Genomic DNA, 72089 nt, shown 5'->3' on the forward strand with positions numbered 1-72089 from the left:
TGGAATCGATTTTTTTTTTTAAATCAAATTTGTCATCATAGGGATTAAATAACAGCATGATGTCAATTTTGTAAGATCAAATTTGACTGAAGATAATTTTCTGGCATTCCCCAAAAACTAAATTCAAGAATCAAGAGGCGTAAAAAAAACAAGGTTTTAAATATAAAATGATGAACGTTTCAAAATTATTTAGTTATTATCGAACCCAGTAATTTATTCCAACAATTCATCTATTAAAATTGAACAAATCAAAAGATCTAAAATTAATTGAGTCGATATCTTATGAGAGATCTAAAATTAATTGAGTTGATATCTTATGAGACGGTCTCACGGATCTATATTCGTGAGACAGGTCAACTAAATCCATACATATCATGAAAAATAATATTTTTGACATAATATTAAAAATGGGTTTCACACAATTATCATAAGAGTTTTTGTGAAATTAATTTGGACACTTGGTGTCGTTAAAAATATATGAATACCGCATGAACAAACTAAAATTGGACTCTTAAAAAGTAGCGAAGAAAACTACTTTGTGATAACATCTCAACAACCATTCGATTGCCCATCATTTATAATCATATATTTCTATAAATAATAATAAGTAGGACGTGTATTTTTCCAAATTAGAAAGTTAGTTAGGTTCAATGCTACTGATTAAGGCAAAAACTTGTGTGAGACGATCTCACGGGTATTATTTTGTGAGACGGATCTCTTATTTGGGTCATCCACGAAAAAGTATTACTTTTTATGCTAAGAGTATTACTTTTTATTGTGAATATAAGTAGGGTTGACCCGTCTCACAGATTAAGATCCGTGAGACGATCTCACATAAGACACACTCACTAATTAATTGGAAAATGTGACCATAAAATGAAAGAGCCCAATGTTATTAATATATTGAACTAAAATAATGAGCATAAGCCCATACAGAATTCATTTGCGAACTGTGTATTCCACCCTTTTACATGATTGCATTTACACATTGCTTATACTGAGATTATATTCTCACCGGAGTTATCCGGCTGTTGTCGTGTTTGTATGTGTGTATGACAACAGGTGGGACAAGATCAGGGTCAGGAAGAGGATGAGAGATTGCAGTCAGCATGGAGATTCGGACCCAGAAGTAGATAGGTTTCAGCACTTGATATATAGTAGTTCAACCCTAGTTTGGTTTGAATGTATGTTGTACAAGACTTGTACTTTTATACTAACATGTATATTAGATTGATTTCATTACGTTCCGCATTTAAAAAAAAATTAAACCCACTTTTAATGAATTGATCCAATTATTCCCAAAAAATGATTAAGAAGACGATTAGCGTCCGGGTCCCCACATTGAACATGCTCTTTTTTTACGTCATCAATTTAATTCAAATTGTTTTCAATATGGGTGTCAAAATCAGACATTACCTACCAATCCGATACGGTTCAACCCGAAAAAATCAGGTTTGGGTTTGGGATTTTCGGGTTCGAATCAGATCGGGTTGGACCCGATAGCTGACCCGAAAAAACAAATCGGGTTGGATTGCGCTGACCCAAAAATTTAACTTTTTTTGGGTTGACCCGAAAATTTTAATTTTTTTAAAAAATATATAATTAATAGATATTGTCTACATTTATAATATTGTATGACTGAAAAAATATTTATTGTATACTTATATCATAAATTTTCATAATTTAATATTTATTTTGAACATTTTTTTTATAAATAATTGTTTATTTGATTTAGTAAATATACTTTAATTTTTACTATTAGACTTTCAAATTTAAATCATATATATGAGGGAGATTTTGTTATTATTTGTTTAAATTAAAATAATATTATTTTTTTTGAATTTTATTTAATTTTCGTTAGATAAAATTTAAAAAATTCAAAATCGGGTTGATCGTGTTCGGGTTCGGGCTCGGATTCGTGTTGAGCAATTTTTGAATAATACTACTGTTTAACCCGACTCAACCAACATGACCCACACGAATTGAAACAACTAGTTTTCAATAGTTTAATAAGATGTGTGTGTATATATTCGATATATTGCTTTCTTATTATAAATGGCACGAATTGTGAACACAAAATTGATACAAACGGTCCACGTTTTTACTGTCTGTACAAACAGTAAATAGCGTTCGCGTTTGAACATTGACTCGCATCTCATTGAAGGGAAAGGCTATTCTTATTTATTTATTTATTATTATTATTATTATTATTATAACTAACAGACAACTACACATTAGACAGTACCTAACACGTAAGTATGACGTAACCTTTCATGGCATACGATGGCCCGAGTATTTAAATATCATAATAATTTAAATTATTGAGAAAACTAAATATTTTTGTCAAGTTCCTAAATGGCGTGAAGCATTATGATCCGGCTTCAAGCTGTATAAATTTAAGTGCTTACGTTTCTAGATTTTTTTATAATTTTTATTTTAATTATATCAAATAATTAATAGATTAAATGATACGTAAACGTAAACGTAAACTTTTTAATAATAAATGCATAAATATTCAAGTCATCGAACCATTCCTCTCAAAATCACAAATTATGTGGAAAACATTTGTGCCGCTCGTTGTTGGATCAAGTTTCATTTATTGGTCTTAAAGAAAGGAAGGGTTCTGCACAAAATTAATTTCATTGCATTTAACTTTTTTTGTTTATAAATAAATATTTTTTTATTTAATAAAAATATTATTAAAAGAATTACGCTTTTAGCATTTTTTTTACAGTCAATCAAAGAGTTGACATTTTTTAACAATTTTTTTGTTCAAATCGAAACTTTTTCCTCACGTTTAATTGTGCTTAATCGATGTTTTTTTTTTATCGTTTTTTTAGAATTTTCCCAAAAAACAATAAAAATGTATAATTAAGATAGTGTATTAATAACATATAAATTATTATATTATTTAAAGAAATTTAGTTATACAACTTTTAACTAAAAAATAATCATGATATTAGTCATTTAAAAATAAGGCAAAAACTTGTGTGAGACGGTCTCACGGGTCGAATATGTGAGACGGATCTCTTATTTGGGTTATCCATGAAAAAGTATCATTTTTTATGCTAAGAGTATTACTTTTTATTGTGAATATGGCTAGGGTTGACCCGTCTCACAGATTAGTATCCGTGAGACGGTCTCACATAAAACTCACTCTAAAAATAAAAGGAATCACACGCTCTACCTTTTTTTTTTTTGAATAATTAAAATTTACCAGTGGATTATTAAAAATAATAATCATATTTTTGTTGGTTGATTTGGTCTTATTAGATTTAACAAATTAAATAGTAGCACCAATTAAGGCTGTTACGCACCTACAAGTTAACTCAATATTTTATTCGGCTAAAAATGTGCCTCTCTGTGTTCCAATCTTATCAAAAGGTGTGATTAAAAATAAATAAAATTGGTGATTTGTAAAAATTAATTTGTTTTGCATACAATATTTTGCTTTTAGCCGAAATCGGAATTGTATTATCTATATGTTTTCCATCATTAGGGGTTGCAGGAATGTTCTCCAAATTAGGCTTGAAATGCAGATCACAACCATAATGTAATTTCATCATCAGGGGTTGCAGGAATTTGCTATAATTATTATGTGAAATGATTAAATTTATCTCAGAAAGTAGGAGGCCATTCTCCATTATGAGGTCGCTGTTCAAAAGTTTTTTTGGACAAAAAATGTATCAATCGGAAGTATACGAAAAGAACGAACAATTTTACTTGCTCATTCTCAGTTATTTCAGCTAAATGTTGACTAATACATATGAAAAAGGAACATAGCTCTCAAAAAGTTTGGAAAGTTACCCTGAAATAATATTATCAAATCAATTCTCGATTTTCTGCCTACAAAATTGGTATCTGAAAGGACAGTTTGGCCTGGCCAAATGTCACATTACAACACCCTCCATATTGTGGAGAGCTTTTCTCGCAATCTTGAACTTTTTTGTCAAGGAACTTTGGCTACTCAGAACATACTTGGTGATGAAGAACTCGATCCCGTTCCTCAGAGATTCATACTCAGGAATGGTAGCAATACGCGTAAAAACATTCCAGACGAGTTTATCTGGAAACTCGAGTATGGCCTCAAATAAAACCCGGAAATGCATAATCCTTTTGGGAGTCGGATGGATGGCGTCGTTTAACTCAACTGCCTTCAAAACTGCTAATGAAAGACTAAAACATGCAACCATTTCGACAACAAATTTAGCTAGGTGCATGGATCTGATCAATGGCATTGAATCCAGTTCCTTGAAATGATCCCACAAACAGTACTGTGAAATTTAAACAAAGGGATAAGATAAGTTAAAGAAATGCTAAAAAAAGAAGTGGAATGACCAGTTTTCCCATTATCACACGGAAATAGTAAAGCCACGGCAAGATGCATATAGGCCACGACTTTCAGTAATCTCAGATTTGTTTCCATTAAAGAATATTCAACAGCAAATGCCATAAATGGAAAATCAATGCCGAGTAAAAATACATAAAGGAGCGGCTATATCAACAAAGATGCTTAGTTCGTGTTCACATTCACATCGAATTTAAAAAAATTGCAGAATACTTCCATCACTCACAGCTAGCTACTTGCACAGTATGAAAGTTCAAAAAATAATGCTGAGTCTTAGATCTTAAATGAAAAATTCTTGACAACAGTGTTCTAAAAAACGCCGCCTAGGCGATGGGCAATTTATTTTTGGAGAGCTGTAGCCAGAATAATCGGCTGCCTAGGCGAAGACCATAAATCCGAATAGGCGGGCCTCCGTCTAGATTTTTTATTTTTTTAAAAAAAATAAAAGATTTATTGGCCAACTTATCGGTTTTCTTCTCCATTTTCTTCCCCAACTATCGAACGAGAGAAACTCAGAAAAGAACCCAGCGAGAATTACTGAGAAATTTTCATCCCTCGCCGCCCTCGCCCTCGCCGTCTGCTCAGTCTCAAAGATTGCTCACTCACTATCCCTTCTGCAAGTTCTGGATGCTCTTGGCCCAAATGGCTGCGGCAAATCAACCCTTTTAAAAGTATTCAGCACTCGATTCTTTTCAAATTTTCGAGTTTTTTGTTCTGTTAGCAGTTTTTTATATTGTTATTTTCTAGTGAAATTAACAGCTCTCGGAGGGAAATTTTATAGCTGTATGGTTTGTGCATCAGTTATTTTGCTGGCTTTGCCATTCATGCTCGAACTTGATATATTGTTTACTCTAGTATTATGTTTGGTGCCTTATTTTCTTACATCTTAGTTATTGTTGTGTATTATTCTGCTTTCCATGGCTTCCAAGCCTGTTAACTTTTGTGGATCAGAACTCGGTGTTATATTTCTTTTCTGTAATTTATACAGATTTTAGGTAGATTATTGAATCCAAATGGTGGGTTATTGCTGACGAACTGAAAACAGGAGTAGGTGATGTGAAAAGGCTATATGTAAAGAGAAGATTCAATCAGTGTGCACGAAAATGTAGTCTGATGGGTGTATGAGTCCGGTATTCCTTTTCATGTCATTGACAATGATAGCTTCAAGAGGTTTATGGAAACGGTTGTCCAATTTGGCCCCGGTTATCGTCCTCCAACCAATGTTGTAAATGGCGAAAGACGGTGGCGGGGCGTTCATTGACCACCTATTGCCTCAGCAGCCGCCGCCTAGCGGTTGAATTTTTTTAGCAATTTTTTATAGGTAATTATATATATCATGCAATGTAATTACAAATAATCATAATTTTTTATGTAATTTATGTAATTAAATAATGTTTATGTACAGAAAAGTTTCATACAATATAATACAATCTAGTCAACGTGTAAATAAATATATAAATGCAAACTCGCAATATAATTAAGGTGGTGGCTAATGGTCGCGACGGCCGGTGGCAGTTAGGCAGGTGGTGGCTGATGGTGGACACTTGGCACCATAAGTAAATACAAAAGATAGAGGTATTTTAATTATATATAGGGTTTTAAAATTGATTGATTTTAGCTAATTTTTAAAATTATTTGAACATGCGGACAAGTGCATTGAAGAAGTTGGGCCACAATATATAGTTCAAGTGGTAACAAACAATGTTCAAATAATATGGCGGCGAAAGACTTGTTCCAGGAGAAGAGGCCACATATATTTTGGACTTCATGTGCAACTCACACCGTGAATCTTATGCTTCAAGGAATTGGGAACTAACCTAAGTCCAAAAGGGTGATTGAGGAAAAAGCTTCACCATCTTTATTTATGCACATCACAAAAAAAAAATTGTCAATGATGAGTAAGTTTACCCAAAATAGACATTGTGAGGCTGGGAGTGACAAGATTTGCAACCGTTTTTCTAGCTTTGCAAAGCTTGATGGAGAAGAAAAGTGAACTGAGAGCTATGGTTGCTAGTGAAAAATGGAATGTATGCAAACATTCAAATATTGTAAAGGGAAGGCAGCATATAATACCGCTTTGAGTGCCTATGAGGTAAGTTTTTGCTTGAAGCTGTTTGCTCCTTTAGTTAAGGTGTTTCGTCTTGTTGATGGGGATAAGAAACCATCTATGGGTTTTTTGTATGGTGAATTACTTAAGAGCGAGAAAAGAGATTAAAGTGTGATTCAAAAATCTAGAGCTTCACTATCATCCCATTGTTGATATTATTGACGAGAAAAGTAGTAATCGGTTTGATAGTCCACTACATTTAGACGCCTACCTCTTGAACCCTTATTTCTCGTTCAATGACCGGAGCATAGGAAATTGTTCAATAAAGAGGGTAGATTTGGAAGAGCATTTGTTAAGGCGAGATGTGCAAATGATGAAGAGAAATATGATTCAGGTAAGAAATAAGTATTAAGTAATAATTGCTTACTCTATTTTGTAATTTTTATTGCCAGTTTTTTGGTTTACTAATTGTTATTGTTTGATTAGTTTATTTAATTGGTTAGTGATGACTAATAAAATCCTTTCTTTAACTACAAGTTCTTCTGGTTGCGACAGAAATTGAAGTACTTTGGAGGGGGTAAATACTTAATTACTTATTGTGTACTAATTATTAAATTTTTAAATATGTATTCAATAGTAATATTTTTCTTTAATGCAGATCCATACAAAGAAAAAAATAGACTAGATATCGAAGCTTTGAACAATTTAGTCTATGTTCAATCCAATACCAAGATCATCAAGAAAAGAAAAAAAAGTGGATGTGTTACTTGCTAGTGAAGTAGCTATGGCACAAGGATGAATGGTTGAAGGTGGAAAATGGAATTGAAATGTTGAAGATATAAGGGAACTTCCCGAATAAGAATTTGTATCGGATGGAAAGGAGGAGATGTCATGGATTTTGAGTTTGAATTCGATACACAGAAAGTGATGGAAAAATATGGAGATGAACAAGAAGAATTAGATGTTTAATCTTAATATCCATATATTATGTTGGAAAAATGTTGAAGATGTTTAAGTCTCATGGTATGAAGGCTGTAGTAAACATATGATATATAAAAATTTATTAATATCTATACAATATTATAGCAAGTGTAAAACTCATGAATGTTCCAAGGTGTTGTTAAGGGTTAAAAAAAACTGCCTAGGCGGTGGGTAGGCGTCCACCGCTTTTTAAAACAATGCTTGACAGGGACCGATAAAGCAGGTATTACCAACTCCAATCTCATAAAAGTTCCCTATAACTTTTTATCTCCATTACTGCTAAACTATGAGTTCATTTCAATTCCAGATTCTAAATAACTACCGCAAAGGTCTGAAATACTTGGTACTTCAATCTCTCAATTATTGAGTAAGTGGTTAAACTAGATAAAGACATCCAGATACAGAAATCAAGAAGTCCTACCTGCAAAGTGAACCTGTGGTTTTTGTCGAAGCTGCACAATTTAGATGCAAGAAGACAGTAGTACTTGTTAAATATTTTTTCCTGCAGACAACACTCCACAAGTACCCGCATGATCTCTCGATCCTAAACATAAATGTATAAAAGATGAGACAAATTTTGAAATATCAGATAAACAATTAAGAAAACCGAATACGTATATGGAACCTGCTTCCCCAGTAACTCTAGTCTCAGAAGTTTCTCAAATGCATCAATGTAATCCTCGGCACTCATAATTATGCAAAAAATTGCTCTTCTTGCATCTGTATTCATCTTTTGCGCTGCAGCAAGCTGTAGCATCTTTTTGGTTTCAGGAATCTCCTTATCGATTGCTCCGGCAACGTCTTCGAGGTTATCTATACCTGAAGCAATAACCTCATACAACCACCATTGGCCTTTCTTGTAGGGATCAAGAAGCTGACTCCATTTTAACCCTCGAATTAATATATCATCTACTTTTAACTGCAAAAATAATAGAACGTTACCAAAAGACCATTGGCATTCATCACAAAAAATGGCAAATCACATTTTTTCATTATCTATATCTATTTAATATGGAAGAAATAAATAGAAAAAACTTCAGAAATATTTTAAACTATTTTTCAGGCCATTATTATTATGTTACAACTTGTGTGTTTCGCTGAGTAATCAAGCTAATGCTTTCTTTCACAAATTTCAACATTTAGTAAACTTTGTCATACTGCATAATTAAGTCTTGCAGCTTTTTCCAACAAAGTGCTTGATCATTGTTCCAGGCCATCTTAGATCAACCAAAACATAAGACATAAAAAATTACCAGAATTCAACACGTTGCCTGAGACAAATAACTGTGAAAATATGGGGGAAATTGGAAAGATACTAATATACTGGAAAGCAGACAAAAAAGGGTGTAGCTTGCAGCTGGGTCCATAACAGTAGACACGAGACAAAAGAATGATAACATGAAATTAATAAGCTATAAGAATCAAAATAGGAATGGCAGGGTTTTCAAATGCATTAACGCCCATCCACTCATGTAAAATGTCTTATGGAAGTAATTCATGATGCAACAGATAGTATTAAACAGGAGGGAAAACATAAGCCAGTGGACACCTTTTGTAGCCACTTCTTTACTTGGGTATACTTTGGAGTAATTTCCTCGGATCTTTTTCTATTGTTCTTGATATCGTAAATAGTTTCAAGCATAAACCTCATCTGAAGAACATGATGAACATCAATTGATGTTTGAAGCAGATATGATTCAGAAAATACTGAAAAAAATATGTACTCTGTTACAGCTCCAATTTGATTGCCCCTCTTCAGAAGATGCCTTCAAATAATTTGCCCTACTCTGAACACTTGAGATTAAGTTTTTCATTTCACTAGGATCATCTCCTCGTAATTTCATGCCACAACCTATCAGAAGCAAGAAATTTTATGAGAAGCTAGCCCAATAAACGACAACCAAGTTCATTTAAAGAATAAAGAATACAATAAATAGCTGGCTGTCAAAAGACATGACAATAAGTATATACAAACATGTTGGTAAAGACATTCTGCAAATAGGAAAAGAAAGTTAGAACAAATAATATTTCCAACAAAGAAGCTCCAAGATGTTGTGTTTGTGTATCTAGTACATTATGGAAATATCAAGCTATCACATAAAGAATCTATGAACTTTTGGTGCAATTACTTTAACTTCAGTGTTCCCTTCACATAGACTTTTCCTTTATAATTGTAAATAATTGACAACCAGAACTACTTGAATAGTTGAGCAGTGGAAAAGTTTACGGTTTCAAGCATAAACAAATACAAACAACGCATTTCTGAAACTGATCTTTCATATCTATCACTGAAAAAAGGGTTCTTGTTTAAGATGAGGTGATATTGGCAAACAGGCACAAAAACAAAGGTTAATTAACATCATAGTTATTAAAGACACTCGCCTGGCTGCGCCAATAACCCAGGCGCAACACTTTAAACAAGTGTGCCCTTTAGGCGTGCCTAGGCAGATGGGAGGCGCAGAAGCATGTGCCTGGTTGCTGTGTATTGAGATTTTGTGAATACACATAAAATAATTCAACCAAACAAATTTTAAAGCCCAATAGCAAAATTCTGCCTGTTTAATGTTTAAAAAACCCTATATGCATATGTTTCATCTCCCTCGTGCTCAAATTCTCTCTGCATCTACACGAGTCGCTAAATTGAAGAGTGCAACTGCGCAGCAGCTGACCTTCCATCGAGGAAATAATAATACTCAGCTTTGTTTCTGTCATTGAAGGTTAGCATAATTATTCCTCAGTTCTGTTTCTGTCAAAAATTCAGTCATTTATGTGTAACAGATGTAGTTAGAGATTGGAAGTTTGTTAGGTCGGGTCATTAGTTTTGAAGGTCTTACAGTTTAGAACATGAAGATGATGGAGTTAGTTGAAAGCGGATTTCTTATCCGCGATCAATTGTAAACCAAAACATTATTAATATATAATATTCTAGTTTTCTATCAAAAAAAAAAAAAGTTCTGTTTCTGTCAAAGTTCAGCAATTATTCCTCAAAGGTTAGCACCAAGTTATCATGATATGTGAGAACAGCAATACAGCCACTACTCAATTTTGTTTTTGTCAAAGTTCACTAGATGATGATGTTCCTTATTTCAATATATTTACACTTTGTATTTCAGCAATATATTTATATTTTATAATTTGTATTTAATTTATGTAATATCTTAGTATAAATCACTTTATACATATGATGAATTTTAAATGCGCTTTACTTCTACTTTGGTAAAGCCTGCGCCTCAGGCTCCTGGCGCTTTAGTGTGTCTTGCACCGTAAATAACTACGATTAACATCCAAAGCCATAAAAGGTTTGATCGCTGTCAAAAAACATTGGGAAAAAATGAACTTACATTGTAAAACTGTTTTGATTGTAGAAACATCAAGCTCTGTTAACCGCTTGCTTAGAATGACCAAGAAATCATACATCAACTCACTGGAAATTGTCAAAGACAGAGCTTATCAATGGGTAAAAATATGCACATACAAAAATAATCATTGTTTAGACAAGAATAAAGTTTAAGTGTCAAATATTTAAGTCATTGATGGAGGGATTATTGATTATTCATTTGAAAAAGTACAATGGCAGAGTTCAATAGCAAACACAACTTTTTTGGTAAAGTCAATGACGTAACTACAAATAAGAGTACAACAAGAATCACAAATTTCCAAAAGTTAGATGCTCAAGAAAATATTTTCAAGAGACAGCTTAACTTCTCCCACCTCATAAATTACCTTGAGCAGACTCCAAAAACATATAAATTTGATAGTAGAAGAGCCAGATTCTGTAAGGAAATTTTGTCCTCCTTCAAATACTCTTCCTGAAAATAGAACAAAAAATAGCCTTAGTTGAATGAACATAGGAGCTGGTCACATTCCACAACTAATTACACATAATTTTGAACTACATAATCAATGTCTTTTCATTAATTGCAGAACTGATTACTTAGAATATAATGACATAAATACAAAGGTGTAAAACATGCTCTAAAAATAAGCACCTCAAAACGTTTTGCCAGGCATGACAGAAGCTTGGCCCCAAAGTCAATCCCAACCAAACAAGCCATGCCAGCAACAGAAGCAGCAAAAATAGCTGCATGCCTTTGAAAAGAAACACGAAGCGAGGTTCTGTGTCAGCAAAAATGATAAAATAGAAGCTAATTGATAGGAATCATAAAAAAACTAAATAATATTTGACTTTAAATATCATTCAACGGCAAGTAAAAGTCAAAAAGATTACAAGTGCAGATCATCAACACTTGGGTAAAAGCTCAGATGGTAATAGTGGGATGTACCAGAAGCAGTAAAGAAAAAAATGAGTTAAAGCAAAAAACAGCAAAATAAATGGCATTAACTTCCAAAAATACAATTAATTTCTTATTCTTGCATGGTTTATCACCTGCATGTTCGAAAATCTGTTCACTTTATACTTTGTGCACAATTGATTCCTGCAAGCCTTTATACAAGAATAATTTTTTTTTTGATAGAAAACTATTTGAATATATAGAAAATTTTAGATAAGTTATAATAAACAGACAGAGGATAAGTAATCCGCTGTGAACTCAAATCCTTCTTAACGTAGCCTACTACGTCAAGAAAATTCTAAAGACTATTGTTGATGCATTACAAACTTCAAATCTCTAACCACATCGTTTATGCTCAAATGACTAAATTCTTTCAATCTCGTCGTCCAAGTTGCAATCCTGAATTTCGATTTGTCCCAAACTTGATCAACTGAGTCTTGTTCATCTTGAAAAATTCTTTTATTCCTTTCCAACCACAAGGACCAAAAGATGCAATGTATAATCATGTGCCAGAATTCTTTGAGAGCTGATGGCAGTGGACAATCTGCATGGTTTGATACCGGAGGAATATTAGCAGGCCCAAATGTTGAAAATATTGGGCCAAGAAAGAGGCCTATAAAGGAAACCCAACAATTTATAAAGCATAACAGAGGAGATAGAAAAAGCAAGTGGGAGGGAGCCGGTAGTTTGTTATGCAAGGTGGGGTGGGAAAAGGAGATGAATAGAGATGGGGGATGGAGTGAGTATGTCAAATATTGCTATGTGAATGCTAGATAAGCTAGGGCAAAAGGGAGTATTTCCTTCTTGAGAGTAGGGGTGAGAATCATTTATACCAGCAATATAATTCAATACATTTTACGTTCATAACATATTAGTTCCATTCATCAATTTTTTCTATTCGAATATCCTATTTATGTTAACTATTGATGACTGCGTTAGAACCATATACAGAAATTCTCCAATAATGTGTCAACCAAAAGATACATCTGACTGGCGCAAAAAGTTGTAAACTTCTAATTCATTGATAGTTCAACTGGGGGCAAATGAGGGAAAAAAGAGGAAACAATAAGAAACTTAGAGGAGGCATCAAACTCAACTGTTCGAAGCCACTTATCTCCCTAGAACATGATCTGACAACCTCTTCACACACAATTTGAGAGTAAACATTGTGGCCAGCTGACTGCATATAGATCAAGTTATCAGAGAATGGAATACCAACAAACGATAGTTGAAAAAGTGAAATTAACACTCCAAATATCATATAAATAGATGATACAAAATGAATATAGTAATATGCGGCTTACTTGAATACATCTGAAGACTTCACCCGTAATAGATTCAGCGTCAGAAAGCTTATTTAATATCCCTGAAGAAAAACAAGTAAATCAAGAGATATAACATCATGGTGAAGAGATCATACACTTTAGTTATTGTCAAGTGCACTGCACCTTCACTTATTTATTTATTGGTATAAATTGACAATCATGCACTTTATAGAATAATTCTCAATCTAAAACAAAGCCACCTCAAACTTTAGTAGCTAAAAAATTATATTTACTAACATTGTACACATGAAAAGAATTCAAAATAATTTCTTTAACTTTAAAATTTACGAAAAAACAAAAGAGGGTATACCAGGCATTTTGCCAAAGTGAGAGAACGTGGAGTGCACTCGACAAGGAAAAAGGCGAGCATCTCTCAATTAGTACAAAATTAAAAGGAATCAACATGTCAAGGTAAATTTGTACCTCGTACTTGGAGACGTAGTCGATCGTATTCTTCTGATTCATCTCCACCATGAGATCTAAGATGAGGATGCAAATATTTTGTTGGTGCCTCGTTTGGAAAGTTTTCCAGCACCACATCAGCGAAAGATGATTCAACCTTATCAGAGGTTCTAATATCTGAATCATTTGCTAGTTCGGTTTTTTGTTCTTTTTTGAGTCGCTTACAAGTTTTAAGTTTTTCAGCTGAAAATTGGTTATCGAGGCCTTTCCTTCCTTTCACCTTTTTGGTATGATTTGGTAAGATCACCTCATCAACCACATTGTTATGCTCCTCAAAACTACCAACAGAATCAAGAACAGAAGGTATTCCCTCGATTAATGAGTCAATATCATCATTGGCGGCACTCAACCTCCCATTTTTCACCTTGAGTCTCTTCGCAAGTTTCCTCTCAAATCTTAAATCATCCTCTGCAGATAAAGACCTTCCTCCCATCTCCATTTCAAGATACTGGCTGAAACCGCTTTTCGAACACCCTCCTGTCTTAATTTTGGAAACTGCTATTGTAGAAAGTTGTCCACTGCAAAAATGAATATCTAATAATCAGAAAGCACAAACTACGCTGAATTAAATTTTCATTGAAACGGATCAATTAGAAGCAAACAAAACAGGGCATATAAACAAAATGAACCCAAAAGCTATGCAGTGGTGGTCAGTGGTCACCAAAATATCTTAAGAACAGAACCAAAACAAGACCATATCATAGAGGCATTCGTGTCTGCTGAGATAATCAAATAACTTATACAGTTAACATTTATCCGGGTATAAATCATAAACATATACAGAAGTTTTAGCATCAGCACAACAAATTAAAACATAAATTACGGAAAACGCCGATTTCATGCAATTATAACATATATAAGCCACCGTAACAGAAAAATTGGAGATCAAACCAATAAAAAAACCAGAGCACCAGGAACAAAACACGAAAAAACAGCGAAGGAATAAATCCCAAAAATCAGAATAAAACACGCGGCATGTTCTCTTTTCGAAACACCTTAAAAATCCTGATCCGAAACCCTAAATATCTGGTTGCGCAAATATCCAATAAATCAACATACGCACATCAAACACTACTCCGATCTAGAAAAAGAACAGGACCAATCTAGAGTGTCGCAACTTGTAAGTGAGAAACGGTACCGCGTCGGTTTTACAATATGAACGGAGGAAACAGGCGCTCCTTCTCAATCCTACCAAATTTGCAATCGTGAATCGTGCGAGAGAGATATAAAAGGGGAGAAACAGCCTCGCTTCCCAGAATCGAGAAACCTAGGAAAACAAAAGAGGGCTTATTCTATAGTTGATCTGGGTATTTATATTACAAGGTCGGGCCATCAGAGACGCGTGGTTGGTTTATTTTTACCGCATCATTGGAGCCGACGCAAGGATAAAACATTTTTTTTCCTTAAAACATTTCAAAATAACACTTTTAGTCCTTCAAAGTTTTTAATTTTATAGATAAATATAATTGTAATGACTAATTTATAATATTTATTAAATTTTAGGGACACAAAAAAAGCATAAAAATTAGTAAATAGAAATATTATGGAAATATGAAAATATAAATATTGTTATTTTGTGATATTTTTCTTACATAAAAAAGAAGACAGCATAGTTGTTTTGTAAACAAGAACTATCTATATATTTTTACTTTGGAATTTTACATGAAAAATACACAAATTCGTTTTTTTATCAAGTTTTATTTTAAAAAATAAATAATATTTATTTAAAAAAAATTGATTACTTGATTTAAAAATAATCAAATTATATAATCGTTTGTTATTTTAAATAAGCTTGAAAATTTTATATTAGTACGTTAAACATCAAAGCATAAATTTATTCGTAAAAACTTATGTGAGACGGTCTCACGGGTCGTATTTGTGAGACGGGTCTCTTATTTGGGTCACTCATGGAAAAGTATTACTTTTTATGCTAAGAGCATTACATTTTATTGTGAATATGAGTAGGTTTGACCCGTCTCACGGATTATGACCCGTGAGACGGTCTCACATGAGACTCAGTCAAATTTATTACATTTATAAAAAAAAAAGCGACAAAATATAGTCTGTCAACCGAAATATTATTTACTATTTTATTATCTTTACCATGATTAGTTTTAAAAAAAAATGGTTCATTTTTTTGTCCTAAAATATAATAAATATCATAATTTAATCCTTTTCATTATATTTAACAATAAAATTGATGGTGAGAACTAATTTTATTACATTTTTAAAAGTGACTAAAAGTGTTTAATTAAAATATTCTAGAGGACATATCTTTTTTAGTAAAAAGAGAGTAGAAAGAATAAAAATTGAGTAGGTATCTTGTGAGACGTTTTCACGAATATTTATCTGTTAGACAGGTCAATCCAACAGATATTCACAATAAAAAGTAATACTATTAGCATAAAAAGTAATACTTTTTCATGGATGACCTAAATAAGAGATCTGTCTCACAAAATACGCTCGTGAGATCATCTCACACAAGCTTTTGTCCTAAAAATATTGGTTTTTCCTACTTTTTGTACACAAATATATTATGTGTGTGTGTGTGACACGAAATTTTTTATTGTTTACCAAACGATACCAACTTTGAAAATAAAAATATGACTGATAATCTAAACGCGTTGATATTTTGTCGTTTCTTAAATCCTTGCATCCTTCCACGGACAAAAATTGGGATATTTGGGAAAATAGACTTGGTCAAACTTTTTTTTAAAAAAATAACCCTCCCATGTAGTGAACAAATACACTATTGGAGGCTATTTTTTAAAAACAAAATTTGACAAGGGTTATAAAACAAAACAGCCCGTTCTATTGGGCCATTTTGTCTATATATTTTTCTCTCTTGTATATTCAGCCCATTTCTTAATTCCAAAAGCCCAAGCTGAAATTTCCCACCATGTCTCTGATAATTAAAGTTAGAAAACTGCTCCTGTCTCAGATTTCCTCTTCAATGGTAATCAGAAGTAGTTGCATTTTATTATCACTTGTCATTTCTAAATTGAATAAACTCTATGAGTTGTAACAAATCTCCAGTTCTTTGAAAATGTTGCTTGAGCAAGAGGGCTACCAATCTCTTCAATATCTCTTTTAAGGATATGTCGATTCCCTAACTTGTGCAGTGCAAATCTCCCTGGAATTATGAATGACGATCTTTTAGGACATTGATGGTTCTTCGACCTTGGGAAACATGTTCATCCAACCTACTGGTTCCTTGGCCTAGAATCTAACAATCCTCCAAGATATTGTTGATGTTTCAAACATGTATAAGATGATCCCTTGAGAAGTGGTTGATCTCTCGACTTTATAGTCTATGATCCCCGATAATATTGATGGTTTCTTGGCCCAGAAAAATTATGTAAATTTGTAAAAATTATATAGTCTATAACATATTGTCATAAATGTAGTATTTTTACTCACATTTAATATATTTGTTAACTTAAATAATATAACTTGATTTCATTTATCTGTTCAACGAATCGGATCTATAATAAAACTCATCATCTGATCCAAACATATCTCAAAAGAAAACAGACGCTTGTTATCCAACCCAACACCCATGTAACTTATCCAAACCCACTCCAAATACGACCTGGATCCATTTTTAATTAGGAGTAGGTCTTTTGTGAGACGGTCTCACGTATCTTTATCTGTGAGACGGGTCAACCTTACTGATATTCATAATAAAAATAATACTATTAGCATAAAAAGTAATAATTTTCATGGATAACCCAAATAAGAGATTCGTCTCACAAAATACGATCCGTGAGACCGTCTCACACAGGTTTTTATCAATTAATTATACAGAATTCACATTGCAAGCGCATAAAAAATGAAATTCAATGTATATTTCACAAATTTTCTATATTTAACAAAATTTTGATAAAAATATCCTTTTACTTGTAAAATAATCTATTTAAAATGATGGTTTTGTTGCTATTGGGTCTTTCTTCTATAATATTATTTATTTAATAGGCATAAATACCTTTTTTTTTTGCCATTACAATAATTACAAGCTAAAACATGCATGTGAGATGATCATGAAACCTTATTTAAATCTTTTCGATAATCTTAACTTTACTACTTTTTAAATCCATAACTCCTAGTTTCGTGAATTGATGTTTTTATTTAGATAAAAAAAACTTTTCAGTCGTGGGGTCAACGTGAATCAGGTTTGTCGTCAGTGTTCTTTAGCCCCGGAGAATAGTTTGCATGCTTTGTGGTTGTATAAGTGTTCGAGGGCCACTTGGAAATTATCTGTTATTTGGCCTCTTGTTGCTACTTTTGCAGATGTCTTTTGTTGGTTGGTTGACAGGGGTCCAACGAGGAGCTAGGGGTTTTTGCTGTGTTTTCATGGAGTCTCCGTAAGGATCGCAATAATTTCCTCTTTCAAGGTTTGCATCATGCACAAGGAAGTCATTGATATTGCTGGCAGACAGCGGAGTGCCTTTTTCAGTATTTCACCAGATTTGAGGAAACCCAATACCCGTCAGCGGCTGCCTCATGTTTGGAAACCGCCAGCCATAGGACAAATTAAAATTAATGTAGATGTTGCGGTTATATATTTATTCGCTGGATTTTTTTGGTGTTGGGGTGGTGTGTCGAGAATCCGAGGGTGTCGTTCTCTTTGCACGGATTAGTTGCTTTGTAGGGAATTTCTCTCCTCACCTGGCAGAACTCTTCGTGGTTTATGAAGGCCTTCTAGTAGCTCGCAATCTTCACTTACAACAATGGATTCTTGCAACATATGCTTTGTCCGTAATTAATGATACCCTTCTCAATGGATGCTCACATCGTCTCCTCTATCATTTCAGAAAGTTCGAGCATTAATGGAGATTTCGTTCAACATGGTCTCCTTGATGCTAATGTTGTGGCGCATGAATTGGCACAAAAGGCTTTACTCCTACACGAGAACTTTGAGTTTCAGTTTGCTATTCCGTAATTTTTTAAAGAATCTGTACATAAAGACTTTTATGTTGCTCTAATGAAATGTCGTTTCTACTCTCAAAAAAGAAAAAAATATAATTATTTTTCGATGTATTTCAATCCATTCAAGATTGAATGAGAATACATTATAATTTATGAAATAAAAAGAGTATTTAAACCATTTCTTATATTTATCGATAATGAGACATCACTTTCATTAAAAAAAATTAAACAAATAAGATTTTTAAAATAAAATAAACGTAGTAATCAGTTTTATGAGAAATTTTTCAAGGTGTGCTGGAGCATTTGGATCTATCGCAACCAATTTAATTTCAAAAATAAACGGAATTTTGCGCATAGTGTGATTGATTATGGCAGTGCTTTTTGGTTGGCGTTGTCTGAATGCTGGAGTATGCGTGCCTCTAATATGTATAGGCAACCTGTAGCAAGAATTTGGCAACCTCCCACGGACGGAACAATCAAGATTAATGTCGAAGCAGCGGTTCAACCTTTCATTCCTTATTTTTTTGTTAGACTAGTTGGTTGGGATGCCAATGGTGTTGTTCTTTTTGCTTGTGTTCGATATATTCCTGGTATTATGTCTCCTCATATGGCGGAAATGCATGTTGTCTAGCTAAGAAGGGATTCTAGCAGCTTCGCCGTCTCCTTTCACGACCATGGATCGTGGAGTCGGACACGGAATTAGTGGTTAAGACTATTCATCAATAAACCCCTTGGAGAGATTATTTAAGAATGACTCCGGGAGGAAGATCGATACCCGGAGCACGGCAAAGATCTGCCTCGACAATAATTTAGGCCACTCCTCACCCAAACCCTAGCCGATCACTTCCTCCTAGTCTTTGTATTTTACATGAAGTTGAGTTGTGGGGGAGGGGAGCGTTTCTTTTTCTTTATTTCAGATGAACTTAAATCAAAAGTGCAATTTTAATCACACTTATATGAGTGCTGAAACCTAACTCTTAAAAGTGCTAGAGGAATTTGTTATAGTGCTGAACTAAATCTTTGAAAGGGTTGAAATCTCAAAAAGGGCCGAACCTATAAAATTTCTCAAAAGTTTAGTATACGGCCGACTCCTTCAAGAAAATAAAAATTTTCTTTTCTTCAAATTTAAGACGTTATCTTGCCGTCCATGCATGGTATCTTTCTCCGGAATCTACTGCGAGTCCATCTCCTAAAAAAATCATGACTCCATAGAAAATATCGTTAAAATAAGGGTAATGTATAAATCAGTACCTATTAAAATTGAGTTTTGGTTTTAGTATCTGGAGAGAGAAAATTTCTTTAAAATTGACAAAAATACCCTTATTCCCTTTTTTGTTTTAATTGATTCTCGCGCTTCGCAAAATGGTATCAGAGCTTTAGGTTGATTTATTTCAAACACAAATTTTATTATAACTAGTAGTTGCCAACGCGGGTCACTAAAGTCACAATCAGAATGAAAGGATCCGAAGGAGGCTGGGCTTATCTTTTGAGCCCAGAGGTGCTGGTTCGAATCCTGCTCGTGACAAGCGAGGGATGCTCGCTAGCAGCTCAAGGGGATTGAAGGCTAAGGCAGGGCTCTTGTTGCAAAAGAAGGTCTAAAAAGGCAGCAAATTAATGACCCTACGGGACGAGGCGCTCCCTCTGCTTCCAACTCACCTCCTGGGTACCAGTATGCAACAAAAGTTTTAATTAACTCATAGGCAGCGACCGACCCCATAGTTTGGGGGCGGGAGCGAATCCTCTATCTCATTAACTTTAACAAACAGAAGCTAACTCTTCCTACGGTAACGGGGGCGCTGCTCTTTATACTTTAGGGACGGCTAACTCTCTGTCAGGTCTGATTGAAGGAAGCGGGTGGGAAATGAGTTGCATCGGGACAGGGAAATTACTTTAAAACTTACCTCGCCTAAGGATTAGAACCAGGGTTCGCCCCCCGCAGATCTAGAGAAAGCTTTTTGACTTCCTGCTGATCGGGAGGTGTTTCAGCTGGTACATTTTGGGGATTCGTTTTCCATCGGAACGGAATAGAGGTTGACCCTTCGAAGATCAAGGCAATACTCGAGATGCCACCTCCGATTACTCTGAAGCAACTAAGAAGTGTCATGGGCTTGATATCCTACATTCGCTTCTTTATTCCAAACCTCTCGAAGAAAGTAAAGCCCGTTCGTGATCTCCTCTCCTATGGAGACTCAGTTCTCCGTTCCGGCGTCACCTTCATTTACTGGGGTAAATCCCTATATGTCTGCACCATCTTTCCCCTATGCCCCACTCTTGGCTGCACCCTACACACTTGGTATCTATCAAGTTGGATCACACGAATTACCTGTTATGGAAGTATCAGTTTATGCCTGAGCTCGTTAGCAATGATCTATTGGGTTGAGGAGGAGAATTTCGAAAAAATTATGATCCCGAACTCAAGTTCGAGAAGAATAATTTACAAAAACTATTCCAATATTTTGGAATATAAACAAGAGCATCTAACCTTAGTTAGATATCAGGAGCAGCAAGGGACGCTAAAGCACCATCAGGTAAACTTATGATTTAAAATAATAAGTTTCTGGAAATAGTACTTGATTACTCTAAGCTCTCTTTAGATCTTAGAGAAATACAGAAAACGGTACAAAATTATAGCAATATGATATACTATGTATCTCAACGAGTTGAAAAATTCCTAGAAAAACAATAAGAAATTCTTGTAACATTAAATGATATTCAAACAAGAATTCAAAAACTAGAACAAAACCTAAGTTCTAGTAAAAGAACTTCTGAAGGAATGTTACCACCATCATTTGGTACCGAACCCTTATTACATCAAAGAGGGAAGAGCAAAGTGGTGCCAAAACCTTTAACTGAAGAAGAAAAGATGATCAATCTAATCAAAACAGTCTCAGAAAAGAAATTTATCTGATGACAACTTTAGAAATGATTGGTCTAGAAGATCTACAAGAGCTTGCAGAATCCTTTGCAAAGCTCAAAGTTGTAGATCTAAAGATGAACACAACTGGAGGTGAAACACCTGCCATAACTTGGTCATCTTCACAGGAACCATCAAGAGAAAGTGTGGGATCTCAGAATATAAATATGGAAGAACCCAATCAGACTTTTATACTAGTGGAGGATCACACCCAACGGGTACAAGGTCGAGGAAGAATCAAATTCCTTTGCACCAAACACCCTATGGGAAATCTGTTTTAAAACCAATACATCCTTATTGGGGTAAACTATTTTAATAGTCAAGACACAGAGAAGAAGAAGAAATATACTCAAGCTCTGTATAGTCTTGAATTACATGACATAATTTTAGTGGATGAATACATCATGCTATTCACTAAATATAGATGGAACTTAGGGGTTGAAAAAAATATAGCAATGCAACTATTCTTCGCCAAGATGCCAAGTCCCTAGAGAGAAATGCTAATAAGGGAATACATTACGGGCAATCAAGATACTCTGGCACGAAGAGCCTCTTTCCTTAAAGTGAAACTGGCAGAATGATGTCATTTGGCAGCATTACAAAAGAATTACAAATGTTTAAGGGGTATTAACAAACGTACTCCTTTGTGTTGTAAGGAAAATGATCTTCCAACAATTATTGGAAGTAAACCACAGAAGCATAAGAGGAAAAGTTTCAGGACTCATCCTTATGCTAAAAGTGGAAGAAGTTCTTGGAAACCAAGAACATTACGATCTAGACAAAAAGCCAGATCATATAAATCTGGGCAAAGAAGTGGATCATCAAGAAGTATGTTATCATCCCAAGCATCGAGTACATCTCGAAGCACCAGAAGAACACCTACGAAGAAAACTTTCAGAAGAGCTCATACTCGAGCTAATGAAAGTTTCAAAGATTGTAATTGCTGGACATGTGGAGCAAGAGGTCATATATCGACTAACTGTCCAGAAAATGAAAAAAGAGGTATTAAACGCTTCGATCCAACCCCGGATATTGAAGAGGCAGTTTATTACCAAGATCTGATTCAGGTATACCGATTTGAGGATATTGACTCAGATGAAAGTATATATGAAGAAGAAGAAGTCTTGAGTCAGGAAGAATCTGATGGAATTGAATCGGAATCTGACTGAAGACGAGGTGTTTCGACACGAAACACATGAAGATTTGTCTGGTTTTTTTAGCCAAATAACAATATCTCATAACATGTTTCAAATTATCATGAAAAAAAATCATAGTCTACAGAGATATCAAGGATTCTCTGCCGGACAGGTAGAAAAGTTCTTAGAAAGTTTTGGCCTAAGAAACAGAAAGCATCATCTGACCTATAAAGTTTCTAGAAGGAAAATGGCAATCTCAATGGAACTTACAGGAAACAGAATGGAGATGCAATTAATTCTTTCCGAATAAATTAAGGAGGAATTACAAAAACTCAAGATAGAAGTAGCACGGTCTATGTCCTGGATTCATATTGGAGCAATCCAAATTATGATAAAAGCTACTTTCAAAGAAGGAATTGATTCACCCATTGATATTGCTATATGTGATAAAAGAATGGGGAACCTTCAAGATTCAGTATTGGGAACAATCTCAGGAAATCTCTGTGCAGGAAAGATTGTAGGTGTAATCTATCTAAGGATAGCTTACAACCTGACAGATCGAGATTTTAGCCGAGCCTTGACATTAAATCGAAATTTCAAGGAGAAAAGACTAATGAAAGAAGGTAATAGACCATATTCTATTACCTACCAGATTTCATATGCTCTATCTAATACACTCCATTCTGAGTTGTTTATTAGAAATGAGTTTATTGAAATCCCATAGATATTTGGAAAAGTTGCCCAGGAAATTTATCCAGAAAGATTCGAGTTTCCTTTAATTCAGGAAATAGATATCCAAATACAAGACCAACCGATTCTACAAAGGACTCAAAGTCTCAGATTGGAATCAAGACGACTATCTTTTCAATGAGATAGAATAACAAGTTATAGGTGGGGAAAAACACATGTCCAAGAAACCCAACAGGAACCAAAAAGCTTTTCCACAATTGGAAAGCTTAGATGCCCAGAAGGGTGGAAGGAGGTCGAAATAGTATTTGATATTACAAAACAAAATAATCAATTTCCTTGTAATACATTATACTATTTAGAACAACCTATGATAGGAACTTACCAAGGAATGATCCAGATCGTAGAATTGGAAGTTCATATCAAAGGAATTACAGGAAAAGAATCATATCGATTGGTTCTTGGACTAGAGTTTCTCGAGGAACATAAAACTTGGAAACGTCTAGAGTTGGGAATGGAGTTTATGACTGATGACAGGATATGAAAAATCCAATGAACACAAGCCCATTCTCGATATACATTCCAGTAGGGATGTTGTATGAACAATATAAGGCAGAATATTTTGCTGGAAGAGATTTCTGGTAAGAAATCATGGTGAGATAAAGAGAGGAAAACCCAGATTGGTTTTTCCAAATAAATTGGAAGAAGAATTACCCAAGATTGCTGGAAGAGATTTCTCCAGAAGAATCTTAATCTTATCCAAAGGGATTAAGATGACAGAAATTATGATTGGTGGTGCTGAACAAACACCTTGGTATAAGGTGAAAACACCACCAATTTATTTTCATGATACAGGAGCTGACATTTTGCTAGGAAACAATTTCCTACAAATGTTTAAAACATATACTCAAGAAAATGAGAATAGAAGATTGGTGTTCACAACATTATGTGATCACGAAATCATAGTCCAGAGACTAAGAGATGCATTTTACAGAAAATTGTCAATCAATTTTCGCTGTAAGCGTGGTGATTCAAGAAAACTTCTGAACCCAAAGATGAAGGATTCCAGACGGTTTGGAGAAACAATGCTCCAGTTAAGAGCAAATAAGGAACTCCGACCAGAAGAAATAGACTACCTTAAGATAGCTGTATTCGAGAATGAAGTAGAGCTTGAATCTAAGGTATCACTGGAAGATGTCAAGAAAAGGATCAAAGAAAATTACAATGAATATCCCTTGGCATGGTGGGACAAAAATCAACTCAAGGCTTGCCTTAAAATTAAGGAAGGCAAAGAGTATGAATTTGTCCGTTGTAAACCCATCCCAATGAATATCATTGATCAAAGGGATATGCAGATTATAATCAAGGAACATTTGAATCTTGGTTTAATCAAAGCAGGAATATCACTATATAGCAGTCCAGGTTTTCTGGTAAAAAATCATGGTGAGATAAAAAGAGAAAAACCCAGATTGGTTATTAATTATAAAGAAATTAATAAAATTCTGAAGTTTGATGGGTATTTTATACCTAGTAGAGAATACTTGATTAGTTGCATACGCAACGCCAAGATATTCTCTAATTTTGATTGTAAGTCTGGATTTTATCAAATTCAGATGCAGGAAGAAAGCAAGAAATTCACAGTTTTCTCCACACCTCAGGGACATTATATTTGGGAGGTATTACCAGTGGGATTGGCTAATTCACCTCGGATATTTCAAAGAAAAATAGATAATCTTTTTAAAGATTATTTTAAGTTTATGTTTGTTTATATTGACGATATTTTAATAGCGTCTAGAGATATGAATGAATATGTTAAACATTTAGAGATTTTCTCTAAGGTTTGTAAAAAAAAAGGATGAAAAGAAAGCAGTCATTGCAACAAGAAAGATTGAATTCCTCGGAATTGAAATCGATGAGTCAGGAATAATTTTGCAAGAGCACATAGTAGAAAAGGTGCATAATTTTCCAGAAAGTCTCAAAGACCAGAAACAACTTCAAAGTTTTCTATGAGTGGTTAATTTTGCTGAGATGTTTATAAAAAACCTAGCAAAACACAGGAAGGTGTTCAGTCCATTATTAAAGAAAGATGCAAGATTTATATGGACAAAAGAACACACAGAAAGACTTGTTCATTTGAAAGAGATTTGTAAAAATCTTCCAAAAATGGCTATTCCTCAATATGAAGATGATATGGTATTATATACTGATGCCAGTGATCATTGGTGGGCAGCAGTTCTTACAAAGCTCACACCCGATGGAAAACAATCATGCAGATATTGTAGTGGTTTATTCTTAGATGCAGAAGCCATAAGATGCATATCAACGAGAAGGAATTCTATGCAGTAAAAAAGGCTTTTGAAAAATGGCCACTATTTTTACTTGCAAAGAAATTTACTTTAAAAGTTGATAATACATAGGTGAAAGCTTTTTTAAGGAATAGAATTGAGTCTAAACCTGAGAAGGTCAGATTGTTAAGATGGCAAGCATTATGTCAAAATTATATTTTTGACATTGGAAAGGAAACTCACAAAGAAACTCAAGATAAAGGAAGGGAACTTGCGGGGAGAAGATGAAATCAACATGTTGTATGATGGTATTCCCTCAGTAATTGATTCATCAAAGGATGGGCATATGCAAATTCTTCATAGCAAGACCTCGATAACCAATTTTCAGCTGAAAAACTTAAAACTTGTAAGCGACTCAAAAAAGAAAAAAAACTGAACTAGCAAATGATTCAGATATTAGAACCTCTGATAAGGTTGAATCATCTTTCGCTGATGTGGTGCTGGGAAACTTTCCAAATGAGGCACCAACAAAATATTTGCATCCTCATGTAGATCTCATGGTGGAGATGGATAAGAAGAATACGATCAACTACGTCTCCAAGTACGAGGTACAAATTTACCTTGGAATGTTGATTCATTTTAATTTTGTACTGATTGAGAGATGCTCGCCATTTTCCTTGTCGAGTGCACTCCACGTTCTCTCTCTTTGGCAAAATTCCTGGTATACCCTCTATTGTTTTTCCGTAAATGTTAAAGTTAAAGAAATTATTTTGAATTCTTTTCATGTGTACAATGTTAGTAAATATAATTTTTTAGCTACTAAAGTTTGAGGTGACTTTGTTTTAGATTGAGAATTAATCTATAAAGTGCATGATTGTCAATTTATACCAATAAATAAATAAGTAAAGGTGCAGTGCACTTGACAATAAGTAAAGTGTATGATATCTTCACCATGATGTTATATCTCCTTATTTACTTGTTTTTCTTCAAGGATATTAAATAATCTTTTTGACGCTGAATCAATAACGAGTGAAGTCTTTAGATGTATTTGAGTAAGCCGCATATTACTATATTCATTTTGTATCATATATTTATATGATATTTGGAGTGCTATTTCACTTTTTCAACTATCGTTTGTTCTTATGAATGCCTGCTTCATTATGGAATGACAGAGAAACTTTGTTGGTATTCCATTCTCTGATAACTTGATCTATATGGAGTCAGCTGGCGACAATGTTTACTCTCAAATTGTGTGTGAAGAGGTTGTCTGATCATGTTCTAGGGAGGTAAGTGGCTTCGATCAGTTGAGTTTGATGCCTCCTCTAAGTTTCTTATTGTTTCCTATTTTTTTCCCTCATTTGCCCCCAGTTGAACTATCAATGAATTAGAAGTTTACAACTTTTTGCGCCAGTCAGATTTATCTTTTGGTTGACACATTATTTGAGAATTTCTGTATATGGTTCTAATGCAGTCTTCAATAGTTAACACAAATAGGATATTCGAATAAAAAATTGATGAATGGAACTAATATGTTATGAACGTAAAATGTATTGAATTATATTGCTGGTATAAATGATTCTCACCCCTACTCTCAAGAAGAAAATACTCCCTCTTGCCCTAGCTTATCTAGCATTCACATACCAATATTTGACATACTCACTCCATCCCTCCCCCCTCTATTCATCTCATTTTCCCACCGCACCTTGCATAACAAACTACTGGCTCTCTCCCACTTGTTTTTTCTATCTCCTCTGGTATGCTTTATAAATTGTTGGGTTTCCTTAATAGGCCTCTTTCTTGGCCCAATATTTTCAACATTTGGGCTTGCTAATATTCCTCCAGTATCAAACCATGCAGATTTTTGAGGAAATGTTGGATTTATTTCTTTATCGTCTTCATATGTGGTTTAATTATTCTTGTATAAAGGCTTGCAGGAATCAATTGTGCACCAAATATAAAGTGAGCAGATTTTCGAACATGCTGGTGATAAGCCATGCAAGAATAAGAAACTAATTGTATTTTGGAAGTTAATGCCATTTCTTTTGCTGTTTTTTGCTTGAACTCAATTTTTTCTTTATTGCTTCTGGTACATCTCACTATTACCATCTGAGCTTTTACCCAAGTGTTCGATGATTTGCACTTGTAATCTTTTTGACTTTTACTTGCCATTGAATGATATTTAAAGTCAAATATTTTTTTTTTTTATGATTCGTATCAATTAGCTTCTATTTTATCATTTTTGCTGACACAGAACCTCGCTCCGTGTTTCATTTCAAAGGCATGCAGCTGTTTTTTCTGCTTCTGTTGCTGGCACGGCTTGTTTGGTTGGGATTGACTTTGGGGCCAAGCTTCTGTCATGCCTGGCAAAACGTTTTGAGGTGCTTATTTTTAGAGCATGTTTTACACCTTTGTATTTATATCATTATATTTTAAGTAAGTAATCAGTTCTGCAATTAATGAAAAGCCATTGATTATGTAGTTCAAAATTATGTGTAATTAGTTGTGGAATGTGACAAGCTCCTATGTTCATTCAACTAAGGCTATTTTTTTCTTCTATTTTCAGGAAGAGTATTTGAAGGAGGACAAAATCTCCTTACATAATCTGGCTCTTCTACTATAAAATTTATATGTTTTTGGAGTCTACTCAAGGTAATTTATGAGGTCGGAGAAGTTAAGCTGTGTCTCTTGAAAATATTTTCTAGAGCATCTAACTTTTGGAAATTTGTGATTCTTGTTGTACTTTTATTTGTAGTTACGTCATTGACTTTACCCAAAAAGTTGTGTTTGCTATTGAACTCTGCCATTGTACTTCTTCAAATGAATAATCAATAATCCCTCCATCAGTGACTTAAATATTTGACCCTTAAACTTTATTCTTGTCTAAACAATGATTATTTTTGTATGTGCATATTTTTACCCATTGATAAGCTCTCTCTTTGACAATTTACAGTGAGTTGATGTATGATTTCTTGATCATTCTAAGCAAGCGGTTAACAGAGCTTGATGTTTCTACAATCAAAACAGTTTTACAATGTAAGTTTATTTTTTCCCAATGTTTTTTGACAGCGATCAAACCTTTTATGGCTTTGGATGTTAATCATAGTTATTTACGGTGCAAGACACACTAAAGCGCCAGGAGCCTGAAGCGTAAAGCGCAGTCTTTACCAAAGTAGAAGTAAAGTACATTTAAAATTCAACATATGTATAAAGTGATTTATACTAAGATATTACATAAATTAAATACAAATTATAAAATATAAATATATTGCTGAAATACAAAGTGAAAATATATTAAAATAAGGAACATCATCATCTAGTGAACTTTGACAAAAACAAAATTGAGTAGTGGTTGTATTGCTATTCTCACGAATCATGATAACTTAGTGCTAACCTTTGAGGAATAATTGCTGAACTTTGACAGAAACAGAACTGAGGAATAATTATGCTAACTTTCAGTGACAGAAACAAAACTGAGTATTATTATTTCCTCGATGGAAGGTCAGCTGATGCGCAGTTGCACTCTTCAGTTTAGCGACTCATGTAGACACAGAGAGAATTTAAGCACGATGGAGATGAAACATATGCATATAGGGTTTTTTAAACATTAAAGAGGCAGAATTTTGCTATTGGGCTTTAAAATTTGTTTGGTTGAATTATTTTATATGTATGCACAAAATCTCAATACACAGCAACCAGGCACATGCTTCTGCGCCTCCCATCTGCCTAGGCACGCTTGTTTAAAATGTTGCGCCTGGGTTATTGGCGCAGCCAGGCGAGTGTCTTTAATAACTACGATGTTAATTAACCTTTGTTTTTGTGCATGTTTGCCAATATACAAGAACCCTTTTTTCAGTGATAGATATGAAAGATCAGTTTTAGAAATGCGATGCTTGTATTTGTTTATGCTTGAAACCGTAAACTTTTCCACTGCTCAACTATTCAATTAGTTCTGGTTGTCAATTATTTACAATTATCAAGGAAACGTCTATGTGCAGGGAACACTGAAGTTAAAGTAATTGCACCAAAAGTTCATAGATTCTTTATGTGATAGCTTGATATTTCCATAATGTACTAGATACACAAACACAACATCTTGGAGCTTCTTTGTCGGAAATATTCTTGGTTCTAACTTTCTTTTCCTATTTGCAGAATGTCTTTAACAACACGTTTGTATATACTTATTGTCATGTCTTTTGACAGCCAGCTATTTATTGTATTTTTTATTAATGAACTTGGTTGTGGTTTATTGGGCTAGCTTCTCATAAAATTTCTTGCTTCTGATAGGTTCTGGCATGAAATTATGAAGAGATGTGTTAAACAAAATGCTAACAACAGTAACGTAAAATTGTACTTGTTGCGTATTTTCTTAATTGCTTGCAAGTGCACAACGTCAAGTTTGTAATAAAATGTATTTTCGAGTACAAGTGTCGATCCCACGAAGAATGTATTTCTAAATTTATATTAATGCTTGCAATTAAAATAGTCTCAATTTTATTTAGAAAAATCAATTAACAGATTTGTTTTAACCAATAACTAAATTGAAAATAAATTTAATTATATTATAACACCAAACTTTTTATAACAAATTTAATATGGAATAAAAGATCTAGAGGTCCGATTTCACGCAACTATCCACCATTTGTTATTTTGTGTAGCTATATTATAAATGTCCTTATTATACATTAGCCAAGAATTCTAAATTATATACTCCCTCTCCCGAGTGCTAAGTAGATACTAATTATATAACAACAGATTGTAACGTCCCCATCAACAATCTATAATTAAATAACACAATAAGCACTAAATTCTTTCAATGACTTCAATAGCAATATATGTCCTCCCGAACTATATAAATACTATCGATGTATTTTTCCTTTTATTGTTTATAAATTTTCTTTTTCAAGTGATAAATTATAAATATAAGAATCATTCAAGATATGGCCAATAAAATGAACGCATTAAGATTGGAAAAATACAAATGAACAATAAGGAAAACTTATATAGCATAAATCATAAATCCCAACACATGGTTTCTAGTTTTGTTCCATCATTCCTCTAAAAATAAAAATTAGTTCATAATAATAAAAATAACACAACAATACATGAATCTTAAACAAGACATATCAAATAAGAGTAAAAATAAAGAAAGAAGAACTTAGAACAAGAGCTTGGAGTGCAATGAAATTCCTTTCCAAAAGTGTGCAAGAGAATTCTCAAGAACTTGATGAACTTGATCTTCAATCTTTCTTTGTAGCCTCCAATCCTTCCCTTGGCCCCTCAATGACCTAGACGATGAATAATAGAGGCCTTTTATAGTCCTAGACAAGTCTTATACGCAAAACATCAAAGTCAGCAACTCCCATGCGCAGCACACCAAAGTTTCAGAATTTCCGGACTCTGTCTGTGCATGACCGCGGGTGCGGTGTAAGTAGGACCGCGGGTGCGGTCTTGCGGTGCGGTGCTGACAAGACCGCGGGTGCGGTCTTGCTTCGGCAAAAATTGTCCTTTGCACTTTCTAATTCATCAATTTATTACTCCAAATTCTCATTCTAAGCTTCCAAAGTACAATAACAAAAATAACAACAAATCACATAAAATCTGCTCAAGAATCACAAAATTCCAAGTTAAAAACAAGTAATAAAAGTACAATAAATTGCACTTATCAGTACTCATAAAGATAAAGCAGTAACAGAAACAAGCATGTTGTTTATAGTATGACTAATGTATAAAACCAGCAAATCAGTATCGTGAAGAAAACAGTAGTATAATGCTTAATTAAATCAAACCGAGGCATGTAGCTTGTACAGTTTCCTTAAAACATATTCGCCCCCTCTGGTATGTGCTCCGAGGTTTCAGCTTACGTCTGTTTCCTAGGATACAACGGGCAGACCAACAGAGTTGCATCACAAAGCACTATGCTAGTGAACAAAATCAGTACCTGAACTTTATCAGTAAACGGAGCAGAAGTAGAACAAGCAGAAGCACTACTGCAGCACAAGCAGTACTGCAGCAGAACAAGCAGAAGTACTGTAGCATAAGTGATGTAGCAGAACAAGCAGAAATTCTGTAGCAGAACAAGTACTGTCGCAGAAGCAGTACCGTAGCAAAAAAATACTGTAGCAGAACCAGAAGTTCAGCAGAATGACAGCAAGACGAAAAACAAAATGCAAGGGAATGTGAATTTGCAGGTGTTTTTCTGATCTTGGCATATCTCCTATTTATACATGCATATACAAGCCATACGAAAAGCCAAAGGTTGTCATAAAGATGGCAGATGAAGCACCAAAGATTGGGCATACGAAGCACCAACATCCAAGCCATGCGAAAGGTCTCAAGGGCATATGAAAGGTCTCCACAAAAAAAATAACAAATGATAGCATAGACTATCTAGGCGAATTTTGCCTTGATCGGTCCGACATTCGACGCACCCAGTTCGGGCTCGTACGCTTGCACACAAGTCAAGTCTTTTTCCACTGCAAATCGGGCCCATGATTTTCACCCCCTAATACCGACGTGCGCGAGCGAGAGCCTCTTGACCAACCATTGTTACACCTCCATAAAGTGTAACACAATATAAACTTATCTAAACCACTTTATTTTTTCAATGTGGGACAAACCCAGCTTTCATATTTCCATTCATACACATGGAAAGCCCATGAACTTTACAACCCATTTAATCCAAAAATTCCCCGCTTGAATGGAAATTGAAAGTTATACGAAAGGATTTTCTGATAAAGTTCAACAGTTGAGTCTTGCATAGGATATGTAGGTGTTACTCTTTGAACATTCTTTAGTGAAAGCATATTAATTCACTGGTTGACAGTAGACGTGATGTCTTTGAACTGTACATCCGTTTGTGTGAATTGTGATATACTTCACACAAGACTCTCCCTGATACTATTAAATTCTCATGATTGTGTTCGTTTTGGCCATGAACACACTCCTGGTTCTACAAGAGGATCTAGAATTGAGCCATGAAATTCCTTCGAATCGACCCCACTTCTCTATCACATAGGTGATTCTATATTGCTTCTTATCAGAATCATTAAAATTCGTAAGCTTATCCTCAACATTCACTGTTTCATACTAGGAATGGACTAGGGATAACCCCCACAGTGATTCTCCAAATTAGTGCGATTAGGTTGTTCCATTGAACCTAGTTCTTGGGATCTCCAGTCAGCGTAGGTTGGGTTTTCCTTCCCCATTCCCCTAGACGATTTCGCAACTAACTTTCTTTTTAACTCTTTGGTTAGCGAATCCGCTATATTATCTTTTGACTTTATATAGTCAACAGAGATTACTTCAGTTGAGAGTAATTATCTAATGATATTGTGTCTACGACGTATATGCCTAGACTTACCATTATACATATTATTTTGTGCACTTCCAATTGCAGATTTGCTATCACATGTATGCATATAGCCGGCACTGGTTTTTCCCATCTTAGAACATCTTTTAGGAAGTGACACAGTCATTCAGCCTCTTCCACACACTTACCAAGAGCTATAAACTCAGATTCCTTTGTGGATCTTGCTATTACAGTTTGTTTAGAAGATTTTCATGCAATTGCTGCACCTTCTAAAGTGAATACAAATCCACTTGTAGATTTTGAGTCTTTCATATCGGATATCCAATTTGCATCACTGTATCCTTCAATAACAGCAGGATATCTGGTATAGTGCAGCCCATGATCATGAGTGAACCTTAAGTATCTTAGCAATCTGATACTTGCTTTCCAGTGTTCAACAACTGGATTACTCGTGAATCTACTTAATTTGCCTACTGCATAGGCTATGTCTGGTCTTGTACATCTCATTAAGTACATCAGACTTCCAATGACTCGAGAGTATTCTAATTGAGACATACTTTCACCTCGATTCTTTGATAGATGATGACTGGTATCTATCGGGGTTTTAGCCAATGCAGAGTCAGCATAATTGAATTTCTCAAGTATTTTGTCAACATAATGTGACTGACTTAGGACTAGCCATTCCGATGTTCTATGGATTTTAATTCCAAGGATTACATCGGCTAAGCCCAAATCTTTCATGTCAAATCTTGAGTTCAATAATTTCTTTGTGGATTTAATCATCTTATCATTACTACCAATGATAAGTATGTCATCTACCTAAAGACATAAAATGACATATCCAATTTCAGTGCTCTTTATATATACACATTTGTCACATTCACTTAATTTAAATCCACTTTTTATCATGACTTTATCAATTTTTCGTGTCATTGCTTTGGTGTTTGTTTTAAGCCATACAGAGACTTCAGTAGTTTACAAACCTAATTTTCTTGCCTAGTCGCAGAAAATCCCTCAGGTTATTCCATGTAAATTTCCTCTTCTAAATCTCCATTTAGAAAAGCTGTCTTTACGTCCATTTAGTGTACTTCAAGATTCCGCAAGGCGGCAATCGCAAGTATCACACGAATAGAAGTTATTCTCGATACAGGAGAAAATGTGTCAAAGTAATCAAGCCCTTCACGTCGATGGTAACCTTTAATTACCAATCTGGCTTTATACTTATCTATAGTTCCATCTGATTTCATTTTCCTTTTGAAAACCTATTTACAGCCTAGTGGTTTTCTTCCCGGTGGAAGATTTACTAATTCTCACGTATGGTTTTGTAAAATGGATTCCATTTCGGAATTGATAGCCTCTTTCCATAGAGGTCCCTCAGATGAACTCATTGCTTCCTTGAAGCTTTGAGGTTCACTTTCCATCATGAAAGTGATGAAATCCGGACCAAAAGATTTCTCAGTCCTAGCCCTCTTGCTACATATAGGTTCAACATCTTGATCAAGCTATTGTTCTTTATCAATTGTCTCATATAATATTTTGGATGAACTTGGTTCTTTCTTAGATTTGTATGGAAACATGTGTTCAAAGAACGAAGCATTTCTTGATTCCATTATCGTATTCTTATGAATATCAGGTATTTGATATTCATGTACAAGAAAACGATACGCACTACTGTTTTGAGCATATCCAATGAAAATGCAATCAACAGTTTTTGGTCCAATCTTTACTTTCTTTGGAGTGGGTACTGCCACCTTGGCAAGATACCCCCACACTCGCAAGTATTGGTAGGAAGGATTTCTACCTTTCCATAACTCATATGGACTTTTATCTTGTTTCTTTTGGGACACCTTATTTAAAAGGTAATTTGCTGTTAGAACAGCTTCCCCCCACATGTTCTGTGGTAAACCAGATTTTAATAACAATGCATTCATCATTTCTTTCAAGGTGCGATTCTTTCTCTCTGCAATGCCATTTTGCTTAGGAGAATAAGGTGCAGTTCTTTCATGTTTGATATCGTGTTGCGCACAAAAGTCAGCAAACGGTGATTCATATTCACCTCCATGATAACTTCTTAACACCTTAATTTTCTTGCTAAGTTGGTTTTCAACTTCACTCTTATATAAGACAAATTTGTCAATAGCTTCATCTTTACTTTTAAGGAGATACACATAACAAAATTTTGTGCTATCGTCAACAAAAGTAATGACGTATTTGTTTCCACCACGAGCTTGCACACCTTTTAAATCACATATATCACTGTGAATTAGATCAAATGGTTCACTATTTCTTTCAATAGTTCGAAAAGATGATCTCGTTAGTTTTGCCTCAACACAAGTTTCACATTTGTGTTGTTTATCAATATGGAATGTATGAATGCTTTTCATGTTAATTAGTCTACGAATTGTATCGTAATTAACGTGTCCAAGTCTACCATGCCATAAACAAGAAGACTCAAACAAGTAAGCAAAAGTATTAACTTTATTCATCACGGGCTTAACAGCCATAATATTGAGTTTGAATAACCCGTTACAAACATAACATTTGCCAACAAACATTCCACTTTTCGACAAAACCACCTTATCTGACTCAAATACAATGCGGAAACCATGCTTGTTAAGAAGCGACCCTGACATCAAGTTCTTGCGGATGTCAGGCACATATAGCACATTGTTCAAAGTCAGTTCTTTTTCAGATGTCATCTTTTGAACAACTTTTCCTTGACCCTTGATCTCGGAAGTGGCGGAATTTCCCATGAATATTTTTTCCCCATTCATAGATTCCTCAAGAGTAGCAAACATCTCTTTGTCGGAGCAAACATGGCGAGTGGCACCAGTGTCGATCCACCACTCCCTTGGGTTAGAACCCACCAGATTAACTTCTGATATTACAACACATAGATTCATGTTCGAAACCTCTTGAGATATGTTTTCCACCATATTCACCTCTCGGTTTCTCTTTGGCTTCTTACATTCAGATGCCTTGTGACCCATGCCATCACAGTTATAGCATTTTCCAGAGAACTTCTTCTTTGAAACGCCTCCTTTGGGTCTGAGGTTCAACTTTTTGTTGGAGGGAGAGAAGTTTCTCTTTTTCGAGCTTTGGCCATGCTCGACAACATTTGCCTTAGCGGCAACAGGAGAAAACAATCGTCTTTCCGAACTCTTGTTGTCCTCCTCGATGCGAAGTCTAACAATGAGCTCTTCAACGTTCATCTACTTTCTCTTGTGTTTCAAATAGTTTTTGAAATCTTTCCAAGCTAGTGGTAGCTTCTCAACTATAGCAGCCACTTAGAATGATTCGCTCAACGTCGTCCCCTCGGCGTGAATCTCGTGAAGAATCACTTGGATGTCTTGAACTTGACTGATAACCAGCTTAAAATCCACCATTTTAAAATCCAGAAAACGACCTACAAGAAATTTCTTGACCCCGACATCCTCGATTTTGTACTTTCTGTCAAGGGATTCCCAAAGCTCTTTGGCTGTCTTTTTTTCGCAGTACACATGGTACAGCGAGTCTGCCAATCCATTCAGCACATAATTTCGGCATAGGAAATCAGAATGATTCCAAGCCTCCAGTGCACTGACGGATTCAACATCTCCCTCACCATCTTTCAGGTTAGGAGCATCCTCGAATAGGAATCTAGCCAGGTTCAGTGTTGTCAAGTAAAACAACATTTTCTGCTGCCACCTCTTGAAGTCCACACCAGTGAACTTCTCAGACTTTTCACCGTGGCTGCCTGGGACAGTAACCGCAACAGCACGTGGGACAACTTGAGTAAGCACAGTAGGGACAACATGATCAGTTTCCCTTTGCACGCTGGTTTCACTAGCCATATCTGATACAAACTACGTAATGAGTAAATCTGTTTTAAGTTTTTTTAAAAAAATGCTAACAACAGTAGCGTAAAATTGTACTCGTAAAGATAAAGCAGTAACAGAAGCAAGCGTGCTGTTTATAGTATGACTAATGTATAAAACCAGCAAATCAGTATCGTGAAGAAAACAGTAGTATAATGCTTAATTAAATCAAACCGAGGCCTATAGCTTTTACAGTTTCTTTAAAACAGATTCGCCCCCTCCGGTATGTGCTCCGAGGTTTCAGCGGACTTCTGTTTCCCAGGATACAATGGGCAGACCAGCAGAGTTGCAGCACAAAGCACTATGCTAGTGAACAAAAGCAGTACCTGACGGAGCAGAATCAGTACTGTAGCAGAAGCAGTACTGCAGCAGAACAAGCAGAAGTACTGTAGCAGAACAAGTATTGTTGCAGAAGCAGTACCGTAGCAAAAAAGTACTGTAGCAGAACCAGAACCAGAAGTTCAGCAGAATGACAGCAAGACGGAAAACAGAATGCAAGGGAAAGTGAATTTTCAGGTGTTTTTCTGATCTTGGCACATCTCCCATTTATACATGCCTATACAAGTCATACGAAAGGCCAAAAGTTGTCATAAAGATGGCAGATGAAGCACCAAAGGTTGGGCATACGAAGCACCAACAGCCAAACCATGCGAAAGGTCTCAAGGGCATATGAAAGGTCTCAACAAAAAAAAAACAAAAGATAGCATAGACTAGCTACGCGATTTTTGCCTTGATAGGTCCGACATTCGATGCACCCAGGTCGCGCTCGTACGCTTGCACACAAGTCAAGCCTTTTTCCACTGCAAATCGGGCCCATGATTTGCACCCCCCTGCGCCGACGTGCGCGAGAAAGAGCCTCTTGACCAATCATTGTTACACCTCCATAAAGTGTAACACAATATAAAATTTATTCTATACCACTTTATTTTTTCAATGTGAGACAAACCCACCTTTCATATTTTCATTCACACACATGGAAATCCCATGAACTTTACAACCCATTTAATCCAACAAGATGATCCTAGTGAAATGAAAAACTTAATCTCAAGTGTTCAGAGTAGGGCAAATTATTTGAAGGCATCTTCTGAAGAGTGGCAATCAAATCTGAGCTGTAACAGAGTACATATTTTTTTCAACATTTTTCTGAATCATATATGCTTCAAACATCAATTGATGTTCATCATTTTCTGCAGATGAGGTTTATGCTTGAAACTATTTACGATATCAAGAACAATGGAAAAAGATCCGAGGAAATTACTCCAAAGTATACCCAAGTAAAGAAGTGGCTACAAAAGGTGTCCATTGGCTTATGTTTTCCCTCCTATTTAATACTATCTGTTGCATCATGAATTACTTCCATAAGACATTTTACATGAGTGGATGGGCATTAATGCATTTGAAGACCCTGTCATTCCTATTTTGATTCTTATAGCTTATTAATTTCATGTTATCATTCTTTTGTCTCGTGTCTACTGTTATGGACCCAGCTGCAAGCTACACTTTTTTTTGCCTGCTTTCCAGTATATTAGCATCTTTCCAATTTCCCCCATATTTTCACAGTTATTTGTCTCAGGCAACGTGTTGAATTCTGGTAATTTTTTCTGTCTTATGTTTTGGTTGATCTAAGATGGCCTGGAACAATGATCAAGCACTTTGCTGGAAAAAGCTGCAAGACTTAATTATGCAGTAAGCATTTTTTATACATTATAAAAGTTTAAAGACACCTAAATGTGTGTACTTTAATTATTACTTTTGAAAATTTAAAAAATCCTAAAATTCATATGCTTATCAGTTTATACTTATTTTGTACATTTATGTCTTCTTTGATCAAATATTGATATGATATAATTAAAATTATATTACAATTAAAAATATTTTTTAGCTTAATTTCATATTAAACTTTCTTGGTAATTAATGGATGCATGAATGATTATTATTATTATTATTATCATGATACCTGAATTATTAATAATTATCAAGCTGGTATGAGGTATATATATTCCTGATCACTTTTTAAAACAAATTTATACTAGCTTTTATCTAAACTAGCTGATCGCGGCACACGAGATGCATGTGTTCAGTTAAAGATATTTTAATTTTATTGCAACATTAATTTTTTTAAAAACAATATTCCCTTAATTTTTTTAAAAAATAATAATTAACAATCAATTGTAGCGTAAAATCAGATTTTATTATTATTGTATAACTATTACTTATGTCTTGTTTGTGGACAGTTTTTCACTAGACCTCATAGGGGTTTTCATGTGTTTCGACCCGTCGGTAGAGAATTTTTTAATCAAATTTTTTGCATACTTGGATTGACACAGAGAAATACCATCATGCAGTTGCTTAACTTGCAATCCAAGAAAGAAGTTTAACTCTCCTACCATACTCATTTCGAATTGAGATGACATGCAATCAACAAAGTTGTCAACCAGCTTATGAGATGAACCACCGAAGATAATATCATCCACATACACTTGACATAGCAGAATATTATGATGCACTTTTTGAATGAAAAGAGTTTTATCAACCTCACCTCGTTTGAAGCCTAAGTTTATCAAGTATTCGTCCAACCTGTCATACCATGCACGTGGAGCCTGTTTCAGTCCATAGAGGGCTTTGTTTAGTTTGTAGACATGGTCCAAGTTATGAGGATCTTCAAATCCCTTGGGTTGACTTACATAGGCTTCTTCATTCAGAATTCCATTCAAGAAAGCAATTTTCACATCCATTTGATACAATTTAATACGCATGTGACATGCAACAGCAAGCAGCAATCTGACAGACTCAATTCGGGCTACAGGAACCTAGGTTTCATCAAAATTCACCCCCTCAACCTGTGTATACCCTTGAGCCACTAACCTAGCCTTGTTACGAACAATGTTATCAGATTCATCAGTTTTTTTTTAAGGTCCATTTTGTCCCAATAACATTGACGTTCAAAGGTCGAGGCACTAAATCCCAAACTTTATTGCGTATAAATTGTTCAAGTTCCTCATGCATAGTATTGACCCATAATTCATCTTTTAAGGCATCAGTAATATTCTTGGGTTCAATTTGAGACATGAAACAAGAGTGACTTACCTGAGAGAATGAGGAAGTCATGCATACCAGCCCAATCATCTTTCGGTAGTCAACCTTCTCCTTTTTCCTTGTCTTCACATCTTCATGTACTTCACCAATGATTTGTGATGATGGATGATTCTTCTGGATTTTGCTGGGAATATCCTTCCCACTGTTGATTATTTTATCGTTATCAATCTCTTCATTTTCCACGACTTCAGTTCTGTTAGGGGACAGTGTTGTGTCTGGTGTTGATTCACTGATGCCAACACCAATCTCAACACCAGTACTGGTCATTGGCTCTGTAATTTCCAGTAGTCCTTCAGTATCATCCTCCTTCGATTTTCCTGTTAGATCTGCAAGATCATCAAAAACAACATTAATAGATTCAATGGTTGTTCTTGTTCTCAAGTTAAACACACGATAGGCCCGACTATTCATTGAATATCCGAGGAATAAGCACATCACTTTCGGAGTCGAATTTTGCAAGATGTTCTCGGTCATTTAGAACGTGGCATATGCATCTAAAAACATGAAAGTATTTGAGGTTTGGTTTTCTCCTCATGATGATTTCATAGGAGGTCATGGTGGGACCACTCCTTAGAAAAACACGATTGGAAATGTGACATGCTGTGTTCAAGGCTTCAGCCCAAAACCTTTTCGACACATTCTTTGAGCTTAACATGACTCGTGCCATTTCTTGAAGAGTTCGATTCTTCCTTTCGGCTACTCCATTTTGTTGCGGAGTTTTAGGAGCAGAAAATTCATGAGAGATTCCTTTCTTTTCGCACAGGGAAGTAAAAAGAGAATTTTCAAACTCCTTGTCATGGTAAGTCCGAATTTTAACTACCCTCTCATCATGCAAATTGGTTATTCTAGCATGCAATTTTTTGAAAATATCAAAAGTATCTGATTCTTCTCTTATAAATCTTACCCAAGTAAAACGAGAAAAATCATCAACACAGACAAGTGAGTATTTCTTACCTCCCACGATTTCAACATCCATTGGACCCATTAGATGCAATTGTCAGCAGATCGAGTACCTGACATTATACAAACATTGGCATTATTAAGAACTTCACACTTATTTTTGTTGAATTTAACATAAAGATCATCGTCACAAAGTTGACTTTTGCTAATTAGGTTTGAATTTAGTCCTTCGACGTGCAAGACATTATGAAGCTCAGGAAGGCCATCAACATTCAGAGTTCCTTTGTCTACTAATCTTCCTTTGGCACCACCACTATAGGTTACACGCCCAATTTTTACTTCAATGTAATCTGTGAGGTGTTCTTTAGATCCAGTCATGTTGCGTGAGCACCCACTGTCAAAGTACCATGCACCTACAATGTTAATTTTTAAAGAAGTATAAATGACATGGCACCGAATCACAGTTTTGGGTAACCATATTTTCCTGTTGGAAGAATTCTTGGCTGCGGTCAGGGGCGGATCCAGGATTTTAAGTTTGGGGGGGCCGCTCACCACCAATGATGAATGTTTTAAGTTGGGCATTTGACCTTTTGTAAAGGTTCGTTATTTAGTTTTTCGAAAAAAATTGCAGAGAATGGAACACGGATCACATATATAAACCTTAAAATTATATAACCATTAAACTAATTATAGATACTTTATTTTTTTATGGTCAAATAATATATATACTAAATAATAAAATATATCTTATAGAGTAATAATTTTAAAAAAAATTCGAGGGGGCCGTTAATAGATATTTTATTTTTTTATGATCAAATAATATATATACTAAATAATAAAATATACATTATATAATAATAATTTTTTAAAAAAATTTCCGAGGGGGCCACAGCCCCCCCGGGTCCTACACTAAATCCGCCATTGGCTGCGGTGTTGTGCTTGGTGTTGTGCAGCACCTTGTACAACACACGTTTTGATTGTCAATTCAGGTAATCGTCTCTAAGTTTGTAGCAGAAAGGTTTGATGTGTCCAGCCTTGTGACAGTAATGACAGATGAAGAGACGCTTTCTCTGCTTGGGTTGAGAGGTTTGCACTTTCTTCTTGACTTGAGACTTCTTTGATGAAGGGAGAATTTTTTAGGGTGAACAGTCTGAGCTTGGAGTTGTTAGCTTCTGTTCAGTGATTAGCTTCGAGTTTGGTGCAGTTTTCATGTGTGGATTTGAAATTGAAGGAACAGTGCATTCTTTTACACCCTTCAAAAATAATGTAGTCTTTGAATCAGTGTTGGATGTTTCACCGTGTTCATATGTACTTTCTATTTATCCAAGACCAAATCTTCCTTCATTTCCCATGTTTAGCATTGTGTCCAGCTTAGATGAGCTTGATTTGAATTTAGCAAGAGTCTTTGACGCCTTATCAAGCTCGTCTTTAACTCGACATAACTCTAAATCCTTCTTACTCAGCAAAACTTCAAGGCAAGTCAAACTACTCTTTAAGTCAGTGTTTTCTTTTGAAAGAATTGAATTTGTTTCATTTTTCTTGATCCAATCACCATATAGTTCTTCATACATCATTTGCACAATCTCAATAGTGAGTTCTTCTTGGTCAGATTCCTGGATTTCGTCAGCATCAATGTTTTCCATTGATTTGGCATTAAGGCACAGTGTTGCGGCCGGGTGTTGCAACACCAAAGAGATTGACCTGTATTTTGTAGATATCTTTGTGCACGACAGATAAAGAGGTGCAGTCATCTCCTTCCTTCAAGTTACATTCTTCATCTGTATCATCGTCACTCAAGGAGACTGCCATATTTTTATTTCTGCGAAGACGATTTGCACACTCATTAGCATAATGCCCAAATCCAGAGCATTCTCGACATTGGACTGAATCAAGTTTCGTTGCTTCTGGTTGACCTGATGAATTGGTTTTAAATCTGGAATTTACTTGAGTCGATGCAGTAGCTTTATTTCTATCAAAAGGGGCAAACTGTGGTCTAGATGTTGATACAGTTTTCTTCTTATCACTCATTCTTTTCAGGTAGTCGCCGAACTTCTTGGTGATCAGGGAGATTGATTCCTCACCTAGGTCAGAATCCTTTGCTTCTTGAATTAGGCTATTCACCGAATCATCAGTGGATTGTAAAGCAGTAGCCTTCCCAGCATTCTTTCTCTGTAAGTCTAGATTCATGTCAAATGTTCTAAGATAACTTATCAGATCTTCCAGGTTAAGCGTAGAGGTGTCCTTGGATTCATCAAAGGCACTGATTTTGATATGAAAGCGTTCAGGAAGGGATTTCGGTACCTTGCTAACCAATCTTTCGTTTGACATAGGATCACCGAGACTAAAGGCCTCATTTGCAATATCACGCAATCTTCGATCATATTCCACAATAGTCTCGTTTTCCTCCATCCTTAAGTTCTCGAATTTTGAGGTTAACATTCTGAGTTTGGTTCTGCGAACACTTTCTGACCCTTCACAGTGATTTTGAAGAATGTCCCAAGCTTCCTTGGCTGAGATGCAGTTTGTTATGAGACTAAACATGTTGACATCAACAGATGTGAAGATAGCATTGATTGCTTTTGAATTGAAGTTCGAGGTTTGGACTTCATTATTGGACCAAGTACTTTCTGGTTTAATTCTGTTATCACCATCATCATCAACTGTCCTAGGTGGAGACCATCTGTCTAGGACACGTTGACACGCCCTTTTTTCAATATATTTGATGAACATTCTCATCTTGACTTTCCAGAGAGCATAGTTTGAACCATCCAGAACTGGTGGTCTGAATGATGTGCTTGATGCTGGTGAATACATCAGGTTATTTGTATCGTTTCCTGTACAAACAGCAGATTGTCAGAATCAATCACTTAGTGTATCAAGTGTCTGCTCTGCTACCACTTGTTAGGATATGTGCCATAAACGTACAGGAAATAAATATATTTGAAAACTTGTTTGTCAGAATTCGGTGTTGTGCACGGTGTTGACAACACTGCTCACAGCACGACAGCGGAAATTAATTATTTATCAAACAAATAGAACTTTAATAAAATAACACTGAGATTTAAATTATGCACAAGTACTGATACTTGTGCGATGCCTCATGGCGAAAAATTCACTAGAAAAATATGTAAATCTTTTACACCAAAATTAATACTAGTGAGATTAAACAAAAACTAAATTCCTTGACAATTCAAGGAATTAAATTGCATCAAAACTCAAAGTAAATACTAGATGCATAAATAAACAAAACTTATTGCTCAAACACAAAACCTAAAGACACCCTTCAAACAACACTCTGCGTCAGTGTTGTTCTTGGGTGTTGGCAACACTAATAAACAGCACGGTCACGTGTTTGACACAATCACTCAATCTCTTCAATATTGAATTAACTCTAGCAAAGCTCCAGTGGCCGTCGGTAGATTTTTTCTCCTTGTCGCACAGCTTTTCCAATCTTTGTCGCCCTTTATATAGAGAATTTCTTTGACCTAAATCTCCAAGGATACTTCCACCTATAAATAAAAAAACTAGAGTTTAATATGAATCAAACTCTATTTTAAAGCAAATACATTATATCTTATAGATAGTTTTCCAACATAAGTGAATAATTCCTAATAATAAGATTCACTATATCGAGGAAAACAAATCTATCAAATTTAGTATAGAAGTGCAAAATCGAAAGCTCAATCTTAATTATATTAGGAATCAAATATTCCTTTCAAATCTGATACAGTTGATGATGCTACTCAATTGGTACCAGGTCTTTTTAATCCAAACACTTATAACCTGGACATAAGTCTTGGATTCGAGATTTGGGAACACTTGCTCCTCTGTCAGAATTGGGGAGTTTTGTGAGTAGGATTCCATAGGTTATCACGAGAGCTGTGATTACAAGACCCAAAAGAAGTAGGCTCATGGACCTTAAACTAATATGGTTTAATAATCATTGATTTGAAAGAATATTATTGATGTCTTATTTATACAAGACACTTATGTGAAAAATAACAAGTAAAAGTTTTTAAAAAAGCATAAATTGTTTTTTCCTTCCTGAAAGAATTGTATTATATTTAACGAGAGATATGGATAATTACATGCGATCCTACCCAAAAATACAGATTGACGTCTATTTTTTAAAAAAAGGAAATAAAGAAAGAAAGATTGACACAAAAATATCATTGTTAGAAAAGAGAGAACCTTGGAATTTGTTTATGCTTAACGATTAAGTAATAAATCAAACAAAATATATTTCTAAAGAGTTTTAGTTACTTGAAGTTATATTATCTTCAATTACTGGAACCAATGATTTAATTATTATGAGTTTTTAAATTCATTTATCTTATACTGAAATATAAATACCAGCTCTGTTATAATAAGAAGTTTAGTTTATATTGTGCTTCACGAGTATTTTTTTTTTTTTTGAGAATCATGTTATAGCATACTTCATCCGTCTCAATTATATAAGTTTTATTTTTTTCGGTTGTTCCAAATATATTGTCTATTTTCCACAATAGCATTTTATTTTTTGGTTACCTAATACACTCTTTTTAACTAAGTCTAATAAATAAATAAGGACGACATAACAGGAAGTTTTTTGAAAAAAACTTTGCTTTTTTTATATTTTTTAAAATATTTATGAAAAAACAAAACCTATATAATTGAGCCAAAAATAAGCCCTTCATTATATAGACAACAATCATTAACTACTTTGTCACACTCACTAAAGCGACAATCTATATTTCACGTTGGTAGTTTAAGTTGAATAGATTAAATTATTTATCTCGAAAGTTTTATATGAAATTTCTAAATTTCGTATCTAATAATACGTACTTATGCAGATTTGTTGATTATTGGTCAATAAATACTAACCAATCAAAGATATATCGGGTTATGCATTCCATTTCATATCCTGTTATATTTATATAAGATCAGGTATTTGTCGTTGTATAAAAAATTATGATTGATATTTGTGTTTCTTGTAGTTTTAATGACATGTTTTTATCGTTGTTTATTATGTGTGTGAATAATAAAATAAAGAACGCAAAAACACAAAGATTTTAACGTGGTTCAATTAAAAGATCTTTGTCTATGTGCACCCAGATATCAAATTAATCAACTAAATATAAAATTTGATCATGCAATGACTTATTCAGACTAAAAAGACTCTTTTTTTTACATATATACGACGAACACACTCAGTAAATCTTTTTTCGTAAATTGCTTCAATCGAACTCCTTTCGATAACACGGCAAATTCTGACCAACGTACGTTTATCTTCACAAAGTCGCTCACATTCAATTGATACTTTCTCATCATAATATATGCATTCAAATCTCTATCTGCACGAAATCTCATTAGAAAGTTTAAACAACTATTGGTTGCATTTTATCATTATTTAACAAATAGTTTGAAAATTTACTAAAAAAAAAAAAAAACCTAGACAACTTTCCAATATAAATTCCTCAATAATCAATAGAGACATTCATCGTGATAAGTCTCATCAATATGAGTAGGTCTTATGTGAGACCGTCTCATGGATCATAATCTGTGAGATGGGTTAACCCTACTCATATTCACAATAAAAAAAATACTCTTAGCATAAAAAGTAATACTTTTTCATTGATGACCCAAATAAGATATTCGTTTCACAAATACGACCCGTGAGACCGTCTCACACAAGTTTTTGCCCATCAATATAAGAGATAATCTGAATAATATCTTTCAATCATATTTTATCACTTTCCAAAAGATAATGACTAACCAACAACTCTTATCACTATCAAAAATATAATATCAAAATTAAATCCACAACCATATCTAATAATCAACCTATCAACAATCCAAGAAGTTCAAAACACAAAACCGATTAACAATATCAATTAAAAAAATTTAGTATGACAATTTAGACATCATATTCCAATCATTTTTAAAATAGGAACAAGAATTATTTTCATTTTTCAAGTTGTTTTTTTAATAGTGGATGTGATGCCCCTTTAATTGCTTGACGCGACACATACCAACATATTTCTCCAATTCATCCTATTCGGTTAATCAGCTCAAGGATGACCCGAGATCCATAATTATAAGACACATCATATTTAATAAAAAGAGTGACAAAAATGAGGTAAAAAAGAATACGAGGAAAAGATTCATTAAATATGTAATAATAATAAATATACTATATTTCATCTTTTTGACACAATGTGAAGATATTACATGTTAGGGTTATTTTACTCTCTTTTATTTATTTTTTTTACTCTCCTTAAATTTTGTGTGACTTAAGTAAATCTCTCACCGATATGTTAATAATAAAAATTTGTGTGAGACGGTGTCACGGGTCGTATTTTGTGAGACAGATCTCTTATTTTGGTCATCCATGAGAAAATATTACTTTTGTATGTTAAGAGTATTATTTTTTATTATGCATATCGGGAGGATTGGTCCGTCTCACAGATAAAAATTTGTGTTAATAGATTTTCAAGCGACTTAGGGGATTTGGTTTAGGAGGTGCTGAGAAGATGGGGACACGAATTTTTGAGGAGCATGAGAATGGTCGTTATTAATTATATTAATTAAGATGATAGATATGTTTAATATATGGAGGAAGGAAATTTATTGACTGTTTGAAATGAATGATCAATAATGTATATCTGACGAGTTAGTTGGGAGTAGGTATCATGTGAGACCGTCTCACGGATCACAATCTGTGAGACGGGTCAACCTTACACATATTCACAATAAAAAGTAATACTCTTAGCATAAAAAGTAATACTTTTTCATTGATTATCCAAATAAAGATCCGTCTCACAAAATACGACCCGTGAGACCGTCTCACACAAGTTTTTGTAGTTGGTTGGAGGGTGCCAATTGTAGAGTACGACATTTTGCATAAGGCTTACGATAGTGGGAATCAATTGGTGTGCATGCAAGTGGGGTACGTTATGCAGTTTTATTTGTACCGTGGAATCGGTTTCAAATCGGAAAGACAAGTGGGTGCGTCTTTTTCAAGGATTGCTGCCTCTTTTCGCGCAAACAAACAAATCTGCACATTTAATAGATTTGTGTTTGTACTATTTATATTTTATTATATTATATATTCTAGCTGTCAATCATAATCTCCACCTTCTCTTTTTTTTTTTTTCCTTTTTTTTTAATCTCATGATCTAATAATTATTTTTCCGATATCTGAATTAAATATGTACACGAACAATTTATTTATTTTTAATGGGAAACACTATGCTTTTAATGAAGTATATTTACTTTTTTATGATTTTGATTGTTCATATATTATCAAGTTATAATTTTCAAGTGTAGATATAAATAAGATAAAGTATTGTGAAACGATCTTACGGGTCAATTTTGTTAAACGGATATCAAACTCAACACGATTTATTAAAAATAATATTTTTAATTTTACGAGATCATCTCGCATAGTATATGGACTTGCTCGTACAAGTATGAAGTGGAAAATTTGCCTTTGAATCTGAGAGAAAATATTTTAAATGCACAAAATCCAATTCTTTCATTTCAAAGGCATATTTTGTTATTTCCACAAGCGAGCACAAATTGGTTTGTGTGCTTGAGTTTATAATTTTATAAGATTATATTATATGTTATGAGGTTAATTTAATTTTTATTACGAAAGAAAATATCATATTTCCGAAACTTACGTTACCTTAGACTATACTGGGGAAAAAATTACATAGGCCTACTCTTATATGAGTAGTAATATATGGAAAATTTTATTTTTTTTAGAAAACTAAAAACAATACATATCTAACATTTTCTGAAATTTTAAATTTATATAAATATATTTATTTATGTTTTTCTTTAAAAACATATTCAACTCTCTTCTATATACTAGTAAAAGATACACACTCATTGCATGTGTTATTATTATTTTTAATTTGATCAACTAATATTAAATAATTAATACGAAAATAATTTCAATTTAGAAGAGTTGTTCGATTTTAAAAAAAAAAATTGTTCATATTTTTTTATATAAATATGAAATGAATTAACTTTTTTAATATAATAAAAATAATAATTATAAAATTAAATATTTTGATTTTGTCAAAATAATTACTATAAATATATATATATATAAGTTCCAAATTATGATAAAACTTTGTAGGACAAAAAATGACAATATTGTGGAGTCCAATAATAACTAAATAATGCTGACGTGTCGAGAGAGTGAGCTGGATGCTTTGTCTGAGGTAGTGAAACGTGGACTCCCAATTCATCGTTCATTTTGTCTTCGTTCTAACAAACAAACTGTCCAATTAACTGCCGCCTTCATTGACTCCCATTATTCTTTTTAAATTTTCTATATTTTTTTATGGTTGAACAATCCTGGCTTCCTATGCCTTATTTTTCACGTGCCGTTTATATTTTTGGTCCAATAATTCAACCCCAAGCCACCAAAACTTAACAGTTAGATTATAAATAATTTGTTTACACACACATATATGTAACTTAGTTATTTTCTTACCAGAATATTGATATTGAATCTTATCGTGCTGATATTGTTACTCAACTGATATCAGATTTTTTTAATCAAAACACTTATGATCTGGACAGAAGTCTTGGGTTCGATACTTGGACAGATACGTACTCTACTGTCAGGATTGAGGAGTTTTGTGAGTAGGGTCCCATAGACAATTATGAAGACCGTGTTTGCAGGACTCGAAAAGAGAAAACACATGGATATTACACTAATATGATTCTAATAATAATTGATTGGAAAGAATCCTATTGATGTCTTATTTATATAGACACTTATGTGAAAAATAATAAGTAAACGTTTTAAAAAAAAAGCATAGATTGTTTTTTCCTTCCTGAAAGAATGTATTATTGTTACTTAATGAGAGATATGGATAATTACAAGTGATTCTACCCAATATAAAGATTGAAGTGTATTTAAAAAAGAAAAAGAAAAAAAGATTGACACAAAAAATATCATTGTTAGAAAAAGAGAGAATCTTGGAATTTGTTTACGCTTAACGATTAAGTAATAAATCAAAAAATATATATTTCTAAACAGTTTTAATAATTTGAAGTTATATCATCTTCATTGACCGGAACCAATGCTTTAATTATTATGAGTTTTAAATTCATTAATCTTATAATGAAATATAAATACCAGCTCTGTTATAATAAGAAGTTAAAAAAAACTTGTGTCAGACGGTCTTACGGGCATTATTTTGTGAGACATATATCTTATTTGGGTCATTCATTAAAAATATTATTTTTTATTCTAAGAGTATTACTTTTTATTATGAATATCGATAGAGTTGACCCGTCTCCCAGATAAAGATTCGTGATACCGTCTCACAAGAGACACATTATAAAAAGTTTAGTATACTGTGTTTCATTATTGTTTTTTTTTTTTTGGTTGAAATATATGATATTCAATTTATCATATACTTCATCCGTCCAAATTATATAAGTTTTATTTTATTTTTCGCATGTTCCAAATATATTGTCTATTTTCCACAATAGGATTTTTTTCTTTTTACTCTTTTTAACTAAGTCGAATAAATAAATAAGGACAGAACAGAAAGTTTTTTTAAAAAAACTTTGCATTTTTTGATATTTTTTAAAATATTTATGAAAAAACAAAACATATATATTTGGGCCAAAATAGAGTATATAATATACTTGTCATCTAAAGAGTGGGAATACCAGATTTCAAAACTCTCAAACAATGAAAATAAAAGTCAAATAATGTAGTGTGAAACTTTGTAATATTCAATATTTTATAGTTAAAGGAATAACTTTCGAGGGGCTAATTCGATTTTATTTTCCAAAACCATTTGAAATTAATTGACCCATTTCTTTAAAAATTTTACATCCTTTCAAACCAATTGGACATCATATTTATAGATAGGGATATCAGTTTTCGATAAATGAAGCAGGTATTTTTATATATATAAAAATAAGTTCTATATGTTTAATCACTATCTCGCATGAAATTTTATTACATAAAACAGTATTTTATATTAAAATTATAAAGTGCAAACACGTATCGTGAATCAAATATTACTAAAGACGGTTCTCCAACCCGACTCATGAAAAGTGCGCACAAACTATTTTTTTATTATAAATATGGATCGGATCGATCGTCTCACGAATATAGATCGTCTGACTATTTCACAAAAACATACTTCAAAATAATTATATAAGTTGTGATTAAAAAAACACGAAAGGTTAAATAAAATATAATAAAAATTAATATGATTAAATAATTATAAAAACCTTATACAAAATCATCTTTAATGTTCTTTTAGTTTTTTACAAAAAATTCTTAAAAATATTATATGCAAAACAAATTAAATTTTACAAATCACCGATTTTATTTATTTATATATCACCTTTTGATAAGAGTGGAACATACAGAGGCACATTTTCATCCGAATAAAATATCGAGTCAACTTGTAGGTGCGTAACAGCCTTCATTGGTGTTACTCTTTAATTTGTTAAATCTAATAAGACCAAATCAACCAACAAAAATATGATTATTATTTTTAGACAAAAATTTGTGTGAGATGTCTCATAAGGTTGTATTTTGTGATACAGATCTCTTATTTGAGGCTTTTTATGCTAAGAGTCTTATTTTTTATTGTGAATATCGGTAGGATTGACCATCTAACATATAAAGATTCGTGAGACCGTCTCACAAGAGACCGACTCTTGTTTTTTAATAATCCACTGGTAAGTTTTAATTATTCAAACAAAAAAGGTAGAGCTGTCACGATCTGGAACTACGGGTTCAAAAGCGTGTGATTTCTTTTATTAATACAATCTTAAAAAACACCAAGTATGTGTACTGTGATGTATTATGTATATATAATGTATATTTTATTATATCATGGAAGTCTTCTTATGGTAAGTTTTGTGGTAATTTAAATGAATGATGTCATGCTCATTTTTTTAGTAAAAGTTGTGTAACTAAATTTCTTTAGATCATATAATAATTTATATGTAACTAAGACACTCTCTTAAATACTATATTTCCATAGCTTTTTCGGAGAAAAAGAAAAATCAGTGTTCTGAAATGTCAACTCTTTGGTTAACTATATTAATAGCGAAAAATTGCGAAAATCGCAACTCTTTTATTTATAAATAAAAAATAATTGTTGCTCTCTATAATTTAAAATACTATGATATTTAAATATTCGGGCCATCGTATATCATGAAAGGTTACGTGTTAGGTACTGTCTAATTTGTAGTTGTCAGTTAGTTATAATAATTAATAAATAAGAAATAGCCTTTCCCTTCAATGAGATGCGAGTCAATGTTCAAACGCGAATGCTATTTACTGTTTTTACACACTTAATTCGTGGTATCTATTTCGTGTTCACTATTCGTGCCATTTATAATAAGAGAGTGATATATCGACTAAAAAATGTATATTTCATTACATTGAATACATCTTATTAAATCATCGAAACATTTTGAATTAAAAATCGATGATCTAAAAAAAAAAAAAGTAGCATGTTCAATCTTTTCAAACTTATTAATCTTTGCACAATTCGTAAGGAAATAATGTGATCATTGTTTGAGAAGTGAAATATGCGGAGAATATAGTTTGGCTGGATTAGAAATTTATTTCATAAAATTGACTCAAAATCGTTATAATAATAGTTTTTTGTGATATTTTATTTTACGTTTTTTTATGACAATTGGTTACATATGTTAAGATTGGACTTGGACCTAACTCAACCCCAAAAGCTAGCTCAAGAGGGGAGGATTGTCCAAGCCAATATATACCACTCAAAGGTTATTTATCCAACCGATGTGAGACAATTAACACACCCCTCTCACGCTCAGGAATGAATATCTGGAGCGTGGATTTTTACAAAAAACCCAATTATGGGCAGAACGGGTGGCCTAATTATAGGCAGTCCAACACATAACGGTGAAACCCGGGCTCTGATACCATGTTAAGATTGGACTTGGACCTAACTCAACCCCAAAAGCTAGCTCAAGAGGGGAGGATTGTCCAAGCCAATATATACCACTCAAAGGTTATTTATCCAACCGATGTGAGACAATTAACAACATATAATAATTTAATTGTAGGATTACTTATAAATGACTTCCCGATTTCAAAATTTCAACGGGATATAAAAGGCCAAGGAAATCATAGTAACAAACAAAAATACACACAGAGTCCTGATAAAATTAAACCTTGATTTATGTTTAGGAGATGTAGAAAATGAAAGCACACATCGCTTTAGTGAAGTGGACGACCAAGACCCATCGTTTTCGCTTCGAAGGTAAATTATGTGCCTCGCTCCATGCTGGAGTATTATTAGAAACGTATCGGTGATCCATTCTTATCGTGAAAAATAATATTTTTTTTGTCGCTAATACTGAATTTTCTTTTTGACATCTTGAGGCGAAAATTAACGTTTTCTCAAACAGTATGATTATAATATTGTACAGATCTTGCCAAATTTAGGATGGAACGAATTTTAGGTATAGTATCCACGTAGTAAGTTGCGAAGCTGCACTAACTATATATAATTAATAATTTTTGAGAACCATAAAATAAATATTATTTTAATTACATTTTTGTTCATGCATTTTGTGTGAACTTACTACGGAACAAGGCACGTACAACCTAAACGCAGTGTTTTAACGTTGATCTAAACAACATTAAAGCCCTCTAATAAAATAATAACTGTTTTATTTTATTACTAAAATAAAATAGGATCCGCTCCGAAATGCATGGGGAGGCGTGCGGTTACCTGAATCCGTACAGGTAAGCTTTAAAGTTAGAGGACGTTAGGGCGACCGGCTAAAACTGGCGAACACCGAGAAAAGGAAGGAAAATAATATAATGACAATTTAAAAAATATGTATATTACAGGCTGGCCTGACAGTGTTGCAGAAATGATTCGCCCTCCGGTTCGGTGACAAATCTTGTCGTTTTGCGCCATGTCAGCACTTCCGTGCGGCCGTTTATTTTCTATTATATTATCGTTTTTAGAAACAATATTTAAACTTTATATATATATATAATTTTTCAGTTTAAAGAAAATTATAAAAATGTTGCTTTCACAATAAAAAAGGAAATGCTCTCCAGGCTGGCTCCTTTTATAACTTTCTCTCTGTGGTGTATCGGTCAAAGCTGATGGGCTATTTTATTATCTTCTGTCTAGTTTTAGATTATTTCGTTAATTAGTGTATAATTTATGCTAACATCAGCTAATAAAAAGATTTTTTTTTTTGAAGGTAAGCATGTAATTTTATTAAGGATAATCGTTCGTTACAACGTCAACCAACCAAAATGGAAATTCGTCATTCATCCAGACAAAAGATGAAGCGGAAGAAGAATCAAAATTAGCAACAGCTAATAAAAAGATCTTATCTTCTGATTTTGTGTGGTATTTTTTTAATGATGATGATGATGATATGATAAATTCAATTGTAATTATCGGTTTACTTTTTTTTTTTTAAGTCAGACTTAAATTGGATTTTGGCTATCTAGTTAGCCGGAAATATGTCAACAATGTTCAAAATCATTTGAAATTTAAGTGAAGTTACATGGTAATTTTCATATAATCGGTCGTTAAAAAAATTAAACAAGTGTCGCCTAGTTATTAACAAAAAGGCTATTATTCAAATTTCAAACGCGCAGCCTACCACTACCGGAACAAGGACAAGCAATCGAAACCCAACTCTTCTTTTTTTATTTTTTTTATTAGTAGTTTGGTATTATTGGACACACAGGGATAAGTTTGCAATAACCAATAATGCCAACTAAGCACCATCCCAATCCCTAATTGATTACATAATTATTTTGTTCTAGACAAAAAAAAATGGTGTGAAACGGTTTCACAGGTCGTCTTTGTGAGAAAGATCTCTTATTTGGGTTATTTATGAAAAAATATTACTTTTTATGCTAAGAATATTACTTTTTATTGTGAATAACGATAGAGTTGATCAGTTTCATAAATAAAGATTCGCGAGACCGTCTCACAAGACTACCTACTCTTTGTTTTATATACAGAAGGTAATACTAATTTCATGATCCTATCGCTATTATATTTATTTTATGAAAAGAAATAATATTAAACAAAATACTTTTTATAAAAAAAAAAATTTATTATTATATATACAAGAATTATAAGCTAAAAAAATGGTGAAATATCCATTATTTCTTGCTATATATGATATAAATCAACACATCCCTTATTATCAATGAATAAATATTTTGGATTCTACATTAAATTGCAATTTGACTTTTGAACTATGTTTCTATATTCAACACTCAATTTACGTTTTTATATTAAAGGAAGTTATTATTACTTTATTTCCTTTTATATTGGAAAGAAAAAGCAAGTTTAGGTAGAATGATCCAAATGGTTGAATGTGTGTGTGTGTGTGTGAAGGTTACGCCACTAAAAATAAAGTAGGACTTACCACAAAATGTTAATCAGAACAACCAGTCGTAAAATGTGTTCTTACAGATTTTTTAAAATAAAAAATATCGACGATATCTGTCTAAATATTCATATTTAGATGCATAGCTATAAGATTTTTTGTTTTTTTTTTTTAAAAATGATGTATATTATTTTAATTATTTTTTAAACTTAAATTTTATTGTTTCAAAAAAACTTTGAATTTTATTTTATATTAAAATATCATTAATACTTAATAGTTAAAGAGATGGGATGTGACGCGTGTTCGTTATCCAGCTGTATCCCACTGGATATATTTCAACCGCTTCATCCTTTTGTTTCCCCATGCACAGCCCATAACTCCCCCTCCAAATCCACCGCCTACTCCGGTCACCCGTTATTCACTTCTCTCATATAAATCATCTCAACTCCTAGTCGTCCCAATCCAAATTCAGATTTCTCTTCCATTTATAGAGAAAATGGCAGCGAATATCCACAAAACGGATACGGATCGGATCAAGGGTCCGTGGAGCCCCGAAGAAGACGACCTTCTACAGCATTTGGTGCAGAAGCACGGCCCCAGAAACTGGTCCCTTATCAGCAAATCCATCGTCGGGAGGTCGGGGAAGAGCTGCCGCCTCAGGTGGTGTAATCAGCTCTCTCCGCAGGTGGAGCATCGGGTTTTCAGCCCGGATGAGGATCGGATCATCATTCGGGCCCATGCCAAGTTCGGAAACAAATGGGCCACCATAGCCCGTCTTCTCTCGGGTCGGACCGATAACGCGATCAAGAATCACTGGAACTCGACCCTCAAGCGCAAGTGCGATGAGGGTGGCGGTGATAGCAGTTTTGCGGGGTTTGAGATTCACCAGGAGCAGCCGCCGTTGAAGAGATCCGCCAGTGAAGGGTCGGGTCTACCCGTTTACTTCAGCCCAGGCAGCCCGTCTTGCTCTGACGTAAGCGACTCGAGTTTGCCGGTGGTGTCCGGGTCGAATTTGTATAAACCCGTGGCGAGACCCGGTGGAGTCTCGCCGAGGAAACTAGAAGTAGGATCCGCCGGCGGCGATCCTCCGACGAGTCTTAGCCTCTCTCTTCCAGGGTCGGATTCATCCGAGTCGACGAGTCTCAAGATTGACTTGACTGAGGCAAAAAGGAACCAAACTCCACCCCCACCCCCGCCGCCGACGCCTCTGCTTTCGTTGGCAGCGTCGCCTAAGCCCTTAGCTGTTGCTGCGTCGGCCACTTCGTTGGCGGTTCAGATACCGCAGCAGGAGAAGGTGTTCACACCATTCAGTGCGGAACTGATGGCCGTGATGCAGGAGATGATAAAAACAGAGGTGCGGAACTATATGACGGGATTGGATCAGCATCAAAAGAAACTTTTCCACCATCAACAGCAGCAGCATTACATCCAACAGCAGATTCAGCAGCAGGTTCAGCAGATGGGGATGTGCATGCAACAAGCCAATGTCAACGAGAGACTAAGGAATCCAACCATAAATCGCCTTGGAACCAGCAGAATCGATTAAGTTCTTGGTGTTCAGGTCTTTTGCGAGAAATGAAATTCAGAAACGGCCTAATGGGGAGTTTGGGGAGAAAGAAAGAAACGATCTTTGTTTCTAGTTCGTTGTGTACAGTTAGGGAAAAGAAGAATGTTTCGAGGAGACGACTGAGGGAAAAATATGCGAAATCCAAGGGAAAAAAAAGAGATTAAATTAAATCATATTCCAATCAAATCCATGTTAATTATGAGCTCTCTTATCTCTATATTCCTTTTTCTAAATCTATATAAATAAACAATCTTAAATTTTGTTTTAATTTATGGTTCTTCTTGAATTTTAGTTTTGGTTAAAAAAAAGGGCTGATAATATCTATGAGCAAGTTGATGGTTTGAAGGGAACTGAAAGCGAAACCCAGAAGTAGACTGAATTGTAGGACTCATTCCCATTGGTTGAAATGTATGAATATGCTTTTGTGATTATTCCTATCCCTCGGCTCTGTTCGAATTTACTTCAAAGCGGGCACGCTTTTCTTGCCTTTAATTGTATGAATTTAATCATTTTTATGTATTGAACTAATACAAATACCATCAAACGAAGTAAATACAAAATTCGAAGCTTTTAATGAATTCGTCATCTCAAATATTGAGTATTAATTTTTTTTTTTACTGTTTTATCAATTTATTTTTAATTATGTAAAACATTCATTAAATATTTAAATAATAGGCAAAATAAACAATTTATTTTTAAGAAAAAACACACAAAAGCTAAAAGCCTAAATGTAAAATATATGGGAGTGACAGATGAAATATGTCGATAGAGTTGGTAAATGCACTGCATACGATATTGAAAGCCAATTAATAAATGCGAACAGCTTTGTAAAAAGAACCAAGATGATGATTTTGAAAAACCTAAATGAGCTAGTGGTAGTTGGTTGAATCAAAGGGTCCAATCAAGATCGAGCGAATTTTTCTGAATTCGGAGCACATTTCTTGATAATGCTTCCACCCTACACTGTAGGGCTGCTCTGTGCTTAGTGGGGACTTTTTTTTATATAATTTTTTTTTAAGAAGAAAAAAATGAAAGTAATATAAACCGGGAATAGTCTCTTTACGGAGGTTTGAGATTGTGTGACTCGTTATTTATTAATCGAAGCCTTGCAACTGCAAATTTATATTTTCCTACATTTTCTTTTGATGTATTGAATCCCACAAATTCGACTCAGAACATATTAAAAAAACCATGTAAATTCTATTTTTTATAAATGAAATTAATCATGTAAAAAATCGGAAATTTTTATTTACGCAAAAACTAATATGAGATCATTAATCAATTTTGTGAGATAGATTTCTTTCTAACCAGATTCATGAAAAATATCGTTTTTTATGCAACTACTCTTACTTATAAACTTCATCTACACGTCGGTGGGACTGTTAGCTACTCTTCTATTATTATTATTATTATTATTATTATTATGTGCCCATTATCTGTTGATCTCGATGAAGGGTCCAAGGCAAAATATGGGCTTTGGGTAAAAACCATAAAGGTATGAGTAGTGAAGTTCATGGGCTTTTCATGTGAAGGAATGGAAACGTGGTTGTTAGCACTCGTTCCAACAAAAATGAGTACCAGTTGAAATTTTTAAAGAGATGTTCACTCGAGGTTCGGACATTGACGATTTCGATCCTTCACCGAGGCTTGGAAAGTTTATGATTACATTTCCTTTCCCCAAGAGGAGGGCTTCGGTAAGAGTTCAGTTTTTAGTTCTTTACTCACACGGGGGGATTGGGTTGGATCAGAGCCATCGATTTTTTGTCTTCTAACCACGCTTGAATCTTTTATGACACTATGTCCATCTTCTGGAGGCTTGGGCCAAAACGATTAATTTGTATCGCTTTATCCATGCTCGCGGACATTACGAGTCTATATCCCTCTACAGCGGGGCTTGGAACTGGAAAGCATTTGCCAAAACGATCAAGCTGAGCATCAAAACTGGCACGAAGAAGGCGGTCACTTTCGTTTCTTTCATCATTTTTTTGATTAATTATTTTAGAAAATACGATTGATACAGAGTTGTGTGTGTGTGTGTGTATTGTGCCAATTTTTTGGAAAAATATTTAATTTAATCTTTTAAGTTGACATGTTTGTTTGTTTTATTTTGTCATTAACTTGTTAAGTTGTGTTTTAGTCAAGCAACTTTGCATTTATATTGAAATTTTAATTTATGTTGATTTATATCATATAAAATAAATAATTGACCCACTTTAAAAATTATATAAATTTTGTAATATTTTATCGATCTAAATACCAATATATTTATATAGTAAGAAATTTATTAATATAAATAACCTGGGAGTTGCATATATTGGTTTGGATAATCCTCCCCCTTGAGCTAGCTTTTGGGGTTGAGTTAGGTCCAAGTTTCAATCTTAACATGGTATCAGAGCTCGGGTTTCACCGCTATGTGTTGGACTGCCTACAATTAGGCAATCCGTTCTGCCCATAATTGGGTCATTTGTAAACTCCACGCTCCAGATGTTCATTCCTGGGCGTGAGAGGGGTGTGTTAATTGTCCCACATCGGTTGGATAAATAACTTTTGAGTGGTATATATAGAATTGGACAATCCCCCTTGAGCTAGCTTTTGGGGTTGAGTCAGGTGAAAGTTCAAATATTAACAAATATCTAACGTAATATATATAATTTGCATTTTCTGAATAATTAATTGGGAATGACCCAATAGACCAATTCCAGGTACTTTCAGAAAAGTATTATAAGACAATGGAATCGTACGTTGTCTAAACAGCATGTCTTAGTTACATTAATATAACCATCGATATTTTAGATGTCATGTTAGTATCCAATTGGTTCAGATCCATCAATTCAGTGTCCTTCACTCGAGGTTGGGGCGTTGTTGATTTTGTATCCTTGGCTGCTATGCCCAAATCCTGGCTCGCTTGGGCCAGAGCTCTTAATTTCACGTCCTTCATCGAGGCTTGGAACATTTATAATTACACGTCCTTCTTCAGGGGGTCTCGGGTCAGAGCCATCGTTTTTTTGTCTTCTAACAATCATGTTTGGAGCTTTAACGACTTTATATCCTTCTCCATGTGGGTTTGGACCAGAGTCATCATTTTTTTGTCTTCTGACAATCATATTTGAAGCTTTTATGACTCTATGTCCTCCTCCAAAGGGGATTGGACCAGATTCATCGTTTTTTTGTCTCCTAACAATCATGTTTGTAGCTTTTACGACTTTATGTCCTTCTCCAGGAGGGCTTGGATCAGAGCCATCCTTTTTTTGTCTTCTAAGAATCATGCTTGGAGCTTTTACGACTCTATGTCCTTCTCCAGGGGGGCTTGGACCAGAAGCCATCCTTTTTTTGTCTTCTAACAATCATGCTTGTAGCTTTTACGACTCTATGTCCTTCTCCAAGGGGGTTTGGACCAGAGCCATCGTTTTTTTGTCTCCTAACCATGCTTGGGTCCATTATGAGTCTATGTCCCTCTCCAGGAAAGCTTGGAACCACCAACGCATTTGCCAAAACGATAGAGCTAAGCATCAACATTGGCACGAAGAAGGCGGTCGCTTTCGTTTCTTTCATCATTTCGAATGATAGAGAGTTGAAATCTTTATAGAGATGGTGTATTTGTTTGTTAGATTGAGAAAAGTCTTGCACACGCATGTGTAATTTATATTGAAGGATTGCTTGATATTTTTGGATAAAGTATTTAATTTCGATAATTAGGATAATAGATTAATGTTTTGAATCGAGGGGGCTAGATTTTAAGGGAAAAAATTCATTGGCAAAAAATCACTTGGTCAAGATCTCTCTCTTATATTATGTTGATTTTTTATTCTTTTAACTTATATATCTTTTGATTTTTTGTATGTGATTTTGGGTTTTGACTACTAATCTTCCTAATAATGATAAATAATTAAAAAAAACCCGGAATTTTGTTTTCTATATTAGTATTCCAGATTTTATTATCTTGATATTTTGTAAACTTAATCAAAGAATATTATATTATATTAATGTTGTAACGATCACCTACTGAAACTACTGAATCTGCAAGCATTATGAAGCTTTTAGCATCTTCTTCAAAGTTAACTTTATTTGAGATGTTCGCACACACTATGGAGTTGTATTATATCATTTAAGGATCACTTGTGAATCATATTTTACTCACTAAATCTTTCTATACTTGAACTGAGTTGTGTAGTGTCTTGTCGTAAATTGTCAAAGTATGTTTTTGGACAAATTGTAGCTGTGGAGAGTTGTTAGGATTTCAGCTAAGACATTGTATCAATCAAATATTATAGTAAAATATTTTTGGAAACATAGAAACTTAGTTTTCGAATTTTTATAAACAAACTATTACCTTCTATTTATCTTATATTATTAATGTCACATCTTTCTTCATTTTACTAAGTATTGAGAGTTTTTTCCGTATTTTAAAATATTTTCAGTTGCTCATAGTACTTAGTTTGATTGAGAACATAACCGAGATGCTAATCCGGCTTGATTTTAAATTTTATTCAAAAAGATATTAAAGTGTTTATTCACACCTAATGTAAACACATCTTCGAGTATAACACATTGTTTATTGCATAAAATTTTAATTCCAATAATTAAAATAATAAAATTAAAGATTTAAAATATGTAAAACATAAATTATATTTTAAAACATTGTTATATATGGTATTTTTTAAAATTTAAAATAAATAAATAATAATCAAAATAAATTTAAAAATATGTTTAAAATACATGATCTATGTCAAACCCAAACGCAAATTTAAATTGGTTCAATCAACTATTACTTAAATCAAATTTATAAATTTTAAATTATGATTGTTTAGTTAATGTGAAAAAATAATAAATGATAAGTTTTGAAAAAACTGGCTAAAATTTAGTAAGAGTAACATTGACCATCAATTAGATAAAATGATAAGTTAGAATATAATTAACAATTTATGGAGGCAAATAACACTCTCCATTATGTTTTAAAAATTAAATTTGATTTTGGATTCGATTTGGTGTATAATTTTTTTTTTTAATTTTAAAAGAGTAGGTCTCATGAGACCGTCACACGGATACTAATATGTGAGACGGGTCAACCCTACCCATATTCACAATAAAAAGTAATACTCTTAGTATAAAAAATTATACTTTTCCATGGATAACCCAAATAAGATATCCGTTTCACAAAACCGACCCGTGAGACCGTCTCACACAAGTTTTTGTCATTTTAAAAATAGCTTGAATCATTTCTTACTTTAATTTTCATAAGATAGGGCATGTATTTTGAAATTTTAATTTATATTAATGTTAATTTATAGATAAGTCTTCTATGAGAATTGAGACGTGTCGATATAGTCTATACACGAGAAATAATATTTTTGATATAAAAATTAATATTATTTATGTATCGTCTAGAGATCCATCTCACATGTCAATGAGTTGGTCTCATAGCAATCTAGGGGTCTGCTAGCTCGTTTTACCATATGATAACCCCCTAAAGTGTCGAGTTTATGCCTTGGGCTTGGGCCCAATCTATTTCTAATATAAAGCTTCCAATTTACTTGGGCCTTTTTTAATAGGCTTTAAAAAGAAAATTAATTTTTATGGGCTATCACTTGCACATTCAAACTCGAAATTGATGTGGCCCAATTAAACATTCTTTTAAACAGGCATCCTAGCCCAGCTTCAAAAACAGAGAATTTACAGGAACTACAAGTCACGCTCGGTACGCTCCTATTCTTCCGCGTGAACAACCTATAAATAACATCCCCATTCTTCAGGTCTCGCAAATCGGTCGGGATTCTCAAATTTAAGTCCTCAAGCCGTTCCAGTCCATATTATTCCTGAAATTTCAAGTTTTTTTCTGGGTAAATCAATGGAGTCAATCACTTCTATGGAGTTGAATTATCTCGTATACCGTTATCTTCATGAATCAGGTCTATTGTCTTCCAGATTCGGTTCTTTGGCAGTATATATATATCTATAACTTTTTACTTACGCATGTAGGGCCATTATTGGTTGTTTTGGAATTTATTTCTCCATATCGATGTTAACTACTTGAAAATCTGTGGTTTATGTCTTAGTTTCAACACCCCTTCCCCGCCTTTCTCTGTATATATGGTGTTGTTTCCATTGATTTAGTTCTGATTGTGAAGGATTGTGCGACTGAGCTCTAATTTATTCCTTGTCTTCGATTTGAATCGTTGCTTTTTGCTGTCAAATCAGAAGTATTTTATGCTCGTCTGGGAAGAGGGAGCCCCTCACTGAGAAGATATTCTTAAAATTTGTACCTTTTTATAATCTCCAATTTAACCTATAAAATATAATTGGTCATTGGAGAACTGCAAAAATATACATATGTATGTATAATAAGTTTTCGGATGGCAGATTTTTATTGTGCATCAAGGTGAAATAGATTTGAAAATATTTGTTTATGTTTCAAATGGATTAATTTCGATGCGGTTGTCTCCTCCTCTGCTCTTGTGAGTTAGTTGTGTAAATTTGTGCCTTCCCTGGTTTTTAATAGTCATCTTTAGACTTTCTGAGTGTAGATTGCGGAAATTTTTAGAAATTATCATATCATCAAGCTTCTGCAGTTTTTGGGTGTACTTTGAGATATGATTCTTAATGCTTAGAGGTGTTGGTTATATTAGTTATAGAAGAATTTTTTGTTTCTTACCTTTTTTCACCTTTCACACACTACGATTATGTAATTAGGTTAGTTCGTTACTTGAGTTGTATATAAACGATTCATACTCTTTATTACATTATTATTCACAATGAAAAATGATTTTTTTGCTCACTTCGTCTCACACCTTAACAAGCTGGTACTAAGGCAAAAACAAAAACTGTATAATATTTTAAGAACATTGTCACTGTTGTTCATTAGAGCCTGCATTGAACATTCAGTCAGGCATCAATTTAACGACGCCCTTGGCTGTAGTACGTAATACATCTATTTCGTCAGATGCGATACATATAAGGAAGTTGCTTTGTCACGCTCCCTTTATGTGAGATTATCTCAGAGAGTTCAGTTTCTTAATTGACATTATTCTGGTAACAGGGAGCGGATCCAGCTGGGGTGATCTGGCAGTCGCTCCTCCCCAACTGGAAAAAGATTAATAATCTATGTGTAATGATTCTAAAAGTTCAACTTTCACCCTCAGAAGAACTCTATTGACTTTCTCCCTTTCCTAGAAATTGTTGATCCACTCAGCCCGGTGATAATGAGGCTGTATTTTCCTTTTCTCTGATTATTATCTACTGTCTTTTCAAAATTCTTATGTCTGTGTTCGTTAAATGTTTTGATGCTTCCTATCGTTTTATGTCTTAAAAAAGGTTTAGCAATTAATGTGGTAAATGTTGTACAACATTTGAATTTTTATGGTAAGAGATGAGACAATGCATTTGAGACAAATGGTGGTTTTCCCATCCCTTCCTTTCCATGCCATCTTGCTTATGCATTTCTTCGTATGAATTTTTCATAGGATTTACGCATTCTGCTTTCACTTTTGGATTCGAGTCTGGTCTCAACAAATCCTCGATTGATGGCAATCTGATTCCACCTGGATCTTTAGTTAAAGTTGTGCAAAAAGGACTTCAATTTGTGGAAATGGAAGCAAATGTTACTAATGTTAGAAGTTACATAACTCATCTCAAATCATTTTATTTTCCATAGAAGGCGGCACGTGTTTTATGTATGTTAATATAATATCTTGCTTATCAGGCCGAGATTGACGAGGTCGACGACTTCACATATTTGCAACCATTAGATCTCATCACAAAGGACGTCGACGAGCTATATAAAATAGTTGTGAACAAAAGGGACAGGAAACAGGAGGCTGGAGAAAGGAAATTGGATGAAGAAACCGTTGAAGCAGCAACTGGCAGAGTTACAGATAAGGAGAAGGTAAAGATAATACCAAAAAAAGCTAGGGATATAAAGGGATAGAGAAAGTGCATGTAAAGATGCAGTCGCTGAGAACAACACCTAGAAATTGACACAAGGAAAAATGTGATGTTTTGGGTTAAATCTAACTTGGGTAACTCTGAAAGATAACTTAATTTCATTTATTTATTTATCTTATTCTTAGTTTAGAGATTGGAATTCGATGCCTTGCCCGATCTAGTTACTATTTTTTGTCTGTTGCCTATGCAGAGAACGTTTTTGTACAAATGTTTGGTCAGAAGTCATTTTGGGTGTATAAAGTCAGAGCATACACATATATGTATACTCACAAACATATGTATATTCATATATATATATATATATTATTTGTACACACAGTCAGATGTGTAATTGGTTTATAGTTTATGAAGTACTTTATGGTTTAAGTACCTTTCATAAACCAACTGCACATTTGACACTATTGTGCGTGAAGAGTCGTCTCCATTTTCATTAGAAGAGCCAACCCGGAAACCTTGTAATCGATATATTACATGAATCCGAAATACCTTCGGAGCTCGACTTGGACTTAATAGATAGCAATCTTTGGTGGGAAACCGTGGGATATTTGGATGGAAGGGTTTGATCAAATTCATCGATTTCAGATTAGCCCAAAATTTAAGTTAAATGAGTTGAAATCTACAAATACATCAAGTATTTCAATCGGAACGAAGTGGATGTCGACGTAATGGACCCTTTTTTCTTCAAGTTGAGTCGATTTGTTCGACTGGTTTGAAATTGTTTTTCCGCGTTCGAAAAAGAAGAAAAAAAGAAAGAGAAAATGTTTCTTTCTCGCGTAATCCGTCCATTTAGACACAATTTCGAAGTTTGTTTGCGCATGTTTCGGTAACCAGGCTACCATGCATGCATCATTCCGAACAAAAAAACATGTTTTTTTTAAAAAAATTATTATGAACAATATCTAAAAATCTTAAGATATATATATAATAAAGATAAACAAACATTTTAATAAATTTAATTTTTTTTAACATAGATAAGGTATGCTATATCAAAAATATCAAAGTTGGTCTAAAGTTTTACTTTATAATATATAATATAGTATATAAGATAAGTGATATGGGATATCAAAATATATTATCAAACAAATTAATTTTAAAACTAATTTTTATTTTGAGAAAAATTTTAAAACTAAATTAATAAACAAATACCACCGATCAAAAACTCTTTAAAAAAAAAAACAACCGATCGATAATAATAATAATAATAATAATAATAATAATAATAAACAAATACCGCTTCCTGAAATCTCGTTAATTAATCCCGTATTTCTTGGATTTGTTTTATCCGGAAACAGCGACTTTCGACAAAACTTGGCACGAAACCAAAGGCTATCTTCAGATTTTCCTTTTATCGCTTTTTCACACAAAAAATGGACATTGAAAATTCTAAAACTTCGCAAGTTTGTAAAACATAAAATCGACTTTTATCTCCTTAAAATTCTAGATTTTTATTTCAAAGACATGTGTATACCAAAATGTATATTTAACTATACGACACCACATGCATTCTTTCAAAAATAAAATACAAAACAACAAATTTAATGTGTGAAGATCATTTTTACATAATTCTTGATTCTTCCTTGTAATGTATCTAAATAATCTCAACTCTTTATCAAACCCTTTTTCTCCTTGTACCTCCGCAACACCCCTTCAATTGTAATATCAAAAGCATCTCTATAATCCTCCGATTCATCGCTATTCGTATTTCTATACACAAATTTAGGAATCGAGCTAATGATCTTTTCTCTCATCTTCCTTACCTTGTCCCTACTATACCCCTCCAAAACTTTTCTTATCGACGTCCCGTTTCTCACGGCTCTCCGGTCTATAAAAACCGAAAAATCATCTGGTTCATCGCCCAAGAACCACTCGTATTGATACTTAATGCTTCTTCGCCAGAAAAAAACCGGGATCGAACCAGCCAACATGCAATCGAACGTTGACTTTCTTGTATGTGCATCACCACGAGGTTGTAAGCAAAAATCTGAGTCCAAAAACGATTCGAGAATCTCCCAAGTACCGTCGTAGCATCGAGTACCCGAGCAATCAACGACTCGACACAAGCCCGACTCGTTGGTGCAATGGTTTAGCAAGAGGGTCCTAAAATCACCTTCTAATTGTCTCTTGGCACCAACAAAAGTGAACAAGTTGCGTCTTTTGTGGGTTTGGACAAATCCCAGCCATTGATTTAACTCTGACTTGGACTTGGGATGAAATCCGGTGGGGTACGGTACGCTGATCTCGAGCTGGTCCCAAGGGTCCTTTTCAACGGAGAGCCGTAAGATGTTTTTCATCAACGGCATGTTGACGAAGCTCGAGCCCCATTCTTCGTCTTTCCACCGCCGGAAATCCCACGTCATCCGGCCGAGCATGATGAAGTGATCTGTACCGTTGGATCTCGCCCAATACGGCTGCTCCGCCACCCACCGAAGAAGCATCTGGCACTGTCGGTCCCTGTCCTTGGCGGTGTAATTCGAGAACAAATACTTCGCTACCGCTAGCCCGGCGTAGAAGGGTATGTAAAACGCCGCGGCGTACTCCGGCGCCGCAGTTCTGCACTCGTGCCTCAACATTCTCTCGTGGTAAATCACTTCCCCTGCGAACATGTCAGTCCAGTACCACGCGGAGGAAAGATTTTTCGGCACGACGCGACCGAGACCGTCCGACCCCCGACCGGACCCCACCGCTCTCGGGCCCAGACCGCCGTTTGAAATCGCGTTACACCTGGAGTGCCACGGGTCCAAATCACGGCAGTTGACCAACATCTCTCTGTTGAAAATCTCCGGCAATTCGTAGACATAAAACATACCGTATTGGCATATTCCCTTCTCCGGCGGAGGCTCGATATGTTGTTCAACGGCTTCACGAATGGGTGCGTGTTTTGGTGGGATGCTGGAAAAATATGACAGGAATAAACCTTGGAAGACGAGGAATATTATCAGAAGCTGGAAACATTTGCATAAAATAACTCGAGCACAAACTAAGTTAGAAGAAATATTATAGGATATTTTATGGGATTGATGTTCGTTCCGACCAAACATCGGTGAAAACTAAAGATTTTGAGCTCGCCACAGAATTTATTTCAAAGATAATTCGGTGCAGAAACGGTATGCTCAACGGCTAAACCTAAAGATCAAAGGACCCTTAATTATATATGACTATCACAGTATATTCTACTAATTATATTTTTACATAATAAATAAAAACTCCTGATTGGAGTTTATATGTTTTTTACTTTTTTTAGTGAAAACAAGCAAATACGTGTGACTTTTTTTATTTTTTTATTATTTTTTCACGATGTGAAAGTTGGTGGCGAGAACATAATGATGTAATACTCTTTATGAGATTCAGTATAAAAATAGATTTTTTGTGATACGGTTACACGAATTTTTATATGTGAGACGAGTTAACTTTATCAATATTTACAATAATTAGTAATACTTCTAGCCTAAAAAGTAATATTTTTTCATGGATGACTTAAATAAATGATTCGTCTAATAAAATACGATCCGTGAGATCGTTTCACATAAATTTTTATCTGAATAAATTACGGGAAATCCAATTATTTATTATTATTTTGTTTCAGAGATTTGGTGATTACCAAACATTGAATCTCACAATTCAAGATCTTGCCTTGATTCTAAACGAATTAGCATCATGGAAACAGTGTGTTTATTTGGTCTGAAAGAGAATGCTCGGAAGATTACATTTCCGTCTCTTTTGAACTCTTTTCAATCTGTATCATTAGTGCTATAAATGTGGTGAGAATTAAGCTCGTCATTTCCAATTTTGAATGGGAATTTGTTGTCCAATAATTCAGACTAACATTAAACAGAATTATAATTATTTTCCTAAACCATGCTTTAATCCAACAATCTTCATTTTCGTCCTAGAGTTTAGGGATTTTTTTTTATTTTTTTGATTTAGTAACTTTTACAGAATAATAAACCTCATGACTTTTACATGCTCAAATCCATTGATTTTTAATGTTTCATTCCCCTCGAAAATTTTGTCATATCAATTCGGTAAATTAAAATAATTATTTTTGCACGTGGAGGAAAAAAGTTGAACTAGGCATGGACATAAATGAATATTATTGCCAGAGGCGGCTTAGGATTTTAGGTGTGGGATGGCCATATACTTAAATGACGACAATGTACAATCGCCACCAATAAATATATATTGGAATGTCAATATATATATACACACTAGGAAATACATTTTTTTATATATAAAAGTAGGGATTTAAAAAATTTCGGGGGTCACATATATCGACTACTACTAAGAAAATCAAGTTTCAACTTAATAAAAAAACTTATTTTATTTTTTTTGCCATTTTACACTTTATTTTAAATTTTTTAATTTATACTCCAAAAAGTATTTTTTGCTATTGTTTTCAATACAAAGAAGAAGCAAGGGGTTTTTTTTAAAAAAAAAAAAATCGAATGAGTATGTCACATTGAACTTGTTCAAAGATATTTATTTGACTAATATAATATGTATAATATTATGTTAATGCGAAAATTTATAAAAGTTTTTAAGAAATCGGGTTCTGCTCAATAAATAACATCAACCACTGTCTGTACAAACACAAAAACATACGTGGAATCATTATTATTTTGATTTTAAATATAACAGTGTCAGTGCTAGCAATACGAGGCACTTTTGCAAGGAAAATTGGGTTTACTGTTGAGTGCACTCCACATTTTGAAACGAACATAAATAAATGCAGAATAATAATCAATTTTCAAAAACAATTTTTATATAATAAATTTTCATATATAATATTTATCTGTGTGATACATAATAATTAATAGTTATTCAAAAATTGTTTCCAAATACAATTTTTATGTAATAAAAATTTCATATTATAATAAACTTCAACCTATGGATTATTTATGTGTTTCTTGTGAATAATTCATACAATTTATATATCACCAGCATGTTAAATCTGGCATATCTTGCTTCAAATTGATTAAATTAACATTCATTTTTAATTACGATAAATTATTTATAATCACGTTCATTTAACTAATTTTTGGACGTTTGTAATTGGATTAGCTCTGTAATTTTGTTGAGGAATCTTATTGATTAAAATATTTAAAGAAAATGGGTAACTAAATTGAAAATTGATGGTAATTAATCTGACCTGGCTTAATTATGAAGCAGGGATAGTCTGATAGAGCTACTATCACCGGTGTACATATTTTAAGTGGTTGTCGTATTACTTTAATATATTACTCAAATAATAATAATAATAATAATAAAAATAATAATAGTAATAATAATAATGTGTGGTCCCTACGCCTGCTCTGCTAATTTGCCAACCTCTCTACCATTGTAATAATAATAACCACTTTAAAATCTGAAATAAAGAAAAAGCATGTTTTAGCTTGTAATTATTGTAATGACAAAAAAAATGTATTTAAGTCTGTTCAATAAATAATAATATAGAAGAAAGATCCAATACCAACAAAATCATCATTTAAAATAAGATTATTTTACAAGTAAAAGGATATTTTATCAAATTTTTCTTAAATATAGAAAATTTGGGAAATATACGTACATTGAATTTCATTTTTTATGTGCTTGCGATGTGAAATGATACATAACTTATATTTTACAAATTGCAAATAATAATGCAAATGTATTCTAAAAATTCTGTGTGATTAATTTCAAGGGATAGTTAATTTTTGAACTGAAATTATTAGTTATGGTTACAATTTTTTTAAATAATTGGTTTTAAAACCATCTTAAAGTCATACTACTTTTAGACTTGTGATGGGCCTGTTCTACCAAACAGCGGTTACGGGCAGCAAGTATGAACTTGATTAATGGGCCTACTGAAATAACATAAGAATAATATTACATTGTTTCAATTGTTCATAATTTTGTTCTTCGGCTTAATCACATCCAAAATTTTATCACATTGCATAAATCTTTTTTCGCGATTTCAAAAAATAAAGTTACATTCTTGATTTCACAATGAAACTCACATATCTTCGTAATACTATGATATGGTCCACTTTAAGTCTAAGTCACCGTAACGCTCGAGGTCACTCATATTTTGTTACTATTCTAAACATATATTGTGGGGACCCGGACGCTAATCAAGTTCTTAATCATTATTGAGACTAATTAATCAATTATAAAACAGGGTCTAATTTTTTTTTTAAAATACAAAGCGGAAACGTAATGTAATTTACTCAAATTACATATTAAACATGACATACAAATCCGGTGTTATCTACAAGAATTCCACTAGGTTCAACTACATATCAGTGCTGAATCCTATGTTGCTTCGAAACCCGGATCTCCACGCTATCTAATCTTCTCTCATCCTCTTCTTGACCCTGATCCAGCCCCACCTGTTGTCATGCACACATACAAAACAAGACAACAGCCGGATAACTCCGGTGAGATATAAATATCCCAGTATAAACAATGTATACATGCAATCATATAAAGGCATATACGAAAGCATATAAGAATTATTCATAACATGTCTCATATCAGAAACATAAATCAATATCAAACATGCAATAAACATGAATGATATAACCAATGTAAATCAACATGGCGTATCAGATTCAACTCAACCGACGTGTCGTCTCAGACTCGACTCCACTGACGCGTCGTCTCAGACTCGACTCAACTCTAACCTAGGGATCCCGATGTCTGGATATAGGTAATTATATCGAATCTCAGTCGATAGGAATGAATCAATCCCTAAACGGCATCGATATAATTCATATATCAGTGTCTGGGCGAATCAGCCGCAGAATTGACGAATCAGTCAAGAATTAGGCGAATCAGCCACTAATCAGACGAATCAGCCTGTAATTAAGCGAATCAGCTTAAGTTTAGACGAATCAGTCAATAACCAGACGAATCAGTCGGTGACTAGGCGAATCAGCCTATGACTCAATGACTCAGTAATCAATACATGCATTCAGTATCTAAGTAAATCAATCGATGACTAGCGAATCAGCAGTCATTACATGCAGTGGCTATAAATCAATAGACTACAATCATAAATATCATCAATTGCAAATATCAATGCAATAATTGAAAGTATATGATTTAGGGAGACTCGAGTCAAACCTCACTCGAGTTGTGCAATCCCAACTCAACATTAATTTATACCTTTCTTTCTGATATTCCGACCCTATCGAAATCTCGAACTCAAAGCCTGTCAATACTCAATCTGACAATCACAATATCGAGGGTACAATATCAATACACCACTCAATCAATACTGGATATAATCAGAACCAATCAAATTCTGTTTCAACGGTATAACATCATAATCTCAATATGTCCAGCCATATCATATCAGTTAGATATCAATTCTAACATCTTATAATCAATAACAACTCAATTCTGATATCAAATCAACTGCGAAATTCATAACAATTTCATATGGTATTTGTTCCTCAGTCCGGTTTCAATTATACGATGTCTAACATGCCAAGAACATCATATATGAATCATATCAGATTCTGACCATACCATAATTTCAAAACATATCAAAACGTAGCAAAACTTACGTCCAGTTGTAGCCTACGTCGATAGGAACTCAATACCGAAGTCGGATTCAAAACCGGATAGACGGATTTCTCACAAAA

At 33.9% G+C, this 72089-nt stretch overlaps 5 protein-coding genes and 1 long non-coding RNA gene across 8 annotated transcripts; 3 read left to right on the forward strand and 3 right to left on the reverse strand.

The window, feature by feature from the left end:
• Positions 1-3697: 3697 nt before the first annotated feature.
• Positions 3698-14788, reverse strand: LOC140823595 (uncharacterized). 2 transcript variants are annotated; one of them, XM_073185015.1, is made up of 13 exons: positions 14594-14786; positions 13712-13973; positions 13417-13504; positions 12973-13034; positions 12766-12848; positions 11366-11465; positions 11100-11185; positions 10718-10800; positions 9101-9228; positions 8926-9027; positions 8002-8295; positions 7798-7920; positions 3698-4274 (listed from the first exon to the last, which is right to left on the reverse strand). In XM_073185015.1, exons 2-13 carry the CDS (start codon positions 13892-13894, stop codon positions 3891-3893), a joined length of 1716 nt encoding a protein of 571 aa, XP_073041116.1. In that variant the 5' UTR covers positions 13895-13973; positions 14594-14786; the 3' UTR covers positions 3698-3890. The 2 variants fall into 2 exon arrangements, with proteins under 2 accessions (XP_073041116.1, XP_073041115.1); XM_073185014.1 differs by having other exon boundaries at positions 13417-13973; positions 14594-14788.
• An 11660-nt stretch (positions 14789-26448) lies between these two features.
• LOC140824787 (uncharacterized) lies at positions 26449-29128 on the forward strand. Its single transcript, XR_012116457.1, has 4 exons — positions 26449-26709; positions 27685-27784; positions 27970-28055; positions 28357-29128. It is a non-coding gene; the product is annotated as an uncharacterized lncRNA (long non-coding RNA).
• Positions 29129-42221: 13093 nt separating this feature from the next.
• LOC140824357 (uncharacterized) lies at positions 42222-43382 on the reverse strand. The gene has a single exon (XM_073185955.1). It carries the CDS (start codon positions 43380-43382, stop codon positions 42222-42224), a length of 1161 nt encoding a protein of 386 aa, XP_073042056.1.
• Positions 43383-55376: 11994 nt separating this feature from the next.
• Positions 55377-56798, forward strand: LOC140823597 (transcription factor MYB44-like). The gene has a single exon (XM_073185016.1). It carries the CDS (start codon positions 55456-55458, stop codon positions 56503-56505), a length of 1050 nt encoding a protein of 349 aa, XP_073041117.1. The 5' UTR covers positions 55377-55455; the 3' UTR covers positions 56506-56798.
• Positions 56799-62213: 5415 nt separating this feature from the next.
• Positions 62214-64649, forward strand: LOC140823599 (WD40 repeat-containing protein HOS15-like). 2 transcript variants are annotated; one of them, XM_073185020.1, is made up of 3 exons: positions 62214-62432; positions 63984-64120; positions 64223-64649. In XM_073185020.1, exons 1-3 carry the CDS (start codon positions 62372-62374, stop codon positions 64445-64447), a joined length of 423 nt encoding a protein of 140 aa, XP_073041121.1. In that variant the 5' UTR covers positions 62214-62371; the 3' UTR covers positions 64448-64649. The 2 variants fall into 2 exon arrangements, with proteins under 2 accessions (XP_073041121.1, XP_073041119.1); XM_073185018.1 differs by having other exon boundaries at positions 62219-62432; positions 63984-64129.
• Positions 64650-65901: 1252 nt separating this feature from the next.
• On the reverse strand, positions 65902-67626 carry LOC140823598 (xyloglucan galactosyltransferase XLT2-like). Its single transcript, XM_073185017.1, has one exon. It carries the CDS (start codon positions 67500-67502, stop codon positions 66063-66065), a length of 1440 nt encoding a protein of 479 aa, XP_073041118.1. The 5' UTR covers positions 67503-67626; the 3' UTR covers positions 65902-66062.
• Positions 67627-72089: the final 4463 nt, after the last annotated feature.

Source organism: Primulina eburnea, chromosome 2 (assembly GCF_022965805.1).
Source record: "Primulina eburnea isolate SZY01 chromosome 2, ASM2296580v1, whole genome shotgun sequence".
In the NCBI taxonomy this organism is placed as follows: domain Eukaryota; kingdom Viridiplantae; phylum Streptophyta; class Magnoliopsida; order Lamiales; family Gesneriaceae; genus Primulina; species Primulina eburnea.

Coding starts and splice junctions, on each gene's coding strand:
- LOC140823595 (XM_073185014.1), bottom strand. CDS start 13,894: ATGGAGATGGGAGGAAGGTCTTTATCTGCAGAGGATGATTTAAGATTT. Junction 12,849..12,972: donor AAGTCTTCAGATGTATTCAA/GTAAGCCGCATA, acceptor ATCTATATGCAG/TCAGCTGGCCACAATGTTTA. Junction 8,296..8,925: donor TAAAGAAGTGGCTACAAAAG/GTGTCCACTGGC, acceptor TTATTTTTGCAG/TTAAAAGTAGATGATATATT.
- LOC140824357 (XM_073185955.1), bottom strand. CDS start 43,382: ATGTATTCACCAGCATCAAGCACATCATTCAGACCACCAGTTCTGGAT.
- LOC140823597 (XM_073185016.1), top strand. CDS start 55,456: ATGGCAGCGAATATCCACAAAACGGATACGGATCGGATCAAGGGTCCG.
- LOC140823599 (XM_073185018.1), top strand. CDS start 62,372: ATGGAGTCAATCACTTCTATGGAGTTGAATTATCTCGTATACCGTTAT. Junction 62,433..63,983: donor CCGTTATCTTCATGAATCAG/GTCTATTGTCTT, acceptor AATTTTTCATAG/GATTTACGCATTCTGCTTTC. Junction 64,130..64,222: donor TGGAAGCAAATGTTACTAAT/GTTAGAAGTTAC, acceptor CTTGCTTATCAG/GCCGAGATTGACGAGGTCGA.
- LOC140823598 (XM_073185017.1), bottom strand. CDS start 67,502: ATGTTTGGTCGGAACGAACATCAATCCCATAAAATATCCTATAATATT.